Genomic DNA, 54,256 nt, shown 5'->3' with positions numbered 1-54,256 from the left:
GTTCGATGATTCGACGAGGACGTCGAATCCTAAAGGGTGCGTGATTGTAACAGAACGGCCCATGGGCCAGATGAGCCGGGTGGTTATTGTAGCGACACGTTACCGTAGCGTCACGGCACAGTACGCCTTTAGTCCCAAACTGGAAACAGAGAGGGAAGTGAACCAACTTAAATAGCCGGTCGCGAGAAGCTGTTAACTCCGAATCGATCCTTTTGCGCGAAGCGAGGACGAAAGCGCAAGAGAGTTAATTAGCAGGTGTGGTCTACTCAATGTGTAGAGTAGATCTTAGCCATTATCCCGAGCCGGGTCGTTACACGTTTCCTCGCATTTTTAATTAAAATCATTTTTCATGCGTTATTTAATTTATTTTTGAAAGTTGTTTCGCATTTTTTACTTTTATTGTTATTTGCGCTATTAAGGGAGTACAGACGTTGTGATCACCACTAGAAAAGTTATGCGGAGTGGCTGCATGGTGGTACAATTATATATATGCATGATACTCCCTCCGTGTTAAACTATAGATTGTTTGATTTTTTGCCACCAAATTTGACCACTCGTCTTATTCAAAAAAAATTCTACAAATATAGTTAAATTTAAGTCATTCTTGAAGAACTTGTATTGATAAAACAAGCCACAACAAAAAAAAAGTGATATTTTACATAAATTTTTGAATAATATGAATGATCAAATTTGGTGAAAAAAAATAAATAACTTATAATTTAGAACGGATGGAGTACTTAATTTCACTACATGCTTCCATGGTCCAACAAAATGCAGGTGCTCCTGTTCATAGTGATCGGTTAGTTAATCCCGTAACGCTCCGTCCGGATGCCTTCACCCGGAATGCGTGACAAAAAAACCTTGCACATCCAGCGCATGTCACTTATGGCAAGTGGCACGGCGACATGGGGGTCCGTTCGCGACGCGCAGTAAGAACGCATGGCAACATCCATATGGAGCCACGGGCGGCGCGCTGTCGAGACCGACGCGTGAGGAACGGACGAGCACGAGACGAGAGGCCCTGCCGAGACGCGAGCTGCCCTGCCTGGCCAGGCACGTCTGCCTCGCACCACTAGCACTAGCTAGCCAGCCGCACGACACACCACCACCGTTGTTACAGCAAGCAGCATTTCACCGCCGTTTGGCGGTGGAACTGGTGATGTGCTATGGCTCTAATAGCCTCTTCAAAACCTATCATCTTACTATTACTAATTGGAGGCTCCTTTTTGAAATCTCTAGGTGAAGCCACCTATGATCCTAGGTGGACAGTCTAAAAAAATAGAAAATTTTTACAAATTCTCACAAAAATAAAAAACATCCGGCCATCAATTCGGTAACTCTAATCATAATAGCCATCAATTCGGTAACTCTAATCATAATAGCCATTGGATATGTTATCTTTTCAATAAATTATCCACCTTTGTCATTATGAAAATAGACTAAAGTAACCCCCTAAACATGTATCTAAATTACCCACCCCTGCCATTATAGAAAATCTAATCTTCATGTAAATTACCCACTTATGCCATATAAAATAATATGAAATAACCCGCTAAATTTTCATATATATTATCCAATGATAACATAATAAAAAGTTAAAATGAACCCCAAATCTCAATCAAAATTATGTTATTATAATAAAATCTTAAAGCACATCAATATAAAATTCTAAATTACTATTCCTATCATTATTATAATATTATTCATGTTATTATTTATATAAACATACTAATCATAATGTGTTTGTCACCATATATTCATGTATAAGAGAAGAGATAAAAATATCAATTTTCATATTGTTCACATAGCTCTAACAAAGTTTTCAATTAAACACATATCAAACATATATGGAGGTGTGATGCGAAGTGAGAAAAAAATTGTTAGTAACTAAACCTATCACATTTATTACAATTACATAATGATAAATATGTATCTTTGCAGTACTGGATTATAATATTTAATTGGTTAAAGAGATTGTGAGATAGATAATTATTAGATATCTCTAACTAGCCAGTGCGGGAGCACGGGTTGATAGACTAGTGATCCTTAATTTAACTCAAAATTATATAGAATTAGCGCTCTGCCCTTTTATGACCCAGCCCTCAAATTTTTTAGACCAAATTTCAAAGCTCTTTGTCACCCCTTCCAAGCGAGCAGAGAAAGCGAGAGAGACCGTGACATCTCCCTCCTTCTAGTCCGATCCTCGCGCGTGATTCCTTTCCCGCCTTCCGCTCGCTTGCGATCGCACGCCCCATGTGCACGCGATGCGGTGGTCCTCCGGAGGCCGGCCGAAGCGCGGAGAGAGACGCGAACAAAACGGGCGGGGTGACCGGCGTCGGCGACGACGACGAGACCTGCAGGGAATGCCGGTCACGCCCAAAAAGAATGCCACCGGCGGTATGCGGGCGAGAGGGACGGCGCTGCGTTGAGTTGGTCCTTCTCCTCTTTTTTCCCCTTTCCCCACTCCGCTTCTAGCTAGAGGTTAACTTTTCACTAGCCAATAGCTACTTCAAATCGCACCCATCAGACCGTCTGCTCCATTGTGCAGCGTGTAAGCGGTGCCAGTAAGAAGGCAATGTATTTGGTGGAAACCACAATGTTCGTGAAAACTCATGTAAATCATGATAAAAAAATCATCTAAATTCACGAAAAAATCACACATGTAGATGATATGATGATACACAACTTTATAAAATATCATATCCAAACTCGACTTCATTTGTGAAATATAAAAATAACAAATTTCTAACAAATCATTTGGACAGCTTCTTGGCTTCAAATTTGTTATTTTTATATCTCATAAACGAAGTCAAGTTTGGACAAAATATTTTACAAGATTGTGTATCATCATATCATCTACATCTGTGATTTTTTTCATGAATTTAGATGACTTTTTTGTTGTGATTTGCATGAATTTTCACGAAAGTTTAGTTTCCACCAGATATGTTCTCCAGTAAGAAAGGGTCAAGGGAGGAGAAAGTAAAGCGCCCGTTACGGTGACAGTGGTGTCCACTTATTGTAAAAACGTGTTCCTGACTCCAAGCAGGACGCGTGCTTAACATGCATGGCAGTGCCGCGGTCATGCGCTTTTGCCGTTTGAATTCGGTACGGTCTACCTAGTCGGCCGGCCCGGCCAGGACGTGCTCTGGCCGGCTCCACTCGCGCTGCAGGTTCCATTCCATCAAAAACATTACGGCATCGGTCGAGCGGGAGCAGTCACTGTGCACAAGCGGTCTGCGGTCATCGCCACGGTCGATCTCGTCTCGGAACGGGAGGATCGGAGCGCTCGAGCAGGCCGGCTCTTTTCGGCACCACACGCGCACGCGCGATTGAACGACGGCGACAGAGACGCGCGCCTGTAATCAAAGCGAAAAGCAGCAAAGCATCCATGTCGATCCACCACTACGCCTTCGGCTCATTGCGAAGAGCGAGCGGTGGCCGAAAAAATCAAAAGGAGCAAAGGATAAGCCTGGTAATAAAGAGCTCGGCCGGCGGCGCACAGCCATGCACATCAGATCAGCCGCCCAAGCGCAGGCGTGCGAAACCAGCGGGGCCTGGCCTCGGCGCGACGGCGCACGGCTCCTCCCTCCCTCGCCTCGCCGGAACGAACCGAGCGAGCGGCCGGCCAGGCACGACACGACGTCGCGGCCGGCCGGCCGTGGGCGCTTCTCACACGGCGACGCGGACGCCGGACGCCGACCGAGCGAGCTGGCTAGCTAGCCGGCGCCCGGCGGCGCACGCCTCGGCGCGTGCTGTGGCTAGCCAGCCACGGGTGGATGAGAGGCAGTGAGCAGGGCGGTAGTGAGACGAGGCCCGAAGCGACCGCGAGAGACCGACGTCTTTCCGTGGGCGACACTCCGGCGGTCGCCCTTGATCCGATCCGGCCGGACGAATGGACATGGCGCGATCCAGACCTTGCTTTTTTACTCGCCTTCATTCGTTGCAGGGATCAGAAACGAGTAAAACAACTACAGGCACTAGCGGAGCACAATCATGTGGTTAACCCTGCAGGAAAAATTAAAGCCGTGACGACGACAGTGACGGGGGGCCATTGTGCGGCCAACACCACGCCGGCAAGGCAGGGCTATTCGCGAGATGCCTTAGCACGCCGATGGATCCGTCGAGTGCCAGCGGACGGCGACGCGCGCTCGGCCCCAGTCACCGGGAGCGTCACGGTGACGCGACCGTGATGCCATATAAACAGACCGGCCCGGCGGGCGCGTCTATATATCGCTTCATGCGATTTTATACGATCGCATCGCAGAAAGGATTGTACGGGCGCGGGTGCAGCTAAAGTTTGCGGCCTGGCCCGGCCCATTAATAGATCTGTCATTTGTTTAAATTGATTTCAAATAAAAAAATTTCAATAAATAGAATTCTTATTCATTTCGAGTCTCTTTCGAAACAATTCGAATGTCTCCGAAACATTCAGATTTGTTTTGGAACAAATTTCAAATAGTTTTGTTTGCAATAAAAAGTTTCCCATAAATATAATTCCGAAACATTTCAAATTTGTTTCGAAACATTTCAAATTGTTTTGAAACATTCAGATTTGTTTTGGAATGATTTTCAAATATTTTTTGAAACATTTCGAATGTTCAGAATGTTTGAAACAATTGAAATTTGTTTGGAAACAGTTCAAATTATTCCAAACCACTTTAGAATGTTCCCGATGTTTGAAACTTTTTAAATTTGTTTGGAAATAGTAGAATTTGTTCTGAGACATCCAATTTTGTTTGGTTGTTTCAGAATGTTTGAAACATTTCTAATTTATTTGGAATAGTTGTAATTGTTCCGAAACATTCAGATTTATTTTGGAAATATTTCAAATTGTTCTGAGATATTCAGGCAAAACTATCTATTTTGTTTGGTTGTTCTGGAACATTTTAGAATGTTTGGAATGTTCGAAATATTTCAAATTTGTTTGGAACAGTTCTAATTGTTCTGAGATATTCAGATTTGTTTGGAAAACAGTTCAAATTGTTCCGAGATATTCAAATTATTTCGAAACACTTTAGAATGCTCCAAATGTTTGAAACTTGTTAATTTGTTTGGAAACAGTAGAAGTTGTTCCAAGACATTCAGTTTTGTTTAATTGTTCCGGAACATTTTAGAATGTTCGGAATGTTTGAAACATTTCGAATTTGTTTGGATCAGTTCTAATTGTTCCGAGACATTCAGATTGTTTGGAAAACAGTTCAATTTGTTCCAAGATATTCAGGCAAAACTATCTGTTTTGTTCGGTTGTTCTGGAACATTTTAGAATGTTCGGAATGTTTGGAACATTTCGAATTTGTTTGGAATAGTTCTATTTGTTCCGAGATATTTAGATTTGTTTGGAAACAGTTCAAATTGTTCTGGGATATTCAAAGTGTTTTTGTTTCCACGGAAGTTCCAAAAAAATGTTCCCAATAAATATTCCGAGGGATATTCATCATAAGAGGGATAGGTGTAAAGATAAAATAAGGTACGGCAAAAACAAAATTAACTGTTCTAAGGACACAGAAAAATGTTTTAGAACAAAAAAGAAAGTTGTTTATTTTTTTCAAATGTAAGCAAGTGTGATCTAGTTTCGAAGATCTCAACATAAGGATCACTACAATGTAGTCAAAATTAAATTTGGACAATCGGTTTGCGAAATAGAGATTTTTTTAGTCTGAACGTATGCATAGCACGCAATCCAGGTATATCCGCTCCACTGGGAACTTTCTGCGATGCTCCAGCACCCACTCACACGCGCGATGAATAACCTTTCCCGGCCCGGCGGCCTCCTTTTTCCCTTTTTTTTTTAGGGCCCCTGATGAAACTGAAGCGCCACGTAATGATCGAGTTGACGATGCTTGGCCAGGTAGCCAGATATGGTCCGGCGCGCGGTTGCCATCTTATTTCTGGCTGTCCGGGCGTGGTCCAAGCGCGCGGTGACCATCAGGGCATCCCCTGAACGGAACGTCCCTGGAGGTATCCGTACGTGCGTGCGTACAAGGATCCCCCGTTCATGCCGGGGCCGGTCCCCGGCTGCGTGCATCACGCTGATGTAGGCCCTGACGATGCATGCAGCACATGAGGAACTTTTTTCAGTGCTCTGTAAAATTACAGTGTTGCCTCTCTCTTCTTCTTCTTTTTCTTCTTGTTTTTTCCCCATTTTATCCGTATTATGCATGTACTACTCGAGATCAGCTTTCTTCGGCAACTGTGGCTCTGCGTGTCCAAGTGTCAGTGAGTAGCTTTTGCTCCTACTAGATATATGCTTGGTGCGTGCGCAGATTTAAGTTTAACGGCAGCCTTTCATCATTCCGCCTGTCTTGTCAGCGCCGCACATTGTACGACCAATTAGGCCCTTCTATTCCCCGCCGCAACAAGCACGGATCGATCGATCAACCGGTGCGCAGACCAAGGTTTTTTTATCCCACCGATTCCACCGAACCGCCGGCCACCGGTTCCGGTTAACCGGTCCGGTTTGACCGGTTACCGGTAAAAACCGGTCAAACTCAAATTTGAATTCAAAACCCGCAATTATACCGGTTTCGAACGGCTAACCGTCCGGTTAGACTGGTTTACCGGTCCGGTTTGACCGGTAACCGGTCGGTTTAGGTTAAATTCAATTTTTTTTTCTTTTTTAGTTTAAATTCAAATGCCCGCAAAGTATACTAAATGAATGTTTGTATAATATGTTTTAGCCTAAATGAACCATCCAATCCTCTTTTGTACTACTTTTATAGTACCAAATGAATTATTTCAATTTTTTCTAGGTACAAGAACTATTTTTCTTGATTTAGTGCATTTACCTTAGTCATAATTCATTTGGTCTAGTTGTGCTTATCTAAAATTTACCAAACTTTTTTTATAACTCTTAGGAAATAAAATAATAGTACTATAAAAGTTATGGCTTCTAAAACTCAGTATAGCAGCATGGATAAATAACCCATTTAAACTAGACATATTGCAAGATTTAATTTAAAAACTTATTCTAGAAATATTTTCTGGATCTACCAATTTTGTACAAGCCTATGCTCACCATATGAAACACTCTAGCCAAAGGTGACCTGCATCCAAAGGATGGATCTTGAGATTTAAATAAAAGTGCATTAAACTAGTTTTTAAAATAGAGCAAGATACATTGATCAAATGAAAAACTTTATATAACAAAAGTTGTAGATCTTGTTTCATAGAATCCAGAACAGTTGAGTTTGTATTTTTTCGATTTTTCTACGATTTTACAAGTTCGCTGTTTAATGCGTCCCGGATGCCAGAACCTAAATGTAATTTTTTTTTACATTTAGGTCATGTCGCTCAGCCAGAGGGCGACAGGGGTATAGTTTTGAAATTTTTCGAAACCGCCATATATTTTTGAAATTTTAATTTTTTTTAAATACAAAAATGAAAAAAATCCCCTGAGCTTCGGCCCTTCAATTTCGTGCCCAACGACACGTCGACACTGGGCTATCTGCATGACGTTTTTTTTTCACAGCTGGGACGTCTGACGGCCCAGCCGAATCATCCATCGTCTTCTCTCACGCCCCCGGCCTCCCAGAAGGACAAACGAAGAGAGATTCTGCTTTCGGAACGGAATAGGAAATCCTGCATTGTGCATTCATTCAGCAGACCACGCATGCCTTCGATCCTCGTCTGGGAGCGAGCCGGCCGCAACGCTCACACCAAACAAGCAGCGTATATAATGCATGGAGCGTAGAAGCGGTCCAAGTTATGGTGGCCGCTGGCCGACTGGCAAGTGGCAACCTACCACTACCAGAGCCAGCAGCCGTTGCATCCATCCAGTACTGTACCTACTTGCTACAGTGGAGTAGTACTGTACTGGACTGCATATATAAACGCTGAAAACCTCGCACCCAACAGTAGTGGTTCATGCAGTCTGACTTCATGCTGTGTAGTGACACCTTACCGCCGGTTATTCCTTACCGCCAAAATTTACCGATACCGCTACTAATCGGCAACACTTACCGGTAGCGGTAACCGGTGTTTTCCGATTCAAAATTTAAAAATACAAAAGTCAAAAAATCGGTTACCGCTATAGTAAAAACGGTAAAATCTACAGTGCAAACGGTAAGATGAACCCTTCGTGAGTACATAAATGCTCTGCTGCTATATATCTAGTGTAGCAAAAAAGAGAGAAAGAAAGAAGAAGAAGAAGAACGAGAAGAAAAACTCTGTTATTGTTGCTTGTAGATGCGTTTGATGCGTATCCGCCGGACTTGATACCGATCTAGCTGTACTCTACCCAATGCAAGGAGCTTGACCTGCAGCCAGTAGTGTACGGTGTAGGTGTGCTGCTGCCCTGCTGTGGTTGACGCAACCCCCCGGTCATCGGGTCGTGTTTGCCGGATGCTGCCGGGAGATCAGATGATGGATCGACGAGCGAGCTCACTGCTCACGGCTCACCAAACTCGACTCGAAGCTTACACCTGCCCAACAGAAGCCACGACGTTCCGGTCGATCCGGCCGGACGCACACGCTCGCTCCTGGTACCAGCTACTATAGTAGTACCACACAGCGTGCCTGTACAGTTAGGGAGAACACAGGATTGGATCTGACGAGAAGCACGCAGAGCGTAACAGCGACATGTGGTCGAGCAAGCAAGTCGCAGCTATAGACCTCTTAACTGCTGCTGCGATAGCCGGATAGCTACATACGCCAGCGGCCAGCCGGTGAATGGCGATCCCGATGCATGCATGGCGTGGGTGGTCGATCGATGATGGGGTCGCTGGATCCGATGCCCACTCACGCGCATCGGTAGAGTAGGCCGCCGGATTGCGTACCGGCCAAGAGACTGACCTTGCGTGCCCTCAAATAAAAGCGGCGGGGGAGTATTGCCACGTCCGGCCGGCCCCTATACGCAGCTACGCGCGCGCCGGTGCCACCAGCCAGCCAACCCACTGCCCACCACCGGCTACCGATGTGTCCTGCTGGTGGGACGCCGCCGCCGATGATGGGGCGATCGCGCGCCAGGACCCTACGTGTGCTGGTGCTGGGCCACGCATGTATGTACCCGCGACACTGTACACGGGTAGGTGCGTACGTAACAGGGGGGCGTGCCGCCGTGCCGGTGCCGGAGGGCGGAGGCCGCCGGCGAAGCCTAGGCGCGCTGGGGCAGCAGGACTCAGGAGGGGAGGGGCGCTGCATGCATGCAGCGTGCGCGTGATCTCTGCGCCACGTCTCGTGCGGTGTGCAGCCAGGACCGTCGAATTGGCAGAGATTGGCCGGCCGGTATGATGGTATCCATGAGCATGGGGCCAGCACGGCCGGTATGCACGGCCGCAGCAAGTAATCCAGCAGCAGCCGCGTGAAAAAATAAAATAAAATGGATTAATTCCATCTTCTTTTGCCGGTGCTGTGCGCCACGATCGAGCACGATAGAAACTGGCACGGCCGTCAGAATCCCCAGAATTTTAACCTGCACGCGCTTGTACTCGTCGGTAGGGTACGCATTAACGGCTTAACGCGTTACAACCGGCCGGCCGGATCGAGGTTAAGTCTTAAGAGCCATTAATCCTAGCTAGCTCTAACGAGCTGATGAGTATGCTCCCTGCCTCCCTCGCTATGTAATGTGGTGATCGTGTTTGTCAAGGACTACTAGCTACAAGTATCGTACTAGTATGCGTTTAGGACGTACGCACGGGCTTGGCACGCCTACGGGACCGGAGAATTTGCAGCAGCACGTACGTACGGCAGATGCGCAGATTGGCACGAAGATGGCTTGGTATGGTAAGCATCGATCAGATGCTGTGGTTGGTCAGTGAAGCAGAAAGTGAAAAGGCATCAACACGTTCCAATTTCCTTTGATGCATTGTTATTGGTTGCTATATATTGTGTTGTGTAGTTGGGCCCTATTAATTGCGTTGCGCGTCTGTGCATTCACGTTCGGTACTGTAGGCGTCCGTGTGAGCAGCTACTATACATCATGCAGCGCTTGATTTGATCACGTTTTCCTGCGCCAGCTAAAAGCCGTGGCACGTTGACACACCATAGTTTAGCTGAGAATAAATCTCGGGATCAGCTAATCAATCTTGGGATGAGATTCTCAGCACTGCCTGTAGCTACTGAGAAACGGACGGACACTCTGAGACACTGTTCTCAGTTCTGAAGTACTAGTAGCTAGCACCTTCAGAAGTTCAGAGCTACATGCACCTCCCACAGCAGCGCGGCCGATCGGAGATGCCGATGGACGAACGAACTCCAGACACCGAGAGTTTCGGAACACGTGTACTGTCCAAGTCCAGTCGCCATCGACGGCAAGATGCATTGCATACCCCACCAGTAGCTAGGCAGCTAGACAACACCAGGTACAACACAAGATGCATACTATGTGCATACAAACAAGGGAACATATCTATTGCAAACCAAGGAACTCGTGCAAACCCGTGCAAACCTACTAAACAAAGTTTCAAAAAATTCTGAAAAAAATCATGAATGTGCTTCTCAGATTACATCATCTATATATAAAATTTCATGGTCAAATTCGTCTTACTCTAGAAGTTACAAAAAAGACAAATTTGAGATGCATTTGAACCATTATTGTTGTCAGAAAATTTGTCTTTTTTGTAACTTCTAGAGTAAGACGAATTTGACCATGAAATTTTATATATATATGAGGTAGGCTGAGAAGCACATTCATGATTTTTTTCAGAATTTTTTGAAACTTTGTTTAATAGGTTTGCACGAGTTTGCACGAGATCCTTGATTTGCACTAGATACGTTGCCTACAAATATACCCGGCCATGGCAACACGACGCCACTAAACGACCGGAACGAAGAGCTTTATCTTCTTATCTTGCTTCCAAGAACAGTGACGGACACCAGATCGAACACGAACATCCATCACGCGTGAACAATTAGCTCCTACAGATCACTTAAATAATTAGGGCGCCCCGACGTGCCCCGATCAACCACGCGCATTCATGGACAGGGGCCGGCCGGACGGCGGACATGCGCTTCGCTGTTCGCTCGACAGCGACCGGCGGCGGGAGGGCCGGGCGACTAGCTACGGGCGCCAGCCGTACACCCAGCCGGCGGCCTGCTCCTGCTGGCCGCTGCAGAGCTGCACCATCCACGGGCTCGGCCGGACGCCGAGGGAGAGCACCCCTTTCGTCCTCTTCGGCGGCGGCGGCGCGGGCTCGTCGTAGCCGCCGCAGTACTCCTGGTCGCGGGCTTCGGCGGCGCTGGAGCCGGAGAAGAACCAGCGGGTGGACGGCGAGGGCTTGACCGACGACGACGAGGACCTGCAGGACTTACCGAAGCTGCCGAGGCGGCGGAAGACGGTGGCGATGAAGCCGACCTTTATCCACCTGAGCCTGCACCCGCTGTACCTGCCGCCGCCGCCGCGGGCCTTGCCGTGGCGTCGGGCCCTGTGCCCGAGCGGCGCGCCGCGGAGGTGGTAGGAGGGCGGCGGGGTGATGGCGGGGGCGCCGCCGCCGGCGGCGCCCGCGGCCAGCATCATCCGGGAGGAGGAGTAGGCGTCCTTGGGCGTGCCCGGCTGCGACTCCCACACGAAGGGCACGGCGCCGGGCCCCGCGCCGTAGTAGCGGAAGGATGGGTTGCCCAGGGACGACTCCCTGGTGAGCAGGCGCGCGTAGAACTCGCCGTCGTGCGTGATGCGCAGCGGGCTCTGCGGCTTGCTGGGCGGCGTCGCCGCGCCGCGGGGGCTGGGAGCGGCCGGCATATCTTCTCCTTCCTTCGTCCCGCGACGACCTCGATCGAGCGCGGCGGATCCCCTGCTTCCAGTAGTGGAAGTGGCGTGGACCGGTGGCGGTGGTTGGTAGTGGTCGTCGCGGCGTGGGAATGATGTGGAAGCGGCCGCGATCCAAGAACTCCTCGGCGAGCGATCCGATGGGGCGGGCGGTTTTATACGCGGGGACGGGGACGGGAGATCGTGCCGGGCGCGGCTGGGCATTGCATCAGGTGATGAGATCCACATCCATCGCCTAAAGCAAAAAACGTGTTCCTCCCGACGTCCGCCACCCGCCGGCCGCCACCTACCGCCGCCCAGCCCCTCCCCCACCCCACCGGCGCGGGCGGGCTAGGGTCCGGCCGGATCCCCCACCCCACCGGCGCGAGCTCCGGCCGGACCCTAGCCCGCCCACGCCGGCCGCCCTCCCAACCCCCGCAGCAGCCGCCTCCCGCCACCGCCGCCGCCTCCATCCACCGCTGCCGTTGCCGTCGATTCCCCCGCCCCGGCGCCGGCTCAACCGCCATCTCCCACCACCCGGCCGGCGGCGCCCTCGCCGCTGCCGCGTCCGCCTCCTCTGCCGGGCCGTCCTGCCGCCGCCGGCCCTCCCTCTATGGCCGGTGGTGAGCAGCCGCCCCCCGGCAACCCGAACCCCAAACCCCGAAAACCTAACCTAGCACGGCAACAAATGACGGCGAGCGGCGGCGTGAGCACGACGGAGGAGGAAGGAGGAGTGGCGGCGTCACCTGGGCCCAAATGATAATTGGGCTGAAATCGTGAACCGGAACTCTTCAGGCGATGGTTTCATGATTTGCAGCGCGCGCGACATATAGTCGCAGCATATCGTGCCGCCCCGGTGGGTCACTTGCGGGCGGCTTACGATACAGTGCCGCACCTTTCTGGGAGAGTTCGCTGGCCACGGCGCGATGCATTTTCCGCGTAGCGCAAGCGAGAGGGAGCAGCTGGGAACAGTGACGCCGGCGCGAGCCTCCTCTACTGCCTACGAGTCTATGAGATGTGGAAAGGTGAACCGCTGAACTGGATGTTCAATGGTGAATTCCACTGGACCGTGACCAGCAGGCAGCAGCACCGGTGACACTGTTCAGCTGCAAGTGCCGCTCCATCTTCGGTGAGCTACAGTGACGTGTGGGCGAGAGTGAAGCGCTGGACACCACCAAACAGTCCCGTCATAGTGCTGGTCCTGTCTTGGCGTTTTTGCACCGCCGGAACACACTGTAGCTCGGCGCCGTGCTGAAAGCGAAGCTCAGCAACAACGCCCATCTATCCCTCCTTTTTGTGCGCGCCCTGGTTTCTCAGAGCGGCGGTAAGCAAGGACGGCAAGGGAGAACGAAAGGTACAGAAGAGCAGGTACATGAATACTGAAGAGCAGTTGAATTGAATAGCCAAGGGGTTTGGATCTAGTATCCTGCTGACTTCTCACTCGTGCATATGGGGTCACGTAGCATTTATAAACTTTGGAAAAGGTGATTCGCCATTGTTGGTGGTTACGGTCAGAGTAAAGACAGAGTAAGCTGCACAACGATGAAAAGCAGAAGCTCTTTGATCTGACCATGAGCAATCATGCGAACAGCTTAATCTTTTATTCCGGAAGGAGAAGGTGAGGTTGGATGTCGGTGAGTAAAGAGAGAGAGGATCATAGCAGGGGCATTTTGATCTTTACGGTAATATCGACGCCTGCATGTGGGTCCGAGATCATCGAAGATGTAGAAAATAGCATATTTCAGGGTTTGAGTGAAACGTAATGGCATTCTTCGGAATACGTGAATTATAACGGTGCAACTCAAAAGTTGCAAAGTTGTAATGACATGAATCCAATTAATCTAAAAATACCGCCATGCAAAGCCCCCAAAAGTCAAACTATCCCGTTCCAGTTCGTAAAAATCAAATTTAATCTTCTGATGATGTGCGCATCTCTACGCAATCACATTTCAAATTTGTGGACCCCCTCCCTGAACAGGATCGAATAATAGCCAGGAATGCAGAAGCTAGGATAAAGAGTCATCTTATTCGAGCATCAAAAAATGCGTAGGGTTAAAGTATGTGCCCACACATGTTGATTGGCAAACGTCAAGGTGGGCAGGTATAGGAATTTTAGAAGTTAATAGGCTTAACTTAACATAATCTTTGTCTGGAAGAACTGGTAACATAATAAAACACCAGGGAGGCTCAGTCAACTTTTTTTTTTGGAAAAGGGAAGCTTTATTGATCTTAGACAATTACATCAAGATGATACAATCATACTAAGATCCAACCCGGACTCTGCATAATTAGGATGTACACAGCCTATAGAGTAAAAGAAACAAAAGAGCGACATGACAAAAAATCATGCCGTAGCAAACTACAACATATAACTTCATCTTCAGCTCCTTGCCTCCTTCATTACCATAGCAACACTTGGACTTCAAATAAGACTCCAAAGACAACGCCACCAACGTGAAAACGGTACGCGCACGCACCGCCATTGCAGTGACCCAACCAATTAAGGTCAGATCATAGGTTTTCACCCTAGAGAGCAATTCTTCGGAATCCAAACAATGCCTTCAGCAAGACCATTGCCAGGTACAACCAATTAAGGTCAGACCTTGGAATTTCTTCCTGGCACCGAATAATTAGTACCGAAAAAGTACCACATAGACAAAGTCACCTGGTGCTGCCCCCCTTCTTGCCAAGCCATTGCTATCAAACAGACCAGACTTGGCCCACTTCAAACAGCCACGAACTCCAAGTCTAGCAAACCATCAGTAGCCTCGTCAGCCGCGAATACCATGCTACAAAGTGGCCAATATGGATACGTGCATAGTCCATTGGAACGAAGTGCAGATCGAACCCGTCTTCGGAGTAAGAGAATCCGCAGATTGAAGCCAAGATGACACGAGCCTCTGGAACTACGTGGAAGACACAGGCGAAAATAGGATGAAGATGTCATCACCAGAAGTAGTCGCGAAACCTGGAACTAGACTCTCCGTCGTCGAAGCCGGAGGCCCTCACGACGAGAAACAGCCGCGCCCGGGACGAGCCTGCCCGCCACCGCAGCACCAGAGCAATCCAGCCCGCCGAATCCGCACATCTGGACGTCGGATCCGGCCGTCGAGGCCGTGGAGTCACCGTCGAGGTAAGAGAGAGAATATGCAAACTCCCGTGAAGACACCAAGACACACGATTTAACGTGGTTCGGTTAGGACACCAAGTCCCTCCCTACGTCCACGGCCACTTGTCCACCAAGAACAAGTGTGATGCCGAGTCTCTTCGCTTGATCACCGTCTTGCGTTCGCCACCAAGACTTCTGGCAAGCAAAGGCTAAGTAACGCCAAGTCACCAAGACAAGGCCACCGCCACCGTCTCTCTCGAAGCGTCACCAACGGCACCATCCTCACTATCGGAGCTTCTCACCAAAAGGGGTCTCCTTCCCCGCACAAAGTGTCATTGCCTCTCCACACCAAGTCGGAGGGTCACACGACGAGTACACGGTTGCTTGCCACAGCAAGACTTTGCTCAAGGTTGATCTCGCAAGATCAAGTCCTCCCAAGCACTAAGCTTCTCAAGCTCAGACTTGCACTAAGCTATTCTAAGCTTGAATGTGGCACTAAGCTCAATATGGTGGATGGAGTTGATGTTGATCTTCAATACAACTTCCAGAGTCTCCAACCTCTCCAAATGACCCGGCCTTGGGGTATATATAGCCACATACCCCAAAAGAGCCGTTGGAGGAAAGCTGACAGAAAAAGTACGTAATGCTGGTTAAACCGACGCTCCTCCAATAGCCATCGTCGGTTCAACCGGTGAATGTAAACTGCCCACTGAAAAACTATCCGTTACTTGTACGGGCAATCAACCGACGTATCGTCGATTTAACCGGTGAATGTAACTGTCACCTGATTCCGAAAAAACCAACTCTCTGGACAATTACACCGACGTTCACTTTTCCTTCATCACCGGTTCAACCGGTGTCCCTCTGTGTCTAACTTCACTTCAGTCATTGCACCGACGTATGTCTTTTCTTTATTGTCGGTTTAACCGACGCAAAACCCTAGCCTCAGCTTCTGTGTCCATTGCACCGGTAAGTGCAATTTGCTCATCATCGGTTTAACCGGTGATAGCAAATTGTCTCTGTCTTGTTTGTTTTGACTTGATTTCTTCACGGTCTCTTCAATTCTTATCCTTCGGGCCTAGCTTCGCCTTCCTTCTATTTGTCATCACTTGAACCTAAAAGCCTGAGGATATCATCTAAACAATCGCATTAGTCCAAGTGTTGTGTTGTCTATATCAATCACCAAAACATTATATTGAAATGTGGCATAAGAGGCCATTTTTCCTACACCCGCGCTCCGAACCTCCACGAACTGGGAGGAAGAAAAAGGTCCCTACCGCCGCCTTCTTTGCCCTCCGCCGGGCTTTCGGCGTCAAGCTCCAGCGGCGGTAGGTCTGGAGATAGTGGGGGAGGGCCTGGCGGCGGCGGGCTGTGCGCCGCCCGAGGTGCCCTAGAAGAGCGACGCGGGGGCCCAGGCTCAGTCAACTGCGTAGTTTGAAGGACTTGACATGGACTTCTATACTTCTGTATAGAAACTGAATATATAGTCCGCCGGCTCCAACAAACCCAAGCAAATTGATCTTGACAGCAGAAACTCAAACAATTTACAACTCTATGGATTTTAATTTATATCGAGGACCTGAGGTTTCGTCTAACTAAATAACATTCTTCTGAAAAAAAATAGGTGTGGACATCAATAGAAGAGTTCATTCCGGACCGGTTCATGCCCGGCGGCGAAGTAGAAGGCGTGCGGCTGACCATCGGCAACATCAAGGAGGCAGCGCAGGCGATGATGATGCCGTTCGAGGCAGGGCGGAGGATATGCCCCGGGATGGGGTATGCGATGCTCCACATAGAGTACTTCCTCGCCCATCTGATCACGGCCTTCGAGTGGCTTCCGGTCGGAGGGGAAGCCGTGGATCTGAGAGCGGACCATGGCTTCTTCACCTCCATGCTTCGTCCGCTCCGCGCACGGGCTGTGCCAAGGGGTTAAGCAAGCATGATGCCGCGTACTGTATTTTAATTAATTAATTTCTTCATCTTTGATGAGACTGGAGATGATACGTGTTTCTATACGTAGCTTTTGAATTGCTCGCGGTGCCATGAAACCGGCAAATACCCTGCAAGTCTATTCAGCCAGCCACCTTGCAGGTGGGGTATGGCGCAAATTTTCTTTGGCCAGTTCTCAAAAAATTTCATATAGTATTCGTCACATCGAATTTTTGGACACATACATACATGGAGTATCAAATGCAGCTTGAAAAAAAAGTAATTACACAGTATAAATGTTTACACGAGATGAATATTTTAAGCCTAATTAGTCCATAATTTGACATTATTTATCAAATAACAACGAAATGTGCTACAATACCAAAACTTAATTTTTTCCCGCGAACTAAACACAGCCTCTGTTACACAAAAGACGGCAAATGAACGACGCAACACAGTAGATTAATCATAGAGGACACGAGGATTTAACGTGGAAAACCCTCCGGGGGAAGGGAAAAACCACGGACGCCAGCCAGCAAATATTTATCGAGTGTGTGTGCAGCCCAATGGGCCCAAGCTTATGTTGTGCTACGTCCGAAGTCGGCTTTTATATGTATATGGTTGACTTTGAATCACAAATCAACATTCTCGTGTCACCACTCTCCAGCATTAGATGGTTTTTTCCCCAAAAAAACTGCGATTCGGAATTAGAAAAAGAAAACAAAAAGACAAACAGATTGGAGAGTTGATGGGCCGCGAGTTCCCGCCACCTGACTGTTGTCGGACAGACTGCACAGTTAATCAGTTATGGCCCAGCCCAGTAAGAACTGGGCATTATATTTCAAAAATAAACTGGGAATTTAGCTAGCCGTTTAGGCCATGGTCCATGAGGCCCATTCATAGCGGGAAAAAGCGAAACGAAAGCCACGGCGTGACCGCGTGATCGAGCCGCGAGATTTGGCATCATCCTCGTGACAGAATCAGTCACAGGACGTCGTTCCTATGTCAGCACAAGAGCGTGAGAACATCAGAACAAGAACAAAAAAAGGAAAAAGAAACAGGGGGCAGCATGAGTGCGCTCTCGTACCGGCATTTATGATTGCCCGTCCGTGGTGCATCCAGCAGCAAATACGGCCATCAGACCGGCTGGCCCCTGCATGCATCGCCATGGTACCAGTCACGACTCTACTACCCCGTACGGGTGTACTGTACTGCACAGACGCAACGTATTCCTGTTACTATTCCTGCACTATACGCAGAGACGCAGAACACCGAGACAGAGCGCGAGGACGGCGGATCCAAAGGTTCCTGGCTGACCCACTTCTCGTTTGGGTGGTCACCACCGCACCGCACGTCGACGCGGGCAGAAATGCAGGGCGCCGGAGACACCAGCGTCGTCAGAGAAGCATACTCCCTATCCGCCTGCGGGAGCAGGGCCGTGAGCTAGTATGGTATACCCGTATACGAATGGGGACGAGCCAACAGCCGAAAGTGGAATCCCTTTGGATGTGCTCGGGTAGATCCAGCCGAAGCGTTTGCATTTTGCTCCGGAACTCTGACAAGGCTGCATGCTTCTAATGTACCCGGTCATTCACGGAGGAATACCCCTCCCCCCCCCCCCCCTCTCTCTCTCTCTCTCGACAAGGGAGAATCGCAAGGTTAATGAATCTGACACGACGCTCAAGGTACTGCTGCAAAAATGTAATTAACTGGCGTGGGATTCAGGAATCACAGGGGTAACAGCATCCAGCCACCGACATGCACGCATCACTGCATGGCGCGCTCTAGAATTGCTACTCCAACAAGGCAAGGCAAGAAGAAGAACGGGGATCTTTTGACGGTTTGTACCCCTCGCCGCTCCTCTCATGTGACGCTGGCTGCCAGGTGGGCCCTACGCCCTTATCTGGGCCGCCCTGGCCCCTCCGCGCAGTGCCACTTTTGGATCCCATTGCCGTAGACGCGTCGCGGTCACGGGGAAGTGGGGGAATATGACCATGGCTGTGTTCACTTCCTACACTTCGAAATATTAAATATAGCAAATGACTCATGCATGGAGTACTAAATGTAGGTAAATAAAAAAACTAATTGCATAGTTTTGATGTACGTTGCGAGACGAATCTTTGAGCCTAGTTAGCCTATAATAGAACAATATTTACCACAAACGAACAAAAAGTTCTACAATACGCTACAGTGTCCGATGTAACTTTTTTTACCAAAATTTCGCTGCGTCTTGTCTCTGCCCCCGGGTACGTATACCATGCGTGAATCTTTTGGAAACCGGGAACGATTTCACCCACCGGGCGGGTCCGCGCGCGATTTGTCCGAGCTCGGAGAGAACATTTCATGGTGCACGAGATGGGTGGTGTGGCGTGGCGCATGATCGGAGGAGGAAGAACCAATCATGCAGCAACGTCTGCCGCGGCTGGGAGCGGGAGACAATCTGCCGTCCCCGTGGGACCCCGCGACCAGCCACCCCCTTTTTGGGGCGGCTGATACCCGTACGTCACGAAACAGGCGCCATGTCGATCCACCAGCATCTGTCATGCAAATTGATATTCACCGCGTTCGGCAGGCTGGAGCTGGAGGCTGGAGCTAGAGTGGTGTGAGAGAAAAACACTGTTAACTAGCTGGTGGCTGGAGGCTGGAGCTGGAGTGGTGTGAGAGAGAATTACTGTAGGGCTGGAACCCTACCCACCAGCCGAACACAGTGATTGGTTGGTACTCATCATGCCGGAAAACGATGCAAATTTCTTGACGAGAAGGCTTAAGCAAAACTCAGGAGAACAAATGTTCAAAACCTCGACACTGTCAATGTGAGTATAGGTCCGGCGCCTGCAGGATTCTTTAACTCGAGACCGTGGTATCAGGCGCTTAGTTAAGCTCAGCGGAGCGATCCTTATCTAGGCGCCGGGGAGCTGTCGCGATTCCACCGTCCGGACACGGCGTGATCCACGGATCAGCACAGGAGCCCATCAACCCCCGTCGTCCGGCAGTCCAGAAGGCCCCCCAGCTACAGGCTACGTATTGTACGTCCACGACCGGCACGGCGAGACAGCCACCGACCCAACAGCGACCACCCCACCCACCCACCTCGTCAGCGTCCGCAGCGGCACAGGCCACGGGCACCCACCACCGGGGCACGGGTGAAATGGCTGTTTTTTCGAGTTTTTCACGCCCCCCCCCCCCCCCCCCCCCCCCCCCAAATCTCTTCTTCGTCCCGCACGCACTCCCCCCAGGGCTCGCCAAACCACTAGCCACCCACGCCACACCACCCTGACCGAGTCCCTGGCAGGGCGAGCAGTTGTTTGCGGCGTCCCACGCCGCGCTAAAGCGAGGAGCGCCAGCACCCGCACGCCGCCGCTTACGGACAACCGAGGCCCAAAACCCCGCAGCGCTCACGGGCGCCCCACCAGGACACTACTACTCTCGCTGCCCGCCCCGCGCCCCCCGCACCGCTCCCTGCTCCCCGCTACTGCGGTGTCCTCGGGCGGCCGCCATGGCGGAGGTGGCGGCGCAGCGCGCCGTCGCCGCCGGCGTCCCAGCGGGGGGCGGCGAGGAGGCGGACCTGGCGGTGGCAGCGGCAATGCGGGGGCGCGGGGAGGTGGACACGTCGTCGCCGTTCCGGTCCGTGCGCCAGGCCGTCGACCTGTTCGGCGGCGGGGCCGCCGCCGTCTCCCAGTGGCGGCACCCGCAGGCGCCGCCGCCCTTCCAGCTCCGCCCGGAGGTCAGTACCACCGGCCCTCGCACACGCAGCGCGCGCCCCGCCCCGTGCCTTTCCGCTACCGGTTTTAGTTTATGCAAAGCACCGAAGTGGACTTTGGCTTTACAAAGCGCGGCGGCGGCGTGCTCGGTTGCTGCTTTCTCCACTGCTTTCTTTCCTTTTTCCCCCCAATCTCCGCTGCCTTTTATTTTCAAAGCGCTTTCACATTTCCTGATCAATTTCGTTTGAGACTGGCCGCGGCTCGACGGATTTGAAGGGAGCAACAGTTCGTGACGCGAGGGGAGATTCTTTCCGATTCGTTGTGTTCCGAGCTTCCGACGTTGTTTCGGCCGCTGATGTTAGGTTTTTGCTTTCAATTTGGGGTGGGGGGCATACGCCAATACGCCATCATCCCTTTCGGCGAAGTTGGTGTGGTGTGTGGGCGATTGTGACGTGACCTCGTGGGGACTTGGGATCAGTCTGGCGCCGAAGGGAACCAAATGCATCATGGCATTTAGTAACTGCTAGTAAGCTGGATGGCCTCTTCGGCCCGGCATGGCGAGGAATAATGGTCCGCTGTTGGATCTTGATGCTGTTAGGTTATGAATTATGAGCAGTCCGCAGTCTATCAGCCTCTCAGGCTCTCACCTTGCCTGTCCACAAGATCACAACCTGTTGAGAAATTGCTTGTATCCTGGAAATGGAACACATGAGATAGGGTGGAGCAGAAGTGCAGAACAGGATGTAAAGGGTTAACTGACTAGCAAAGATGAATTACTAGAGATCATTACAGTTAAAATATTTCGCCCAGCGGAAATAACTTGCTAGTGTTTCCTATTGTGAGGCTAGCGCTGTCCAAGTGTCCAATATACTCTTATCAGTGACATTTCCCATGGACTTGCCCTCAACACAGGGCTAATTTGCCTGGGGTCTTGGTTTGTCAGAACTTGGAGGAAGTTACGGTTTTAACGCCTGAGTTGAGGAGAAAACACCAGTAAGCTGTTGGGCATTGTATCAAGGTCTGTGAATACTACTATTAATGTGTCGTCTGATACAGGCACTAGAGTGGAAGTGCTTAAACAAGAGTACAGGAGGTGATGCCGACAACAATTTGGCATTAGCCGAACACATGAGGCATCCCAATATAATGATCCTATACAGGACATGAGCGGCGCTGCTGCATTACTAGTTGGTCTCTGTAGATGTGATTTAAGAATCAGAAGGCGATTGGATTTTTCCTCTTTTACTGTTATTTCATAGTCTTTCAGTCTGTGATTCAATGCTTTTCAGTTTTTTCTCCCAAGTATGCTTTCTTACAAATTGCACATTGAGGACCGAGGAGTGATACAATTGCTGTTTGGTTGGCTATTGACTGCCACATCCTTCATAATATATATGGAGATTTTTTTAGCATATTCTTCAAAGAATGTGTTCTCTCTCTATGCATTTTTCTGTTCTTCATAGATAAAATCTGTATTCTTACTCTGTTCACGGACACAATTTCTTTCAGGAAGAAGAACTTATGAAAGTTGAGGAACAAACAGTGAAGCTGGAGATGGAACTTTTTGTTAAGGAAAAGGAAACATTTAAGGTCTTGAAAGAACTACAGGAAACAAAGCAGGTTATCGATGGCTTGAAAGTACAAATAGAGAAGGTAACAACTGAGACAAAAAATGTTGCGAAAGGTCATGCTGATATGGGGAAGGTGCATCCACTTCCTGCTATCGAACAAAAATCCAGTAGCCACATAGAGCCACCAATCCAGAGTGCAAAAGGTACACAGTCCCCACTAACCACATTGATCAAGCTGAATCAGGCAAAAGCATTCCTTAACACGGATACTGTCAACATATTAAAGAGCGAGATAGAGAAGGAGAAAGCATCGCTTGAGAAAACCCGTGAAAGGTTACAGTCGAACCCAGGGAAGGCTTCATCACTAGAAGCAGATTTGACGAAAACCGTTGCGCAGCTGCAAGCAGTAAAAGCTCCACAACCTGTCCTTGAGCCTTCTGAAATCTGGTTGCAGATGAAGCACTTAAATTCTGAGAAAGCGAAGCACAGGAAGGTGTCAGAGGATTTGAAGAATGAGATTTATGAATTAACAGCTGCAATTGAGCACACAAGGTCTAAGACGAAGACCCTGCAGTTCAGGATCGTCATGGCCGAGAAATTGAAGGAAGCTTCGCAACGTGGAGAAGCTGTTGCTGCTGCAGAGATGAAAAACCTGAGCAACGGGCAGGATCTGAGAACTACTACTTCCGATGTCACACTCTCAGCTGAGGAGCACTCTATGTTTGTGCTCAAAGCACAAGAAGTGGACGGTGCGGCTAGGAAGAAAATCGACGCGGCAATGCAAGAGCTAGATCAGGCAAACCAGTGTAAGCTGGAACTCTTGGAAAGAGTAGAGGAAGCAAGGTCAGCTGTTGAGACGAGCCGGAAGGCTCTGGAGGAGGCCCAGAAGAGGGAAGAATCTGCAAACAAGGCAAAGCTAGCAGCTGAAGAGACGCTCCGGAAGCTGCGGTCGGATCAAATAATCCAAAACTGGCGCCCGATCAACAGCAACTCCACGAAATTCAAGAACACGGCGGCGGCGACGCCCCGGCGAGCGGGCTCCGGGATGTACGACGTGAACGGCCTGAGCCTGGTGACCGCCGGACCGAAGAGCGTGAAGACGGTGTCCATCGGAGAGATCCTGAGCATGAAGCTGGACCGCGAGCTCGAGGCCGCCAAGGCCGCGCACGCGAGGAAGAAGGTGTCGCTGGGGCAGATCCTGAGCCAGAAGGTGGAGGTGTTCTCCCCGCTGAGGATCGACCACGACGGCGCGACCCGGAAGCAGTTCCAGCCCAGGCGGAAGAAGATGGGCTTCGTCGTGTACGCGCTGCTCCTCGCCAAGAGGAGGCACAGGAGGAGGCAGGCTGCCGCCTGCACTCATGGTCATGGCGGCTTCAGCTAGTTGAGTTTTGTTCGTCAGTTGTACTCGGTAGCAACCTAGTAGTTTACATACTTTTAAGAGCTCGGAATAATTGCCGCCTGTGTAATTAGCTGGATGCATGAACAAAGTTGGTATTTTTAGCTGCTGCGCCCTGTTCCGGCCTCAACTCCGGTGTAAAATGTTTCATAGTGTGATAGGAGAGTACAAGGGAGTATATTCGCTCTGTTCGGTAGCAACCAACCAACAATATTTTTCTCTCACACCAAATCAGCAACAATCAGTTAGCAATATTTTTCTCTCACAACAAATACAGTAGCCACTAGTCACAGCCAACTGAACAGAGTGATTCCATAGCTGCAGTGTGTTCTAGAACTGCGAGTAGAGATTTGCCGCCGTGTGAGCCCACCCCAATCACAGCACGTCGACTGTCGGTGACGTGTGTGCTTCCGACCTTCCGTGGACCGTGGAGCTTGAACTGCGGTGTGCTTGATACTCGACCATGGATGGGTACCGTATGGCTGGCCGCGGTCCTTCGGGGTCGCTGGCTTCCTGCTGTTGGCTGCGCTGCTGCTGCAGCAGCAGCCTACACAGCGAGACAGGGGACCTGATCAGCAGCGACCATGATGGTGTCCCTCGACCGTTGAAGCGATGATTGGCTCTCTGTACGGCTCCTTTCTGAATTCTGATTGGATTAAGTCCATTTTACCCCGATGTTGTTAAAGAGTCCAAAAAGCCCCCCGAAGTGCAAAACCACACATACAAGGTCCCCGAAGTGCTGAAACCAGGTGAAGAACCCCCGTACTCCATTTTCCCCAGTTTTGACACGCTGACCAGCCACGTCGGACTCCCGTTTCCACATCACCCCGCCTCCACGTCACCCCGCCACCACGTCGGCCGCCCCCCGCAGCCAAAACCCACCCGCGCCCTCTCTCTCCCCCCCGCCTTCTTTTTCCCCTCCCGAACCCTAGCTCCGCCGGCGGAGGGCCAAATCCCGGCCGCATCCCCGGCGAGCCCGTCCAATCCGCCTGCCGCCCTCTCAATCCTCCACTTCCAACCTCCATAACCCCCTCCCTCTCCGACCCCGCCGCACCCAAGCTCCGTGTGCGGTCCGACGGGTCGTCCAACGTGGTTGCAGCGCTGAGGAGCTGAAGATGACGAGCTCCGTGCAGTCCGGCGGGGCGTCCAGCCGGTCATCGTCGCAGTCGCGATTGGGAATCGATGGGGTCCGGCCTCGTCGCCCATACCGTATAGGGAGGGGCCATTGGAGTACTTCCCGCCGTTCCTTTGCCGGTGCGGAAAGAAGGCACCACTGTGGATTTCTTGGAGCGATAAGAACCCTGGGAGGAGGTACTACATTTGCATGAGATCCCGGGTAAGCCAAACCAATGCACCTTAATTTTGTTTCAAATTTGGGATTCTGTCCATTGGCATGAATTTCAGTCTTTCTTGTGTAGGATGGGGGTTGTGATATGTTCGCCTGGGCTGAAGAATCGACCACGACTCCATTTGTGCAGCAGCTGCTTCGTGATTTGCGGGACATGGTTTGGCGTTTAAGAAGGGAGGGGATAAACCTGTCGGCAGCATTAGTTGAAGCAAGAGAGAATTTTGAGCAGGCTGCCAATGTCCATGCTGCAGAGGTGCTAGCTATGAAAGCAGAACTCCAACTGAAAGAGAAAGAAGTTGCAGCAGTGAATGAAAGAGTTAGGAAACTAGAGAGGGAAAGAATGATGCTTCTGTTTGCACTTGTTGTGGGATGTGCAGCATTTGTGGTGCTTAGGCTCATGTAATCTTTGCTGGAATCATTTGAAATGCTTGACTATGACTCAGCGTCCAAGTTGTAAATGTACTTGTCTGTGCAATCCAGAATCCTTTGTTAGTTTGTTAACAGATAGCATGAACCGAAATTGAAACATAGGCCATAATTTGGCATGTAGCATGAGCTAACAGATGAACATAGGCCATAAGTTTGGCACAAAATAACATCACAAATGCCATAAGTTTGGCAGGTAACATGAGCTAACAGATGAACATAGACCATAAGTTTGGCAGAAAATACATCACAAATGCCATAAGTTTGGCAGAAAATACATCACAAATAGACATTGTCTTCTTAGAGGATATAGGTTTTCACTTGTCAGGTGATAACAACAGTCGTGGAAGAGGCCTTGCCCTTCTTGGTGTAAGTTTCTTTCTTCCTGGTTCTTGAGCCATCACTTCAGCACTGGCATGCCCAGATGTCACCTGCACTATCACTTTGGAACTTGCTTGAGATGTGGGTACGTTAGCCTCTAGGCTCAATGTTCCAGAACCACCTTGCAATGTTTTTATCCTTGCAGTTGCTGTTGTTTTCACAACTTTTTCCTGGTACAAAAATAAGCAATATGTGAGTGCTGCAACCCAGCTTATGTTAGTCAAAAAGGAATGAAATAGGGAAGGATACCTTGGTCACACGTGCAGTGTTGTTTCCAGAAGAATACTTCTGTCTTTTTGTTGACACAGAAATGGTTGCTGAGGCTACTTCATTATTTCTTTTTGTCCCATTAGTTGCACTTTGCTGGGAGCCATGGACTACAACCTGTGAGAGGGATAGTAGTAAGGATCCTAGTAGTAATTAGTGATGAACATAGAAAAACTTTGCTGAAATGAAGCAGATGTCAGCTTACCATGGCATCTGGCATAGCCGAAGGTGTGGTATTTGGGGCTGGAGGCGAAGGTGTGGCATTTGAGGCTGGAGCTGAAGCTGTATTGTGCTGGCTACCACTGAAACCACCTGGTTCTGATGTCACCTGGTTTTGGCTGCGGGGGGCGGCCGACGTGGTGGCGGGGTGACGTGGAGGCGGGGTGATGTGGAAATGGGAGTCCGACGTGGCTGGTCAGCATGTCAAAACCGGGGAAAATGGAGTACGGGGGGTCCTTCACCTGGTTTCAGCACTTCAGGGACCTTGTATGTCTGGTTTTGCACTTTGGGGGTTTTTTTGGACTCTTTAACAACATCAGGGGGTAAAATGGACTTAATCCATTCTGATTTGCCCCCCGTGCCGTTGTGGAATGCGGGGCTATTGTTCAGTAGAGATGGAACCGCAATTGGGCCGATACACTAATGGGCCAAATGCTACCAGCACTCACCGATGGGCTCGCGCGTTCTCCCCCAACAGGCCCGCATGTTGGTTTAGCCCACGCGTTATCCAGGGCCCAACGAGCCCACCGCCCGCGTACCGGAGCGCGCGAAAACCCACCTCTTCCCGCCACACCGCGCTCGAACTCCCGCCGAAACGCGCGCCCTCCGTCCCCAGCTTTACCCCCAAATCCAAACCCACCCCACCCGCCCCGCCGCCGCCCCCATTCCCGCGACCCCTCCCCCCCTGCTCTCTACCTCCTCCGGCCTCGCGCTCCGTCCCCGAAGCGGCAGGCAGCCATGGACGTCAACGAGGAGGCCATGGCGGCGCACAAGCGCGCCTTCCTCGACTTCCTCGACCAAGACGTAAGCCCCCCTCGCCGTCCCTAGCGCCGCCGCCGCCGCCGGTTCGCTGGGTTCTCGGCTCACTTCGTCGCTTCCCTCCGCAGGTGGGGAAGGGGGTGTACATGCAGGCCGTGCGCGACATGGTCCAGAACAAGCGCCACCGCCTCATCATCGGCATGGACGACCTCCGCAACCACAACCTCGACCTCGCCCGCAGGTGCCCGCCGCCGCCGCCTCCCCTTTCTTGCCCGCTCGTTCGTTCTTCCTGAATCCGGATCTCCTGTTGGGTTTGCTCCTGGCTGATGCCCTGCGTGTGAATAGGGTGATACGGAGCCCGGGGGAGTACATGCAGCCGGCGTCGGACGCGGTGTCGGAGGTGGCCAGGAATCTGGATCCCAAGTTCTTGAAGGAAGGGGAGCGCGTGATGGTGGGCTTCTCGGGGCCCTTCGGCTTCCACAGGGTCACGCCCAGGGATCTCATGTCCTCTTTCATCGGGACCATGGTCTGCGTCGAGGGCATCGTCACCAAATGTATTGACTCCCTCTGCCTTTCAGGAGAAAAACAACTGCATTTTCGTTGTCATGGCTCTAGTTCAAATCATACTACTTGTTGGGGTGCATTTGGTTCTCGAGGTACTAAATTGCGGTCAAAAATTCTTGAACAAGTTCCAACTGAACTCTAGCATTTCTTCTGGGCGTGGAGTGCCTTTTTGGTAAAGGAAAACTACAAAAAAGAATGGGTATAAATTGACCTTGTTAGCTCTGTTCCAGTAATAACTGAACATGATTTTGTTATTGAACTTTAGCATTGGATTTACTTTAGTCCATCACTTATGTTGTGCATATACCACGTACTAATTTGATGCTATCTACTGTTCTATTAAACTGTTACTCTGTGCCATCAATTTGCTAATGCATAAGCATAGATAGATACAAGAGGGTTCTAGTGAAGAACCTATACACCTTGAGTGCTGATATTATCCCTTTCTCCTTAAAAACAGGCTCTCTGGTAAGGCCAAAAGTTGTTAAGAGTGTTCACTTCTGCCCTGTGACTGGGGAATTTCTCTCGCGAGAATACAGGGACATCACTTCTTTTGTAGGCTTGCCTACTGGCTCAGTTTATCCAACAAGGGTATGATCATACTATTTTTACTCTTGCAATTTCATTCAATGAACCCCGATTGCTATTTTGTTGTAATGCTGCTAAATTTGGGATCCTTAGGATGACAATGGTAACTTGTTGGTCACCGAGTATGGAATGTGTGAATACAAGGATCACCAGACATTGTCCATGCAAGAGGTGCCAGAAAATTCTGCGCCTGGACAGCTCCCAAGAACTGTCGATGTTATTGTAGAAGATGATCTTGTAGATTGTTGCAAACCAGGTGATCGTGTCTCAATTGTTGGTGTATACAAGGCTCTTCCAGGGAAAAGCAAGGGAAGTGTTAGTGGTGTGTTCAGGTAGTTCAGCTACTACCCTCACCAAACCTGGCTTCAATTTACCTATTTCTATTGCTCGATTTTTTTAAACCTATTTTTGAAGTATGATGTGGTTTTGTATTACTTTGCCTGTAGAACTGTCCTTATCGCAAATAATGTGTCACTTCTTAACAAAGAGGCAAATGCACCTGTCTATACTCGCGAAGATCTGAAGCGGATGAAAGAAATATCAAGGAGAAATGACACCTTTGACCTGCTGGGAAACTCAATTGCTCCATCCATATATGGTCATATATGGATAAAGAAGGCAGTAGTACTATTGATGCTCGGTGGTGTTGAGAAGAATCTGAAAAATGGAACTCACTTAAGAGGGTTAGTGACATTTCAGATCATTGTTGATATATGATTTCACTGAGTGCAATTAGTTTATTTATATCTATGCTACTTTGGCATGCAGAGATATAAACATGATGATGGTGGGAGATCCTTCTGTTGCAAAGTCCCAGCTCCTAAGAGCTGTCATGAACATTGCCCCTTTGGCTATCTCAACAACTGGTAGGGGTTCATCTGGTGTTGGTTTGACTGCTGCAGTGACTTCTGATCAAGAGACTGGTAAATTTTTCGACTCTACTTATTGTGTTTCTGCTCAGATCCCTTGAAAGGTACGGACTAAATTCCTATTTCAGGGGAGAGAAGGCTTGAGGCTGGTGCCATGGTTCTTGCTGATCGTGGTGTTGTCTGCATTGATGAGTTTGATAAAATGAATGATCAAGACCGAGTTGCTATTCATGAAGTTATGGAGCAGCAAACTGTAACCATTGCAAAGGCAGGAATACATGCCTCACTGAATGCGAGATGTAGTGTAATTGCTGCAGCAAATCCAATATATGGAACTGTAAGCTCTTAACATTTTTTCCCTTGTTCCAAAAGCATGTTCCACCAGTTTGATTGTTGTTCCTGACAAAGATTTTGGGCTGTATGACAGTACGATCGTTCATTGACGCCAACAAAGAACATTGGGCTTCCAGATTCACTGCTTTCCCGTTTTGATTTGCTTTTTATTGTTCTTGATCAAATGGATCCTGAGATTGATCGGCAAATTTCAGAGCATGTTGCGCGGATGCATAGATATTGCACTGATGATGGAGGTAACTTTGTTGTTGTGCAGTCACAACAGATTTTTTTCTCAGGTCTTCAATTCTTTTCATTTGCTCAATAAAAGGAAAAAGTTGTAAACTGCAGGAGCAAGGTCTCTTGATAAAGCGGGATATGCTGAAGAGGATGATGGTGATGCTAATGCTAATGCAGCTATTTTTGTTAAATATGATAGAATGCTCCATGGTCAGGATAGAAGAAGAGGCAAGAAAGCGAAGCAGGACAGACTAACTGTCAAATTTCTGAAGAAATATATTCATTATGCGAAGAACCTTATTCAACCAAAGCTCACTGATGAGGTAAAGTTTCCAATCCTGGATACGGAGCCATAGATGTGCATTAACATTAGACGTTTTTCTCGCCCCATGGTAAGGCTGCTGCATGTGTCGTTAGATGTGCATTGAGATCGGGTACCATGAGACCAGACTCTTATGTACAACATGGATCTCAATGCATAACTGACACATAAAGACACTGCTTATATGTGCCTCACCGTTTGGGTGAAAAAGTGCCATGAGTATAAAGTTTGCATTACAATGTGGCCTTGTTAGGGCTGCTACCTTTTCTTCCTCTTCAATACACTTTCTGCAAGAAAGAGAATCTCTTTTCTTACATAATAGAAGCTCTTGCTTCAGATCTATCATGGCATTCTTCTACTACTGCAGGCATCTGATCATATTGCTACTTCATATGCTGAGCTCAGGGATGGTAGTGCAAATGCAAAGGTTTGATTCAAGAATGTCTTCCTGCTGTCATGTTAATGATATATATGTTTATAGTTGTCATTTGCTCACCAATGCGTTTTACAGTCTGGTGGTGGTACACTTCCAATCACAGCAAGGACATTGGAAACCATAATTCGTCTGTCTACTGCTCATGCCAAGATGAAATTGAGACATGAGGTAGTTTGTTTGTACCATGTTATCCAAGTAGCCTACCTACGTCAATAACCCTCTTTATAAACCACAGTTCCTATTTCTTTGCTCACAATTTTCCTGAAACTTGACCAAGAAATCAAGAAATTTATCCATTCTACAGACGGATTGACTTTTTAGAAGGATAGCTAAGCCATTTGTACCTGTGGAAATCTGATTGTGACAACCATATCTTGTGTTACAGGTTCTGAAATCTGATGTTGAGGCTGCATTGCAAGTTCTAAATTTTGCAATATACCACAAGGAATTGACTGAGATGGAAGAGCGTGAACAAAGGGAAATGGAGATGAAAAAGCAAGCTGATCATGATGCAGGTGCAAATGATGGCACTGCAGATGGGAATGGAAGGTGATTTTACTAACTTTATACATATAGCGTCCATTTGTCTTAGATTTTTTAAGAACTATGTAGCTCCTCATTGATGGGTTTATTTTCCATTTGTGCCTTTGTTCCCTTTTTAGCTTTTATCTTCTCTTCGTTCAGGTTCCTATATAAAGCTCAATTTTTCATCTAAAATATCTCTATTCTTCGCAGCTCTGGAAATGATCCAATGGATGTGGATGTAGGAAACGCTTCAAGTGATCAGGATATTCCTGCAGAGAGGTTACTAAATAATCTTCAAATCAGATTCCTCAGCTTTGTTTTTGTTTTATGTTTACGGCTGATCATTTGCTTCCCTTGTTTTCGCATCATCTGCAGAATTGAAGCATTTGAAGCAATTCTGGGTCAGCATGTGTTGGCAAACCATGTAGATCAAATATCGATTGATGACATTGAGCAGACAGTTAATAGAGAGTCAGCTGCACCTTACACCAGACGCCAAGTAGAATTTATCTTGGAGGTATGAAAAAATCCTACTCTGTTTAAGGCTTGCCATATAATAGCAAGTGTGTTGGGTTGTATTAAAACTTCTTTTCCTTCTGCTTTCAGAGGATGCAAGATGCAAACCGGATAATGATACGAGATGGCATAGTTCGGATCATATAACCACCAAGATTCTTTAACAGTGAACCCAATGATCAAGCTGTGTCATGGTGACCTAGTCGTGTAAAACTTATCCAGATTGTCTGGATCCAGCTGATGCTCTGCATCTGTAACCAGCTATTAGTTGAAGAGTTTGTTTCTTAATGTTAATCGCCAAGGATTGAGATCATTGGTTCTCTTCGTACTTTTTGTTCATGCAATGTAATGTACCATTTCTGACCTAGTGACATTTATTAACTGATCATGATTAGTTGTCTTTGGGGTTAACTTGCTATTTCCAGTCAGCTGGACGCAGCTGCTTCTGGTTTGTTGGATGCAGAAAACAACTACTAGCTCAGATTTTGTACTGGGTTGGAAATGTGAGATTGCAGTGCATTGTCAGCAAGTAGTAAATTGGGAATCCTGAAATTCAACAAATAGGTTGGCAAATTCGTGAGTCCATTTACAGTAAAAGGCAAATAGGGTGCTATCAACCATGATCTTGCTTGTTCGAGCTGCTGCTGCTTCCAGTGGGCTAGCCCATTAGCTCTGCATGCAATCTTCAGGACGGCTTCCTTGTTGGTTGTTGCTAGTTTGCTGTGCTACAAGTATGGATGGGGTAATGAGCAGTGACTAGAGATGCTTATCAGCTGGAGTTGGGATTATTAGTTTAAGAGAGGGAGTCAGGGAGATATAGCACTTCTCAGTCATAGTAAGTTAATAACTGGCCACTTTGAATCTTATACAAACATAAAAATCATAAACTACATTATTTCCCTGAATAGCCTTTCTTTTCTTTCACAGCGATCATATCAGAAAACACCAGACATCACTTTTGTTCATGCAGCAGGCAGCCTTTACAATGTTAAAGAAAATGGATAAAGAAAAATGGGTAACAGTAGGTCCCACATTTACACTAACAGTGCAAACTTATGCAAGTTTTGCAGTTAATACTTGTCTAAAAAGCATATTAATTAGTCAAGACACAGTAGCAAACTTGGCTATCGCCTTTCATGGTGGCAATGCTGAGAACGTACTGAGTCTATTACTGCTGTTGTGGAAATGGTGGCACTTGCCGCTGCCCTGCATGTCTAAGTATACGTGACTGCTGCTGATTACCCTGTCATGCCCACACAATATCCTCAAGCGATGGCCTAATGCCATCTGTCATCAGCTTCTGGTACTCCAATGTGTCACCATTGGTCTTCTTCAACTCGACTAATACAAAAGAAGGAGCAATCTCGAACATCGCTGCATCGAGCTCAAGAATACCCTTTCTTCCTTCCTTGCTTGCGGCCAATTTCAACACGCCATCGTCCTTCTCTGTAACTTTGAGCTTCAAACACCTGGCCAACTCCTTCAGTTTCTCAAAGATAGCTTCTGCTGAATGGTTGGAAGTAAATCGTGCCTCCCTTTGGCTGTAATTTTCATCAAACAGACGGGAGAGATTAAATCCTGTGGAGAGGGAAATGATGTCGAATGGATTCAAGTTCACCAGCTTCAATGATCCTTGATTCCTCTCAGAACCAACGCAGTCGGTCAAGCCAGAGGTGATAGCTTCTGTGCAAGTCTTGTTGACTATTTCAGTTTTCAGCACTGCCAACCCAAGGGGTTTCCTGTACCAAGCACTTCTCTTTATCCTTGAGATGGGTATCCTAGTATTAGGATCTGGATTAAGGATTCCATAAAGGAGCTCCTTCAGTTCTGCAGAAAAAGACCGAGGGCATCTGTACTGAGCTTTTGAAATTTTCTTATACATCTCTATGAGATTTCTTTCATGGAAAGGGAGATAACTGGCCGCAAGCACAAACAGAATCACACCACACGACCAGACATCTGCCTGTGCACCGTTGTAACCTTTCCTGCTGAGCACTTCAGGAGCAACATAAGCTGGAGTACCACATGCAGTGTGGAGCAGGCCATCTTGTCTCTTCGACTCAGCTAAGGCACTTAAACCAAAATCGGATACCTTGAGGGTTTCATTCTCATCCAGTAGCAGGTTCTCAGGCTTCAAGTCAAGATGATACCTCGGCTGTGGCAATAGTCCACAGCACCAATCAACTGTTGAAAATACTTCCTTGCAGCCTCCTCAGTGAGCTTCCCTTTTGCTATTTTGTTGAAAAGCTCACCACCTTTAGCATACTCGAGAACAAAATAGATCTTGTTCTTGGTGGCCATTACCTCAAAAAGCTGCAGAATGTTTGGATGCCTAACCAATCTCATTATCGAGATCTCCCTCTTTATCTGATCCATCAGACCAGTCTTCACAATCTTATCTTTGTCTATAACTTTTATGGCAACAGTCTGACCAGTAGTAAGATTGCGGGCATAATATACTTTTGCAAAGGTCCCTTGTCCTAACAATCTCCCAATTTCATATCGTCCCATTAAGACACTCCTCTCTTCCATTATGCAAGCACCCGCACAAAATCCACACCCTCCTACAATTTACTGGTGACACGGAGAGAAAAACTAACCACCATCACCAAGCTACGGTCAAATGTGACATAAGCCCCGCGCCCTCATCAAAGCCCAACAAGATTGATTCAGACGAAAGGGAAGTGATCTGTTGAATCTAGATGGCCATTTCTTGCTACACAACATGATTCTGCATTTCTAGGTGAACCGCCTTCAGCTGGCACGAGCAAAACGGTATCTGCAAAATCAGCACATGAGTACTCATGATCTTTCAAAAAAAAAAAAGTTCACAACTCATGCATAAGGCAAATAAAAGAAATGCTACAGAACAAGCAGGGAAGTAGGATTCAGCAGCTGACAAAGGTATAATTCTTTTTTTTTTCGAAAAGACGAAGGTATAATTCCATGAAAAAAGAAACAAAGTGATATTTTCCCCCATATTTTTCGACAATGTTGTTTGCACCATGCATCTTTATCATATTAGTATTCGAGGAAGTAGCAAGGGCGTACTATCTATCTACTGCATGTAAAACGATCAAATCCTACAAGAAGCGCGGAAATAAACTGACCCGGGTCGCCTATACGAGAAAAATGGTTTGCCTCGCCAACAGCTCCTCCAAGCCTCAAAAAATCCCAATGCGCATCAAGGTCCAATCTCAAGGGTGGCAAATCGGCAGAACAACACAGGCCTGGGGAGAAAACGCACCTGACGAGGAGTCGCGGCTAAACGAAGAGGGGTGGAGGAGGCCGACTCAAATTCAGCTCGCCCGCGGCAGTCCATGGCATTCCAGGACCCCCCGCATTTCGCCGCGGCGGCAGAGGAGCGAGGCCGGCTTGCTCGCTTCGCGCGTCAGCCTCGTACCCGTCGCCGGACGCCGGCTTGCAGTCCACACGAAGGCGATCTGGGAGCGGCGCGGGCGGGTGATCTTTTACGCGGCGGGTCCTTCCACTTTTAGGATTTTTTTGGTAGGGATCTGCGGGTGGGATTTTTCGCGGCTGCTCGGTTTGGCTCGGCTGCTCGGTGCTTGGTGCTCGCGTGGGATTTTTATCAGATCCTCGGGCTCCACTGGCCCAACGGGCCATGGCGTCCGGTTTTGAACTGCCCAAGACGCCTGTGCTTTTCTCTTTTTTTTCCCCTTAAAGTTTGTTATTAATATAAAAGCCACTTGATCCGGAGCTTGTCTTCCAGCTCTCCAAATGCTTTTGGAAGTATAAGTAGGCACATATAAAAAGCATTTTTTAGGGGTAGTGGACTGCTTAGCTGGGAGTAGTGGGTTTGTTGTTCCGTGTCATCCTACGCATTTTCTTTCCTCACGCAACGATCAGGTAGGACTGCTCAGCAGATTGATTCTTAAAAATGATATTACGTTCAACAATTATAGATCAAAAATATAATTTGCGGATGCTTTTCAGGTCACACTACCTTTAGTTCGAGGCTACGGTGTAGCAAATTGATAACCGAAGCATTGTTTTTAAAAAAAAATCAGGGTGTCGCGTCCGCTTTAGTTCGAGCCTAGGCGACCCCTACGCGTCCGAGTGGAAAAAAAATCAGGGTGTCGCGTCCGCTTTAGATCGATAGGCGTCTGCCTTGGCGTGGTAGGCGTCCGCGCATCACCAAGGCGCAGCAGGCGGACCCGATACTCGCTGGGAAATCACGGCGCGCGAGAAACTGCAGCCCGTGCGGGAAGAAGCGGATCCCGCGCGGAAGATCCCGCCTTCTGCCTGCTACGCGGGAAGAAATAGAGAGGAAGGGATAAGAGCGCGAGTGGAAAGGAAGGCAAAAAGAGAGCAGGAAAAGAGTCACCGCCACCTGACCTGGAACCAGAGCCGCCGCCCGCCGCCGGCTGCAGTTCCGCCCTTCCCTGCGCGGCGATTCTCCCCGGCGGATTCCGGCACCCCACATCTCAATCTCGTCGTGCGCAGCTCGATTGATCAGGGCAGAGATTGAATTCCGGCAATTCCTGCCACGCCGGCGCCGCGCAGCTCGATTGGAGGCTTCGACGCGATGAACCAGCAGCTACTACTGCTCCGCCCCTGCATCCCAACAGCAGCCTCCTTCCCGCCGGCCCCCAACAGCAGCCTCCTTCCCGCCGGCCGCCTGCAAGCAGAGGTATGCCTCTCCCTCTCGCACTCTCCTGTATCCCCTTCCTCTGTCTAGACTGCTATATAAAAGTCTTGTGTGGCTGTGCCGCTGTGGCTGTATCTGTCCTACGCTTGCACGTGGCTGGCTTGCATATAAAACAGAGCACATGTCTGCTTGCTTAGTGGTCATGTTGTCTACTTGTGCTTTGGCTTTTGTATATACTTGCTTAGTGGCTTTTGTATATCCTAAAGTCTAGGCTAGGTAGTTTGTAAGGCGTCGCCTCGCGCCTTAATCGCCTAGGCAGCTGAGTGGTGGCATGTCGCCTCGCCTCGCCTTACCGCTTTAAAAACCATGAACCGAAGGGAACTGCTAGTCAAGGCATGCCAAGTTTCTAGAGTCCGGAACTATGTATTTTTGATGTCCATTCATTTTGCCTATTGGTCAATAAAGGAAGGAGTTTGAAACCAGAACCATTAGTATAAAAAGGAGATGGCACAATGTGGCCTCCTACATCTCTCTTGGAAAATACAATTTACTTTATTTATTACTCTTGCAAATCTTGTAACCTGAGAAATCCGGCCCAATTTAGATGTGGCATAATTGTGGTCCATGAGTGTTGCGTGCACATATTTAATATTATATTGTAAGTTGAGTAATAATGGAGTCAACATATAATCTTTGTCCTCCAGCTACATCTTTGGGAACGCGGTTTTGAAGGACGGGATGTGACATAACTCGCCAGAACTTGTTCTTTTTTTTAGAGAAACCCCGCCTGAACTTGTTTCAGTTTGTGGCACGGCCCATCATTTGTCATGATGTTACCAGTTGGGCCCCGGATCACTTACGAAGTTACGATGCAAGCGGCGATCTAGTTGGGCCGAACGTTATCCCACCTGGTCGATCAGTTTCTTTCGATCCACACACACTAGGTCGAGCTCGACCGCGCGGGCACGAATTGGGACACTGTGGAGACGGTACTGCCGATGCGTGTCGTCTTCCCCGCGGACACCACCCCGCCACTGTACCCGATCAGCTGCAGAAAAACACACGCACTGTCGACCGACGGGCGACGCCTCAGCAGCAGCCACGGCGTGGGGTGGGGCCGAGGCAGCTGCAAACCTGGCCGTGACTTGGGAGATTTTTACCACATCGAACTCACATCACACGCCCTGCCCTGCCCCGCCCCGCCCCGCCTGCGGCCGCGGCGCCGGCTCCTGACGAGACGGGGCCTGAAAACTGCCGCACGCGTTGTACTCCTGCTTCCTGCAGGTCGTCGTGCGGCGTGTCATTGCCATCGCCATGCATGTGGTTGCCGAGACCGGCGAGATCCGCTGGCAAACGCGCCGCGCTCTCAGATGCGCCATGCATGCACGGCTGCCGCTCGTGTCGCGCGGTACGGGGATCGCCGGCTTTTTCTGCTAGGAATTCCCGTAACGTGAGAACGCGACAGCAACTCGGCAAGTAGCAAGATCATGGAACCCCGGAGTAGGAGGGGCAATAGTTTTTTTTTTGGCCGAGAAAGGCGTAGACAAAATCATACTCCCTGTATATCTTAATAGATGACGTTTCAGACCAAACAATTGCACTAAAATTTCTTGTCTTAACGACAAGTAAAAAGATACGGAGGGAGTATATGAACAGTATGAACCGTGCCGCCGGGGGGAGAAAACAGCCGCAGCTTTCTTTACCACGGGCGGGCGCCCTGCCTCTCTGCCTGCCTGATTTGCCGGCGCGGCGTGCGCGCCTCGTGGTAGGGCCGCGGCGGGCCGCCCGATCCGCAGCGATGCGGCGGGGCATGGCGACGCAAGCGCTCACCTGGCTACACGGGCATTACACGGCAGCGCGGGTCGCAGACACGCGCCGCTGCAGGCCCGTCCCGACCCCCCCCCCCCCCCTCCCTGCCCCGCCGGCCGGCCCGGCCGCGGTAGGCCACACCACCACGCGCGGCGCGGCCTCGCCTCGCGCGCCCCGCCGGCGCCGGTCCAAGGCGCGCGCGCGCGCGCACGCACGCACGAACCCGCTCGTGCCACGAGGCTCATGCTGTGGCCCACGCGTGCGCACGCGCACGGGCCGGCGGCCGCCGGGCGGGGCAGGCGCCGTGGTTCAGGCTGGTCCTGGCCTCCCGCGCGCGCTCGTTGCGGGTGGCTGTTGACGCGCCGGTCGGACGGACGGGGGGCTTGCATCTGACGGCGGAGCCGCGCGCGCAGTCGTCACGGCATGTAGAGCTGGTTCCGGCACTTGCAGCGCCACGCCTCCGGGTAGTACTCGGTGGTGACGAGCACCCCCGGCGGCACGGACACGTGCACCGGGTAGCAGGGGCTGCAGCTGCCGCACTTGGACGTGCACCGCGGCGGGTGCGACCCCGGACCACCCGACAGCAGCCGCCGCCCGTAGCGGTGGTAGACCGGCTCCCGCGCCCGCACCTGCACCAACACACGAAGACCACATAAGCTGGGGTTCAATCAAGCTTCAGCCCGAGCATGGTCCCTGACCTACAAGCTACTAGTACGATGGTGCTGATTGCCCCAATAATCAGCAGTGACGAGATGTACGGACAGCGAGGTATGGCCTGCTGGTCACTACTCGCCCGGCCGGCGGCAACCCGCGGCGCTGGTGATCGAGACCGGCAGACTGGAGCGAGGGTCGTGCTGCGAGCGGATCACGACCTCTGCATGGGAGATCGATGGGTGCCCGCGCGGCCGTCTGGGACCGTACGTGCGTGCGATTTTGACATGCCGTCTGCCGCCGCATCAGGTGAGGCCAGCCAGCGCGGCGGTGCCCGGAGTACGTTACTGCCGGGGGTGTGGCCGGTCTTCGGAGCTCCTTCCACGTACATACGGAGGCCCAGATGCAGCAGTGCGGTGCCGTGTTGTGCGTGAACGGAACGGGACGGGAGGAGGGAGCATCGACGCGCGTACGTACCTCGGTCGCCACCGCCTGATCATCACCGGGATGGGCTCCTGCCGCCGCCGCCGCCGCTTCCTCCGCCGTCTTCCTCCGGAGATCTGTTTCACGGAGGGGGGACTGAAATGAGTGGTCACCAAGTGCAGCATTGCGCTAGAAAAGGGAAGCTGCAGTGCCGCCGGCAGAACATGCATGCTCGCTACATCTACATCCAGTGCTGGATTTCCACTCGAGCTATCTCAGCAAACTGAATCTGTACGTAGTCCAGTCCTGCAGCCAGTTCTCCTAGACGGAAAGGAAGAGAGAGAAGAAAATGCAACAAGAAGTCGAGAATCTCTGTAAAGAAAACCGAGAAAATGCAACAGGAAGTCGAGAATCTCTGTACTTCCATACAGAACTCACGAGAAAGCGGAACTCCTTTTTTTCTTCAGAAGAAGAACATGCGTTGAACAATTTTGCTGTGCGAAAGATGACCAAAGCTAGCTAGCTATCTTCACACACACACACACACACACACACACACACACACACACACACAAACTCACAAAGAGTGAACAAAGGAGGTAGCTCAGTTTACCTGATGCGAGCGCGCCGCCGACGAAGCAGAGGGAGACGACGACCGCCGCGGCCACGGCGAAGGCGCAGGCGACGACGCCGAGGCTCCGCGCGGACCTCCCCCTCCGCCACCCCGGGCTCCCCCTCTCCATGAGCCACGGCGGCATCATCACCCGAACCACCTGACCTCGACCTCTTGCCTCTTAACGTCAAGTAGCTCTCCCAAACCAGCGCGGATCAGAGCTCGCTGGAACGAATGGCGAAGGAAGCAAGGAGCACGGAGCCAGCAGCCAAATGCGGACCCGGAAGCGGCCGGGGGCCGGGGCGCGAGCGGGACACGGGGGGCGCGCGAGGGGATAGGTGGTGATGATGGTGGCGGTGATGAGCGGACGCGAACGCGAGGAGGCTGCCTGCCTGCCTGGCCGGTGTCGCCCGCACTGTAGCGCGCCACATAGGCGTCGCGCTCCAGCTCCCCCGGGCAGCTGATATAGCGGCAAGCCCTGCCGGCAACCAAAGCAGTCGGCTCCTGCACGCACGCTGGGGGCATTTAATATCGTGGGCGCGCCCACGCAAAGCAGCGTTCCGACTCGCGCGGCGCGGGCGTTCCAGCAGAACGCTGCCGCCCCCACCTATGCCGCTTTCTCTGTACGGCCCGCTTTGCGTGCGCTCCGTGGATCGTGGGCTCGAGACCTGTTTCCTCCTTCCAGAACGGGACGCGCTGCGCCCCTACCCTACCCGTAATACACCTGTAATCCTTGAGCTCCTGGGTTCGCATTGCATATAGTATTATTTCACCTGTAAAGCACCTGTTTCCGCTTGGGATTAGAGACGGCGATCGTTTCGGTCGGTCCTGCTGCGCACGGGGCGAGCAGGGACATCACGCCGGGCCTGGTCTGGACCACGCGCCGGTTGCATGTGTGCGCAGAGCTAGTCACTGTGGTACTCACCAGGCTTGCGCCATGCGTGTTAATGGCGGCCTGCCGCAGGTGGTCCAAGCAGCAGCTCGACGCGAGGGTGTGGCAGTGGCAGCCGACCGCGACAAGTCAACGGAACGGTAGGATGTTGGCCCGCAGCTGTTGGAATCGATCGACAAAGATCGGCCGGGGGGCGACGTGGAACGGAACGGGAAGGCGCGGCGGGGGATTTCATCTTGCCACTCCGCATGTACTACTGTGCGTAGGAGTGCTGAAGAAGCCAGGGTAGTTGGGGGTTTAATTTCAGGCCCTGATGTGGCGCGCTTCAATCAATACGATCAAGCTCGCTCCCGGCGCAGTGTGGGACGATGGGTTCAGGAGGAGTAGCTCCTCCGTCACTTTCCTCTCGCAGTGCTAATGGCGGCCGTCAAGGCGGAGCTCGTCCTCTCCTCGCTAATCATGGTGGGTTAGTTCTCTCCTTGTCATGCAGGGGCCCTGTATGTTGGGGTGGGCGATGCTACTCCTCGACACATCCGACTAAGGCCCCGTTTAGATCCTCCAAAAACTCCCCAAAAAACCAAACTTTCCATCACATCGAAATATTAAATGTAGCAAATGACCAATGCATGGAGTACTAAATGTAGATAAATAAAAAAACTAATTGCATAGTTTTGATCTACGTTGTGAGACAAATCTTTTGAGTCTAGTTAGGTCATGGTAGGACAATATCTACCACAAACAAACGAAAAGTACTACAGTGCAACTAAACACAGCCGAAGATGCAGAGAGCGATGGATAGGGCCTCTCGTGGAATATCTGTTCGCTAAACAAGATTCTGACCGTCGATCGTGCCGTGCGTTCGGCTAGCTGACAGCAGCATCATGGCCCTGCCCCAGGCCCCTGGGCCGGCGCACCCGGTCGAGACTCGAGACGGTATCGATGAATGAGGTCGTGCTTCCCACCCGTGGCTTGGTACACTACTACCAGAAGAAACGCGCCGTGAATGGGGAACAGCCGAACAGGCAACGTAAAGACGCCCATGATATGGAGGAGATCCTGGTCCTGGGACTCCCAATCAGACACCCCGCGACCGTAGGATGCCGGCAAAGCGTGGTGGTGGTAGTTGTAGAACAACCGATCGCATCATGTGACCTGCCATTTCATCGGCTAACCGCCGCTCGCGGCTCGAGCTTCCGGGCCGACCGACCTTCCGGGTCTGACCGGCGACCGACCGGCGCCGTCCATGGATGGCAGGTATCGGCAGCCGATGACCACCAGCACGGCCGTACGCTCCCGTGGCCAGCTCCGCGGCGGGAGGGCCAGGGCAGGGCCGCGCCGCCCGGCATGGGGCGCGAAGCGGAAGCGCCCGGCACACGTTTGCGCAGAACGCTTTGCCTGCTTGGCTGCGCGCGCGCGCCGTCCTGTCCCTTCACCGGCCAGCGGCCATGCCCTGCGGCCGGCCTCTGCGCGCGCGCGCGCGCACTGGCGTCTTCTTCCAGCTCCCACTCCGCCGCCTCTCTCGACTTTTGAGCGGCGCGCAAGTGTGCAAACAACAACGAACTCCCAGTGAGAACGAAGAGAAACAACGCATCATGACTTCATGAGGACATGAATGCGGGATGCTTCGGCGAGTGACTGCGCCAGTCACGTAGGAGTACATTGATCCAGTAGCAGCCGGCTAGCCAGTACGCTACGTCCTAGGGCTAGAGTAGAGGGGTGGCAGCGGGCAGCGGCGATGGACTCGTAGTCGTCGTAGTCGCCGCGCCTGTCGGGCATCTTGCCATCCGACGCGATCTCGCGCGTCGTCATCCCCATCCCCATCCCCATCCAATCCATCCACGGCACCTGCCGGTGCAGACGCGGAGCCGGAGGCGCACAGCCGCAGCCTGCCTTTGTACGTCCCATCCCGGCCGGCAGCGGGCACGGCCAGCCAACCAACCGGAACCGGGCAGTCCTCGTCCGGTAAATTTGTGGCGAGTAACAGTGAAAAGTAAAGACTGGGGCAAGGTATTCCCCCCAGGTTGGGTCACATCCATCGCCGAGTCGGGGTCGTTTGGGGGGGTTCAGAGATTGGAAACTGGAAAGGCGTCTGTCTGGCCGGCCGTCTATCCGTCTCTTTCCAGCTGCTCCTCCCGTTCCCTGGACGCATCGGCCGCGGCCAGGCCGGGGTCATGTGCCGCAACAGTGGCGCATGTTTGCTGTTCCTCCCATGCTTAGCTTCTCCGGCGCAACGCCGATGGTGTACTGGTGCCAGTCACGGAGTGGTAGTAGAGTAGGTAGGCACACTGGCAGTAGTGTTTGAAAAACAGGCAAATATTCTTCTTTTTCTTCTTTTGAGAAGATAAATAGCCATGCATGTTTCAAGCGAGCATTGGATCGCGTAGGTGAATTTTGAGTAGGATTTCTGTTAGTTTTCGTTCCTCCGGAGCCATGTGATCCCTCATCTGGTGCGAATTTGTCCCGCAACGAAGCTGGGCATCGAGGGCGCTTACCGCTCGCTCCTCCGCGTACTGTTCGTCTCGCGTGCGCGTATAGTGCCCGCACTACTACGCGGCGTACGCCGGGTTGCTGTAGAACGAAGCAGACGTGGAGCAGTGACACGGACGTCTCGTGCCATCCGTAGTCATCGCACGCCCGCTGCGGTGCCCGGGCAGACAGATTTTCCGAGAGGGCCGCAGGGCCGGGCCCCGCGACCACTACTTATCTTCCCCTAATTCTGTATTCCCCAGCAGCTTTACTGGCGGCGCACTAGCTGCCCACTGCTCCATGGGTGTGTTTAGATATCCAAACTCCTCCCAACTTTCTAAATTTTCCATCACATCAAAATCACATCGAAACATTAAATATAACAAATGACTCATGCATAAAGTACTAAATATAGGTAAATAAAAAAACCAATTACATAGTTTTGATGTATGTTGCGAGATGAATCTTTTGAGCCTAGTTAGGTCATGGTAGGACAATATCTACTACAAACAAACGAAAAGTGATACAGTATGCTACAGTATCTGATGTGACTTTTTCATCCACCTTTCGTGGATCTAAACACACCCCATGTGAACTTGCGATTAGAGCTGCTGAAATCCTGCATCTTTCCAGTAAATTTTTTCCGAGCAGTTCAGACTCTGCATCTGTATGTGCAGTACGTGTCATATATATGCGGGTAAAAGGATCTCCCAACCAACTGTTGCTGGAGAGACCACATGCTGTGCTGTCTCCCCGATTCAGGGTTCAGAAAATTCAGTCCTCAAAAGGGACAAACTACTACTAGAGCGTTGCTAGGGCTCTTTGTGAAGAGCTGAGCAATTCATGTACAATCTACGTACATGCATCAAGCAACGATCGGTGTGCAGCACAAATGTACAATAATGCAGGACGTCGATCACAAGTTATGTATAAACAGCCTTTTTTTTTCTCCCGTTCTTTCTTCGAGACTCGAGAGGAACACTGGGCCGCCGGTGCGCTGCAAGAAGAGCAGCAGGCTGCAGATCAAAATCCGGCGGTGCCGAATGAGCCTTTCGGTAGCTGGTACTGTGGCGGTCTGTACACGCACAGCAGCGCGTCACAGTGATGGCCGGCGATCGCACTAGCGTTCGTGTATAGCAACGACGCAGACGACGAGAGAGGTCACACGATACAGCAATAGCACGGCAAGCTGAAAAAGGGTTCCGGACCGGTCCGGCCGGCTGGGCCACGGACTTCTTACCCATCTTGTCATCGCAACAGTGTTACATGCTGGTACTGTTCGAGCTAACGCAATCAAGGGTTTTGTCCGTCGGGAGCAGAACTAGTGGCGTGCTCATCTCGGGGCTGTTCGGCTGACACTTCTGGTCTGATTTCGGCTGAAGTAGCTGGTAAGATGAACGAGGTCTCCCAAATTGGTCGGTTCAAACCAGAGATGAAGGAGCAGTAGAAGACGGCGGAATCCTAAACCTATGTGCGTGCACATACGAGAAGCGACGGGGACCGCGTGTATGTACCGGATTTGGGGAGGTGCTTGGTGCGCAGGCAGAGGGAAATAGCTGGATCTGGCAGGAACGACGGACGCGGCGGTGCTCAACCACCAGATCGAGCGATTTTGGGGAGTCGAGGCGGGTGTGGCGTCGTCCTGCTGTCGTCCGGTGGCGGGTGGAGATGGACGCAAGCTAGCCGATGGTGAAGGAAATGGTGGAAACGAAGGCTGGCGGGCGCCACCGGCCGTCGGCGGCGGCGCGAGGGGCGACTGGTGCGGGGAAACCCTACGCGCGCGAGCTGATGGAGAGGGAGAGGAAGAGGAAGAGGAAGAGGAAGAGGGAGAGAAGGGTGTGTGGGGATTGTGGCCTGAACTGCTAGAGGAAAACAGTGTGTTGTGCGAAGTCTCATTCAGGGCCCCCCGCTCATTGATCCTGTTACTGGCATGATCAGAAGATGTCTTTGGACTTTTGTTTATGGCTCCTGCAACAACTTCAAGCGCAAGAGGACAACCGAAAATGACCCAGCAAAATGCCCGCGTCATCCTGAACTTCTGATGGATGATGTATAGGAGAACGTACGGGTGGCTACCTGGTTTGGGCCTCAAGCCTTTCAGAAGCTACAAGGCCTTGTTTCCCCTGACTCCACTACTCTTGATTATACAGGCCATAGTTTTCAGGCCCATACTAAATTCATATAAGGCCGGCCCAAACAAAAAAGGAGTACTTTTTTTTCTTTTTCTCCCTACTACAATAGTTTGTACGAGTCTGAAAGCCTGAAACTTTGCTTCATCCATTCAGAAAGAAAAAAAAAGGAAAAAAGATAAACGGTGGCCCGGCATTTCAATCCTCGGCGCGGAGCCTTATACGCGTATAAAATCCAGTAGCAAGTGTCGTGGATGACAGCGCTCCGAGAAAGTGCCCCATCGCCGCACTTTGCTTTTAGCAGAAGGAAAGTAAAAATGGATGTTCAGTTCAGTTACGGGGAATCCTGCAGCAGGCACTCCCGCGCTGCAGAGAAACCAGAGGGGTCTGGTCGTAGTGCGAATCCTGTCTGCTCCGGCGCGTTCGGAAGCAGCGGCACTCCCGCGCCGAAGCCGGCGGGTTCCGCGGCTCAGCCATGAGAGCACCTCTGCACGCCGCATGCGTCGTTGCCGGTGCTGAATTGCCGCGAGCCAAACTTAGGGCCACGCCCACGCATGATTGCAACCTGCGGTGCCGGTGCTGGTGGGTGCTCGCCAGGAACTGAACTTTCTCCCGCTGTTCATACTGTAGTATAGCGGTTGGACCTTGGAAACATGATTGCTGCTGGTTGCAAGCTGCAGGCTTGGGACGAAGTTGCAAGCAACGTGGATCTGATGAAGTCGCGGGGGCGCCGCTCGATCGCGACACCGACACGGGAGCAGGGAGTTTCGTGGAGTCTCTGTGGAGAGTGGAGGAGACCCTTCAAATTTTTTTTAATTTTTTTTTGGGCCCGTTCAAGAAAACTACAAGTGCGGCTCATGGATCCGGCAGAAATTTTGTTGCCAAGTCGCCCACCTCGTGATTAGGTCAAATCTGCAAAGTCCGAATCACCGCCGGACCAAGCAGGTGTTGTTGAAGAATGAAGACCTCGACATGGGGTAACCTGGAGAAGAGAATGAAGACCTCGATTGAGCCAAACAACGAATCAGGGCCAGCCAAGTTGGTCCATTTCGGCCGACGCACAGCCTAAGCCAACTGCAGCGGTCTCTCGATCAAGTTCTCTGACGAATTTTGTTTGTTTCGGAAGCAGTCGAGGCTTTCGTTCAGCGCCGCGGCGGGCGGTGCCATCCGTTTGCGTCTGCGGCCACTGCTGCCAAGTGCCAGCACACGCAGTTCTCGTCAGGTCGAGGGGGCCAAGCTCCTTTTGATCTGGAACTGACGAGGCAACGTTAGTTTAGCGCAAGTGTGCAACTGCCCCCCGCGAGAATCTTACACCCTGATACTTGTGTTTGGATTCTAGTTCGGCGATGATAAATCTGAATGGTGTTGGGGAATGGAGAATAATCAATAATGGAGGATGAGGAATAATGGGCCCTGGGCTGCGTGTGATGAACAAGGCTCAAGCGAGGCTAGCTAGTGACCTTACCTTATTTTTCAAGACCTCACATGGCGCGCTGATGAGATGTCGATACCTTTCCTATGTGCCTTGATCAAAATTTAGAGGAGTTTGACTTGGAACAAAGACGGATAAAAGTATGATGTGATGAAACGGAGGAGCAGATGAGAATTATGCCGTCCATTATTTTCATGTTTGTGGCCTTCTGGACCAGTAAGCACCACAGCACACACCTGCATCCCTCATTGGCTTGTTGCCCCAATTTTGGACCGCAAAACACAATGCCAAAATGGACGACGTCAGCGTCAGTGTCACACTCGCATCAGCCCACTGGGCAGGCCTTTGGGTCCAGTAGGAGTATGTATTATGAACGTTACCACTCTCGTAATAAGCTACTAATGTGATATGAACGGGGTGCCCGATCTTCCGTCAGGTGAAGGATAACTCGTTTTGGTCGGAGTGCGACACACCGATCCGGCTTCAAGTCAGCAACTCGAACCCCGCAATATAAGCACAACAACTCCTCTGGTTATCAACCGTAGTCACAATCCGGTTGACCTCGCCGAGAAGGCTAATCCCTGCCTGCGAAACGAAGAACACAAGCAAGAACTCGAAAGAAACGCAACACTCAAATTGAAGTGACAACTGCAGATGAATGATTATGCTCGAAAGTTGGGGTTCTACAAACCGAAAGACGGCGACTGTTCAAAGACAGATTGATCTAAAGCAAAACCCGAACCCTGACGAGGGCGGCGGCTACTGAAATATAGGGGTTAGGGGCGTGGCTCCCCCTGGACGCGCCCCTAATGGGCTCAACGAAGATACACAGCCCAAAGACCAAATTACGATGTCGCAGCACCGAGATAGATTCTGGACGCCAACTTCCTCGGACAATTCCCAACGACTCAGAATGATTTTGGGCCTAAAACCAATGCCGATAGAAGCTCCATGAAATTAGCTTTCCATCCATATGTGGATCGTCGAAATCGGACTTCGGATGTGGCCTGAGCGTCCAATTTACGTCAGGCTGCTCCTGGACTCCGAGGTGAACTCGAAGTTAAATTGTATTGGGCCTCCATGTGGCTTGTCGGCCCTTGCTGTTCCTCCATGCCTCCATGCTCCTCTCCATGTGTTTCCTGGCCCTCTCCTTAGTTCCTAATCACATTGTAAAAATTAGGTAGCAAACCATTCTCACAATTATTAATAGAAACGCTTAGGAGCAAGCTCACCTCTAAATTTAATTGTCGCGCGCGAGCTCTTGTGATTGGACCTTGAATGGTTTGAATGTCCAGCGGAGGAATCTCTTGTATATCCATAGGAGTGATGTCCTCATCATCCTCCCCCTCTTGAATCGGAGTCGTCCTCGACTCAAGCACATCCTCTTCTCCCAAGTAAGGCTTCAAATCTGAAATGTTAAAGGTGGGACTAACCCTGAACTCGGGAGGAACTCAAGTTTGTATGCATTATCATTAATTTTCTCAAGTATTTTGAATGGACCATCAGATCTTGGCATTAACTTAGACTTCCACAAATCTGGAAAATGTTCTTTTCTTAAGTGCAACCACACTAGATCACCCGGTTCAAGCTTTAATTCTTTCTTACCTTTGCTACCAGCAACTCTATATTTTTCAGTCATCTTTTCAATATTTTGCTTAGTGGTTTCATGTATTTTCAATATAAACTCAGCACGTTCTTTAGCCTCACTATGAATTCGCTCACTAGTAGGCAAAGGTAAAATATCAATAGGAGCCCGGGGGTTAAAACCATACACTATCTGGAAATGACTTACCTTGGTGGTAGAATGTGTTGCCCGATTGTATGCAAACTCCACATGAGGCGAACATTCTTCCCACATCTTCAAATTCTTCTTTAAAATAGCCCTCAACATGGTCCCCAAGGTACGGTTCACCACCTCCATTTGTCCATCGGTTTGCGGATGACAAGTGGTAGAAAATAACAATTTTGTACCCAACTTGTTCCACAAAGTACGCCACAAGTGACTCAAAAACTTCGCATCATGATCTGAAACAATAGCAGAAGGCATACCATGCAAGCGTACAATCTCTTGGAAAAAGAGGCCAGCAATATGAACAACATCATCACTTTTATGACATGGTATAAAATGTGCCATTTTAGAAAACCGATCCACCACAACAAAAACGCTATCTCTCCCCCTCTTAGTCCTAGGCAATCCTAACACAAAATCCATAGAAATATCCGCCCAAGAAATAGAAGGAACAGGAAGAGGCATATACAAACCATGTGGATTCAAGTGTGACTTAGCCTTTTTGACATGTAGTGCAGCGACTCACGAACCTTTGAACATCTCGCCTCATCTGTGGCCAAAAGAAATGGTTGGCCAACACATCCAACGTCTTTGTGGCACCAAAGTGGCCCATCAAACCTCCACCATGTGCTTCCTGCAACAAGAGAAGACGAACGAATCCAACTAGAATGCATAGGCGGTTAGCTCTAAACAAATACCCATCATTCAACACATATTTATTCCAACCACGACCCTCTTTACAATTCAGGATCACATCTTTAAAAGCAGCATCAAGTTCATACTGTCCCTTAATCGACTCAAGTCCAAAAATGCGACAATCAAGTTGAGACAACATGGTGTAACGACGAGACAAGGCATCAGCAATAACATTATCTTTCCCTTTCTTGTGTTTAATGATGTATGGAAAAGATTCAATAAATTCAACCCACTTGGCATGTCTACGATTCAGTTTATTTTGCATGCGAAGGTACTTAAGTGATTCATGATCAGAATGAATAATGAATTCCTTAGGCCATAAATAATGTTGCCACGTCTCTAGAGAACGAACAAGAGCATAAAATTCTTTATCATACGTGGAATAATTCAGAGTAGGCCCATTCAATTTCTCACTAAAATAAGCAACAGGTTTACCTCCTTGCATCAACAAGCCACCAATGCCAACGCCACTGGCATCACATTCAAGCTCAAAAGTTTTACCAAAGTCAGGAAGTTGCAGCAAAGGCGCCGAAGTAAGCCGCTCTTTCAAAGTATCAAAAGCTTGATCTTGTGCTGGGCCCCAATGGAAAGAGACACCTTTCTTCATCAACTCATGTAGTGGGGCGGCAATGGTGCTGAAATCTCTCACAAAACGCCGATAGAACCCTGCAAGACCAAGAAAACTTTGCACCTGTGTAATAGTCTGAGGGGTAGGCCAGCTCCTAATGGCATCAATCTTTGCACCATCCACTTCAATGCCCTGAGGAGTCACAACATAGCCAAGAAAAGCAACTCGATCGGTGCAAAAAATGCACTTCTCAAGGTTAGCATACAAGCTCGCCGCTCTCAAGGCGTCAAAAACAGCACGTAGATGATCCAAATGTTCCTCATGTGACTTGCTATATATCAAGATATCATCAAAATAAACCACCACAAATTTACCAATGAAAGCACGTAAAACCTCATTCATCAAACGCATGAAAGTGCTAGGTGCATTAGTTAAACCAAAAGGCATCACTAACCACTCATATAAACCAAATTTTGTCTTAAAAGCAGTTTTCCATTCATCACCCAACTTCATGCGAATCTGGTGGTATCCACTGCGCAAATCAATCTTTGTAAAAATTATAGCGCCACTTAAATCATCAAGCATATCATCTAACCGAGGTATAGGATGACGGTATCGAATAGTTATGTTGTTAATGGCTCTACAATCTACACACATGCGCCATGTACCATCTTTCTTAGGAACCAAAAGCACAGGTACAGAACAAGGACTAAGGCTCTCACGCACATACCCGCGGTCCAAAAGCTCTTGGACTTGTTGCTGAATCTCTTTAGTCTCCTCGGGATTGGTCCTGTATGCTGCTCGGTTGGGCAAAGACACTCCTGGAATCATATCAATTTGGTGCTCAATACCTCTCAAAGGTTGCAACCCCGGTGGGAGCTCATTTGGAAACACATCCTCATACGCCTGCAAAATGTCAGCGACCGCAAGAGGCAAAGTGCTAGCTATATCACGAATAGGAAATAAAGCATCCTTACATATCAAAGCATAGCACACAGTAGAAGCATCCATATCATATAGATCAGATTTGGTTACAAGCATATTATGATTTTTCAATTTAATAGCGGGCTGGGTTGCAACTGGAGCAGCAACATCAGGTGAAGCAAGTCGTTCTTTATCAGCTTGTACAATTTCAGCAGGGGTCATTGGGTGCAAAGTGATTTTCTGGCCCTTATACATAAGTGTGTATGTGTTACTTCTACCATGGTGGACAGCATCATTATCAAATTCCCATGGACGACCCAACAAAAGTGAACATGCGTCCATGGGTACCACATCACAATCTGCATAATAAGAATATGGACCAAGAGAAAAATGCACCCGTGCAGTTTGATTTACCTTAACCTTACCCGAGTCGTTTAGCCACTGAACATGGTAAGGATGTTTATGAGGGCGAGTGGCCAAACCTAACTTCTGGACCAAAACAGCACTAACCAGGTTGTTGCAGCTGCCTCCATCAATGATGACACGTGCACGCCGATCGTTGATCACAAATAAAATCTGGAACAAATTATGGCGTTGCATCTTGTCTGCTTGTCCCAATTGTGTACTGAGGACACGGTGGACAATACAAATCCGCTGAGAGCCCGCATCACCCGCACTCAATGAAAGACCCTCATTAGAAGGTGGGTCATCCTCAGTGTCGTCCTCAGCATCCGAAGTACTGATGTAGCCACCATCATCAGTGGAAATGTATGTCCGTTTGCTTGGGCATTCTCGAATCACATGGCCAAAGCCCTGACAGCGATGGCACTGAATGCCAGAGGAAGGGCGCGCTGCTGGTGAGGCACTCTTGGTCGGTTCTTGCACACGAGGCTTACCATCGGCGGACGTGGTCGCTAGAGCTGGTGACACCGCCGTGGAAGCACCTTTGGGAGTAAAAGACTTGGGCATGTAGGATCTGTTGGAGGTGCTCCTGCTCTGAGGTGGTTGCTGCTGTTGTTGTCGTCCCTGCAATTCTTTTTCTGCAAGCATAGCAAGCTGGAACAACTGGTTGGTGGTAGTAAAAGATTTATAGTCAACAATATCCTGAATTTCACGTTTCAAACCACCATAAAAGCGACACACTTTATCCTCAGTATCCTCAACTACACCACATCGAACCACGCCCTTTTGAAGCTCTGCATAATACTCCTGAACAGACATATCACCCTAATCTAAATGTTGTAATTTCTTACGCATATCACGCTTATAAGATGCAGGAACAAAACGATCATGCATTGCTATCTTAAGCGCGTCCCATGAATCAGGTTGTATATTTAATTGAGCACATTCTTGCCACCAGATTATAGCAAAATCTTTAAATTCACTAGTGGCTTGTCTAACCCTATGTTGGTCAGGAACAAGATGGGAAGCAATTTTTTGTTCAACAGTCATCTCCCAATCTAAGCATTCCTCTGCATCATAACGTCCATGGAAAGAAGGTATGGTAAATTTGACTTTGGCATAAGGATCATCATTACCTGTAGTGCGCCGATGTTTGGTTCCTCCCATACCTGTTTTATTCTTGCGAAGACGTTGACGACGGACCTTCTCCGCACGAGTCTTAGCCATATCAGGCTCACCATCAGACCCAAAAATGATTTCATCATCGTCCTCTAGCCAGTCATCATCGTCGTCTTTGTTCTTGGAAGGGTTGACTTCAAGATGTTGAACCCTGTCGGTCAGTGTAGATAGGCGTTTGTTCACACCCTCAATCGTATGATTAGCCCCTTGGACGTCTTGCGCCACCTTGTTTATCTCCTTAGCGAAACACTCCTTGAGTTCGTCCTTCATGGCCTGCAATTCACTAGACAAAATAGGCTTGTCGTCCAGCATGGTTAGTGAAACAAAAGGACCCTATGAAATAGGTGGGTTTGTTGGTGGAATCACACCCTCACACGCGTCTTACCAAGTTCTTACCAACACAAGCAGTGAGATGGTACAACCGGTGGATGGTGAAAACCTGTGAGAAGAGGGTACCAAGATTGCAAGGGTCCTTCACTGCACTGAGATGAAGTGTATGTATGTGGAGCTGTAGGACATGCACAATATGTATGTGTATGTGGAACAAAATCGAGTGCAGATGAGCAAAGTTCAATAAATATCCAAAGTACAAGTCACAATTGCTGGCTAAGACGTGTCCTAGGCGTAGCACAACAAGTTGGAACAAAGAACAATGGAAAAAGCTCACAGAACAATCAGAATGGCAGTACCGTAAACATTGTACTAGCAATGTCAAAAAGGCACTAGTGCAAAACGTAGTTGATTTCAATTTTCTTCGTTCAATGATTTTTTTGATATTTTTCTCAGCACAAGCAACACCAGAATAGGAACCACACCAAGTTTCACCTGAAACAGAGAGCAGATGTGGTCTACAGAAAATCAAACAGGTATGCCGAAAAGCGTGCTGGACATAAACTGAATTTTTTAATTATCTTCCTGATTTTTTTGATTTTTTTGAGATCGGCCTGACAGCAAAGCGGGTGAATTGTATGTGCAACTTTTCGTTGCCAAGCTCCTATAAAAATTTCAGCCAAAACGGAGAACCGAGCGAAAAGTTATGCCTGTTTTATGGAAGGTACCTCAAGTTATGTTTTTTTCGAAGGCACAACTCGGCAGATAGATCAGCAGCGGCTAGGGCACAATTTCACCCTGGTATGCGCAATGGGTAATCGCCAGATGGATCCAAGGGGGGCTGCGGTGCAAGGTGGAAGGCGCAAAGCGGCTCGCAACCTATCTAGGGCTGGCGCGGCGAGAGTTCACACAAGGCGGCTAGCGAGGCCAAGTCGATTAATGGGGTGGATCGACTTGGGATCTGGGTAATGGTGGATGGGATAGCGGCGGAAACAAAAACACAGCGACGGTGCGGTTGAACTACGACGAAGACAAACCCTAAACTAGCAACACGACTCGACCACGGACACAAACTGAATGAGTCTGAAAACGAAATTGCAAAGGCTAAACAAGGGTTCTAGGACAGCGGAAATTTTTTGTATGGCAATTTTCTAGAGTTGTAGGACGATGGAACAAACTAAACTAGGGTGATCCTGACGGTAATACCTGAGTCTCTGATTACCACTTGATATGAACGGGGGTGCCTGATCTTCCGTCAGACTAAACTTTGCTAGTCAACTCAAGAGCTAGATACGAGCCTAAGAAGGTCCTATCCTTAGAGTTTTCTTTTGCTGTCTGCCCAAAAATTTTCAGTGACCAGAGAGATAGTAAACTGAGTGCTGAGGACAAACTACTAAGCCTAAAATTACCAAATTTTTACATATGCTTGGTGAGTAAATTTGGCACAAGTTTTGTGTTGAACACATCTGCAGAAAACATTTCTAGGAAGGCCTAAAAATTCGTGCGACCCAAGTGCTCAAAGCTGGCAGAAAAACAGGGTGTCAAAGTTTCTAGTGTACCCCACTGTATACTAGTCGAAAAATTCTCAAATTTAAACAGCAGCTAGTAGACAAGTTTTGGAGCAAAATTATCTACTGGAACTTCTACAGATAAAGTCATCTACCATGTCAAATAAATTCATCTTCCGGGATATAGCAGAAAATGACAGATTTCTAGATAGACCTTAATCGAGAGAAGATGAACCGTGCTCACGTGCAAACCTTAACATTCCCGACTAACCCACATCTATTTTCATTGGCTTTCAATTTTATGAGCATGATGCATGCACGACCTAATCGTCCTCCCAAGGAAAACAATTGCCAAATAGCTTTGGACTTACGAGGTTAGCACCGGTGGCATGGCACAAGTTACGTCTCTCCCTATATATATATATATATATATATATATATATATATATATATATATATATATATATATATATATATATATATATATATATATATATATATATATATATATTTCTAGCCGAGTTCTAACCATTCTTAACTTTCGTAATCGCGGTTAGTGTACCTGCAGAAAATTGACAGATATATTCATTGAACCTTTCATGCCAGCACACATGAAAACGTCCCCATACATTACCGCTAACTATAGAAGCGGCATTC

General features: G+C 49.6%; 5 protein-coding genes, 1 long non-coding RNA gene and 1 pseudogene across 6 annotated transcripts; 3 read left to right on the top strand and 4 right to left on the bottom strand.

The window, feature by feature from the left end:
- Positions 1 to 10,614: 10,614 nt before the first annotated feature.
- On the bottom strand, positions 10,615 to 11,948 carry LOC120698370 (translation initiation factor IF-2-like). Its single transcript, XM_039981936.1, has one exon. The coding sequence runs from the start codon at positions 11,927 to 11,929 to the stop codon at positions 10,997 to 10,999; it is 933 nt and encodes a 310-aa protein (XP_039837870.1). The 5' UTR covers positions 11,930 to 11,948; the 3' UTR covers positions 10,615 to 10,996.
- A 7,992-nt stretch (positions 11,949 to 19,940) lies between these two features.
- On the top strand, positions 19,941 to 23,573 carry LOC120698365 (WEB family protein At2g38370-like). The gene is made up of 2 exons (XM_039981933.1): positions 19,941 to 20,442; positions 21,929 to 23,573. The coding sequence occupies exons 1-2, from the start codon at positions 20,215 to 20,217 to the stop codon at positions 23,369 to 23,371; spliced, it is 1,671 nt and encodes a 556-aa protein (XP_039837867.1). The 5' UTR covers positions 19,941 to 20,214; the 3' UTR covers positions 23,372 to 23,573.
- A 695-nt stretch (positions 23,574 to 24,268) lies between these two features.
- On the top strand, positions 24,269 to 25,235 carry LOC120698368. Its single transcript, XM_039981935.1, has 2 exons — positions 24,269 to 24,722; positions 24,805 to 25,235. Exons 1-2 carry the CDS (start codon positions 24,711 to 24,713, stop codon positions 25,135 to 25,137), a joined length of 345 nt encoding a protein of 114 aa, XP_039837869.1. The 5' UTR covers positions 24,269 to 24,710; the 3' UTR covers positions 25,138 to 25,235.
- Positions 25,236 to 25,291: 56 nt separating this feature from the next.
- LOC120698369 lies at positions 25,292 to 26,130 on the bottom strand. The gene is made up of 2 exons (XR_005684823.1): positions 26,014 to 26,130; positions 25,292 to 25,925 (listed from the first exon to the last, which is right to left on the bottom strand). It is a non-coding gene; the product is annotated as an uncharacterized LOC120698369 (long non-coding RNA).
- A 547-nt stretch (positions 26,131 to 26,677) lies between these two features.
- Positions 26,678 to 31,590, top strand: LOC120698364 (DNA replication licensing factor MCM3 homolog 2-like). Its single transcript, XM_039981932.1, has 16 exons — positions 26,678 to 26,831; positions 26,915 to 27,027; positions 27,132 to 27,340; positions 27,811 to 27,941; positions 28,032 to 28,270; positions 28,385 to 28,621; positions 28,707 to 28,861; positions 28,936 to 29,144; positions 29,235 to 29,397; positions 29,492 to 29,703; positions 30,070 to 30,129; positions 30,214 to 30,306; positions 30,524 to 30,687; positions 30,874 to 30,942; positions 31,039 to 31,180; positions 31,270 to 31,590. The coding sequence occupies exons 1-16, from the start codon at positions 26,766 to 26,768 to the stop codon at positions 31,324 to 31,326; spliced, it is 2,319 nt and encodes a 772-aa protein (XP_039837866.1). The 5' UTR covers positions 26,678 to 26,765; the 3' UTR covers positions 31,327 to 31,590.
- Positions 31,591 to 32,074: 484 nt separating this feature from the next.
- Positions 32,075 to 34,715, bottom strand: LOC120698366 (annotated as a pseudogene).
- A 3,014-nt stretch (positions 34,716 to 37,729) lies between these two features.
- LOC120698367 lies at positions 37,730 to 39,793 on the bottom strand. The gene is made up of 3 exons (XM_039981934.1): positions 39,285 to 39,793; positions 38,726 to 38,808; positions 37,730 to 38,226 (listed from the first exon to the last, which is right to left on the bottom strand). Exons 1-3 carry the CDS (start codon positions 39,430 to 39,432, stop codon positions 38,014 to 38,016), a joined length of 444 nt encoding a protein of 147 aa, XP_039837868.1. The 5' UTR covers positions 39,433 to 39,793; the 3' UTR covers positions 37,730 to 38,013.
- Positions 39,794 to 54,256: the final 14,463 nt, after the last annotated feature.

This window comes from Panicum virgatum, chromosome 3K (genome assembly GCF_016808335.1).
Source record: "Panicum virgatum strain AP13 chromosome 3K, P.virgatum_v5, whole genome shotgun sequence".
NCBI lineage: Eukaryota > Viridiplantae > Streptophyta > Magnoliopsida > Poales > Poaceae > Panicum > Panicum virgatum.
This window is presented reverse-complemented; position numbering and strand designations above follow the sequence as displayed.

Coding starts and splice junctions, on each gene's coding strand:
- LOC120698370 (XM_039981936.1), bottom strand. CDS start 11,929: ATGTGGATCTCATCACCTGATGCAATGCCCAGCCGCGCCCGGCACGAT.
- LOC120698365 (XM_039981933.1), top strand. CDS start 20,215: ATGGCGGAGGTGGCGGCGCAGCGCGCCGTCGCCGCCGGCGTCCCAGCG. Junction 20,443..21,928: donor CCTTCCAGCTCCGCCCGGAG/GTCAGTACCACC, acceptor AATTTCTTTCAG/GAAGAAGAACTTATGAAAGT.
- LOC120698364 (XM_039981932.1), top strand. CDS start 26,766: ATGGACGTCAACGAGGAGGCCATGGCGGCGCACAAGCGCGCCTTCCTC. Junction 29,145..29,234: donor CAAATCCAATATATGGAACT/GTAAGCTCTTAA, acceptor GCTGTATGACAG/TACGATCGTTCATTGACGCC. Junction 29,398..29,491: donor ATATTGCACTGATGATGGAG/GTAACTTTGTTG, acceptor TGTAAACTGCAG/GAGCAAGGTCTCTTGATAAA.
- LOC120698367 (XM_039981934.1), bottom strand. CDS start 39,432: ATGATGCCGCCGTGGCTCATGGAGAGGGGGAGCCCGGGGTGGCGGAGG. Junction 38,809..39,284: donor CGGCGGCGCGCTCGCATCAG/GTAAACTGAGCT, acceptor TCCGTGAAACAG/ATCTCCGGAGGAAGACGGCG. Junction 38,227..38,725: donor ATCAGGCGGTGGCGACCGAG/GTACGTACGCGC, acceptor GTGTTGGTGCAG/GTGCGGGCGCGGGAGCCGGT.